Genomic DNA, 72,089 nt, shown 5'->3' with positions numbered 1-72,089 from the left:
TTCTTGCGTTTAGTAACAAAAGAAAACAGTCCATGTCAGAGTGCTACATGACTGATCTGTAGTAGTCAAAGGTGAATGAATGCGAATTCAGACAATTACATTTAAAAATTCACAAACATTTGAGTGGGATCTATGGATAAGTCCAAAGGCTAGATCTGTGTAAAAAGAATTCATATATGTACATTAACTTAGTAAACCTTTCAAGTACTTGAAATTAGAATTCCAAAGAATAGACAATGTGAGTCACTGAATAAGTGGTCTGTATGCCATGTATACAGGAAATGCAAATACCAAATCATATTAATCTATATGGTGACTTATATAAAATATTTATTTTAAAACAATGCCTCTTTATTCATTGTTATATAGTAGAATTTATTTCCAATAATCTCAATCTCTGAATTTTGTAAAAAAGTATGTTGCATGATCTCCATGGTGTTTGTCCAGGGTATCAAACTCAAGGCCCGCGAGCCAGATCTGGCCTGCGGTGCCATCCAATGTGAAGAAGAAAAATCAGGTCAGCATAAGTTCAGCCTGGTCTATCTGATGTGAAGAGGAAAGATCAGGCCAACATAGCTTTAGCCCAGTCTACCCAGTGCAAAGAGGAAAGATCAGGCCAGCATAGCTTCAGTCCAATCTACCCAATGTGAAGTGGAAACATGCCAGCAGTTTGGGGAGTGGCATCAAGTTGGCCATGCCCATCCAGTTGGCTATGCCCACCCAGTTGGCCACACTCATCTGGTTGGCCAAACCCACCCAGTCAGCCAAGTCCACCCAGTCCCCCGAGGTCAACCACAGCCCTGATGTGGCCCTCAATGAGATTGAGTTTGACACCCCTGCTCTATACTGAATGTTAGTAGTTTTCACAAACTTGCACAAGATACCATTATATTTTTTGGTTAGCTTTTATCAAATATTTGATTCAATATGTGTTCACGGTTTCCTTCACAGAAAACACCATGTTAGCTTTTCTTTTGATTAAGCACAACAAATCTATAGAGGGGGAAAATCAGATTTGTATGCATGTATAGAATTGTATACCACTTTACTTTAAAAAATCAAGATGGATTACACAATTACTAATTAATAATAGCATCATTAATGATTTTTTAAAAAGCACATAATTCATGATAGTTTTTATTTTGCATGTTCTGTTGGAAAGCTGACTTAACTAAATACTTATAACTTAAATATTATCACTTATTATTACCGCAAAGCAACAATATGCCCAAATATGAGACTATCAAATGTCTAGTGACAAATATCAATATCAAATATCAAATAAAATATCAAATATAGTGACAAATATGAGATTATCACATGTATAATGACAGGAAATGAAACAAACTATTAAAACGTAAGTCACAAAACTTAATTAGTATTGAATGATTAATGGTGCACAGTGCTGAAATTCTTTCTGAAGCTTCATAAATAGACTACTCTTGGATCTCCAGATGTTGTTTGGTTGAGAGTCTACATGATTCCTGAGGACTGGTCAGGTCAGTTGATGTAAATAAGTTTCATAGTCCAATCTGGAGGTCTGCAGGTCCCTCACACCTGTTATCTAAAGACTGTGCTTAATTAACTGACAGATGTGAAAATATCTCCTTGCATCAGAGCATTAGCACTGAAAAGTTTTGCTGAACCATTTAAGCACAAAGTCTTGACTTTGTCTGTCCCTGTACTCTGAAGCAGATGGCTGGGTGGCACAGCTAGCTATAAAAATGACTTTGAACCCTCTTCAGATTCATAGTCACTGTTCCAGCAGTAGGCAAAGAAAGACCTTGCCAGTGGAAACTATCATTTAAACAGGCTTGTAACATAATCGATTGTACGTAGTACAAAGGGAATGGACAGATGTTTAGATGTAATCATAACTGCTTGAAATCTACACATGAGGTCTGTCCTGGCTGAAGATGAAAGAAAACCTACAGCCAAAGAATGGTGACTATATTCACTCAAATTTCACAACAATTCTGAGTCAAATGGAGAATAGATTCATAGTGTACTGTCTGATGAATAATACTATCATTTCCAAAGAAATGTTTTCCTTAATAGATTTTCTGTCTTTAAAAGAAGTGAGAAAATAAGAGTGTATTACACAGAGAAAAGAACATTGATTGACAATGCATGCACTCATCCCATAATATTTTGTGAATAAGACAGAAAAGTATTTTTTCAAAGAGGATGGATATAGATTAAAATACAAGAGCTACCTGTAGCTCTTCTGGTCATTTATGAGCCAAAGAGGGGAACATGAGAGATGAGAGAAGATATAATAAATAAATCATACCTCTTGTTCTAATAACAAAGTTAAGTAAATTCATACTTTTCTGAAACATAGTTTCTCCCCCAGCAAAAAAGAGCTTTTTACCCCATTCTTAGAGCATTTTAGCATTTGTCTGGAGCACAAGACTTTGTGCTTAAATGGTTCAGCAAAATGTTTTTGAACTTACTTTTTTACTGTAAAATGAAAGAGAGTGTTGTATATTTTTCCTCTTGTTACACATCATGCCATTGCTAGCCTCCTCAGCTACCTGCACTTCTTTTTCTCCAGTAGAATCTCTTTTCTTGAGAAAAAAAAAGAATCCATTACTAGTGCTCAGTAAATTTAATAAGAACTTTTAAACAGTATGAGAAAAAAATGGCATTGCATTAAAATTACCATTAGCCTTTAAGTAAATGTCTTATTTCTTCTTGTGAAAGGGGAAAAAGTTTGCCTCAAATGTTTGTAATGGGAAGCTCTATCAGGAAACTACAGAACCTAGTTAATGAATTGCTTTGGTGTATAGCTTGGATTCATAGGGAATATTAAATAGGAAACATAACATTACATGATATATTAAATAACTTTTAAACTTACCTGTCATACTTTTGAGAAAAATAAATCTTACAATTCTGTGATGAACAAGGATATCAACAATGTGTGTATCTCTCTGTGCGTATGAGTATGTGTGTATGAAATCTATAACATGGTGGATGGAGTGCCACAACCCAAGTTTAGAGTCTTTGCAGATTTTGATACATACATTTACAGGATTAGTTAAATATCTCTAATAAATAAACACACAAATAAGTCCAGCACCTAAAAACAACATTATTCCAGGGGTACTATACATCTAAGAACAGTTAATATTACTAGAGATGGTCTTAAAATGTTCCTTAAGCATGCCAAAAAATCAGCTGTCTACATTCTATTTAAATAAATGCAGATCAACTACTTGAGTATATTTAAATCTTATTGATGTATTTGGCAGTTAGGTGAACCTTAATGTCTGCAGACTGTATCCAGGGATTCCACATTTAACCTTCTATTTTTATAGAGGAGTGAGTTATCAATTAATATAGTCTTTCAACCCAATAGGTTTTAATACAATTTAAATGCCTGCTTTGTTTTATCTATCTATAGTATTCTAAAAATGTGACATCCATTAATTTGCCACCTTTCCATAAAAGAAACTACCCTCAATGCAAGTCAGTTAAAAACAACATGCATCATAAAATGACCGCATAAAATATACTGAGAGTAAGAGAGTAAATATTTAAGTAGAACTAATAAACATTAGATGACTGTGTTAAACATAATTAAGGGTAACTCTCTGGCCAAGGGATGACTCAGCATATAAAATCTTAAAAGGGGGGAAAGTTGTAGTAATAAGTTAGCAAGAGTGAGTGTTAGATCTTGAGTGTTATTAAAAGGAAAAAAATGAATGTTGTAATAGTCTATGTTATAAATGATGGTACTATAACTCAAAACTGTAGAGCCATGAAAGTTGGCCAATGTGAATGAATAGGTTCATTTCAAAATATTGGTTTCATAGATATAGCTTTCCCTCAACCCTGACCAGTCTCCCAGTCCCTGCTGCTGAAAAACAATCCAACAGCATGATGCTGTCACCACCATGCTTCACTGTTGGGATGATATTGGGCAGGTGATGAGCAGTGCTGGTTTCCTCCAGACATTTAGAATTGAGGCAAAACAATTCAATCTCGGTTACTCCAAACCAAATAATCCTTCAAGTGCTTTTTTGCAAATTCCAAACAGGCTTCCATGTGTTTTGCACTGATGAGATTCTTCCATCTAGCCACTTTGTCATAAAACCAGATTGGTGGGGGGCTGCAATGATGGTTGTCCTTTTGAAACTCTGTCCCATCTTCACACATTGAGCTCTCTAGAGCTTAATCAGCTCATCAGGTTCTTGATCACCTCTCTTAACTAAGGCCTTTCTCCCCTAATTGATCAGGAGACCAGCTCCTGGTTGTGCCAAACTTCTTCTATTTGAGAATTGTGCTCTTTGGAACCTTCAGTGCAGCAGAAATTTTATTTTAGCATTCCCCATATCTGTCCCTTACAATAATCCTGTTTCTGAATTCTGCAGGAGGATCCTTTGACCTCTTGGCGTTTGTTCTGCTACAGTGTGCATTGTCAGATGTGAGGCCTTCTATAGAGAGGTGTGTGCCTTTCCAGATCATGTCCAATCAGTCTGATTTACCACAGGTTGACTCCAATCAAGGTATAAAAATGTGTCAGCAATGATCAAGAGCAGGCCTACAGGGTTGGTGTGTCATGTGCTGGCCATGCTCACCCCCATTTTGCAAAGGGGAAAAAAGTCACAATGTGTCATGTGACAACGTGACAATACGAGTGACACCCCTGATCAAGAGAAATGGAAGACACTCAAGCTAAATTTCAAGTGTTGTTGCAAAGGGTCAGAATACTTACGCCAATGTGAAATTTCAGTTTTTCATTTTAATAAATTTACAACCATTTTTAAACTTCTGTTTTGACTTTGTCATTATGGGATACTGAGTGTAGATTAATGAGCAAAAACTGAATTTCAACAACTGTAGAATTAGACTGCAGCATAACAATTGACAACAGTGAATACTTTCTGAATGTACTGTATAAGTTTGAGCTATCTGCCTTCTTGATAAGAAAGCTTTCTCCTATGGAATAATATAGTTTTCTTGAACAAAATATCATTAGGTCTGAATTTGCCAAAAATCTATCACCACATAAAAAAAAACACTAAGGCTTTAATGTTCTAAAAAAAAGGAAAAATGGTTGAAGGATTACTAGAAAGTGCAATTTAGCATTTTAACCTAAGAACTAGACATTTAAGTCATTTTATCCTTTATATTATATTGCAATACAAGTCCATATTTCCATACATAATTTAAGTCCTTTAATTTTAGTTCAGTTCATTTTATAAGTGAATCTTCCCCACGATTCCTTCCTTCCTCAGAAATGCTCACCAGATATCCTAATTCCAACTTCAAAAATCTATTCAGCACACAAGGCAATGGAATACAGGTAGAGCTCAGCTTACGACCACAATTGAGCCCAGAATTTATGTTGCTAAGTGATAAATTTGTTAAATGATTTTTGCCCCATTTTACAACTTTTCTTGCTACATTTATTAAATGGTTAAATTAGTAACGTGGTTGTTAAGTGAACCTAGCTTTCTCATTGAGTTTGCTTGAAGCTCGCAAAAGATGATCACGTGATCTTAGGATACCGCAATCATCATAAATATGAACCAGTTGTCAAGCATCCAAATGTAAATCACATGACCATGGGGATGCTACAAGGGTCATAAGTGTGAAAATTGCAACACCCTTGTGTATAGTCTAATATAAATAAATAACTTGCTCATGCCTAATTTTAGAATTCCCATGTTTAACTTTTCAAATAAGGTATAGTATGCTTTATCACTTTCTAATTGCTATGTCTTATCTCTGTCGTGGTGGCTCAGTGGCTAAGATGCTAAGCTTGTCAATCAGAAAGGTCAGCACCGCATAATGGAGTGAGCTCCCGTTACTTATCCCAGCTTCTGCCAACCTAGCAGTTTGAAAGAATGTAAAAATGCAAGTAGAAAAATAGGGACCAATTTGGTGGGAAGGTAACAACATTCCGTGCACCTTCGGCATTTAGTCATGCCGGCCACATGACCGCAGAGACGTCTTTATGCAGCGCTGACTCTTCGGCTTTGTAACGGAGATGAGCACTGCCCCCTAGAGCCAGAAATAACTAGTACATATGTGCGAGGGGAACCTTTACCTTTACCTTATCTCTGTTGCCAGAAGCATAATGGCTTCTTATTCCTTTCTTATCTGTCTATCTGTCCTTTTCACTTCTCTATAATGGTGAAACACTAACTTCCCTTCTAAAATGGTATTGGTTTAGTTTTCTAATAAGTACTTTCTAACACACTTAAGCCATTTTATCTTGCTGTTGATATACAAACCCATATTTCCTTAAGTAAGTCTTCTAATCTTAGTCTTGTTTATTTTATAATAAATAAATCTTTAGGGGTAAGATCTGATACATCAGAACCAAAGTGCTTAAAGGGATTTATTTCAATGGCAACAATTAAAAGGTTTAAAACTGAGAAATGTTTACAAAATAGGTTAATGACAATAGGATTCCATAGGTCTAAGTCACAGCAAGAATTTTTAAGAAGAAATACCCCAGGTTAATTTTTATTTATTTATTTATTTGTGTCAATTGCTTATAAGATAATAGGTATAAGTAAAAACATAGTTATGAATACATGGATACATATAAGAAAAATAAAAAAGAAAAGAAAAGAAACAATAGGACAGGGATGGTAGGCACGTTGGTGCGCTTATGCACGCCCCCTACAGACCTCTTAGGAAAGGCATGATGTCATTAGTAGACAATCTAAGGTTAAAGTTTTTGGGGTTTAGGGTATAATAATAGAATAGAATAGAATAGAATAGAATAGAATAGAATAGAATAGAATAGAATAGAATAGAATAGAATAGAATAGAATAGAATAGAATAGAATAGAATAATATAATACCCAGAAATATATTAGTTTTCCACCTGCCTTACTCAGCCAAGCCATTGCAACTCAATACTGTCAGTTTGAGATATACCAGAGCATTCACATACAACAATTTCTGTGTTCATTATATACAAGGCATTCAGGGTTGTTTAGCCATGTATTTTAACCATTGCTTTCAAGATTTTGAGGAGCCTATCTCACAGTGGGAATTAATATATAGCTTCTCTTAGTTGCACGAGGTAATTATACGGCTCTCATCTCTAAGATGAAATTATAGTTATAAGTGGAATATCATCAGCATCTGTTCAAAGGTTTTAGGCAATTTAGCCTTGGCCAGTAAGGATTACTCAGCTCCAACTGACTGACAATATTTAATGTCTTTGTCTTCCATGATTTAGTATCAGAGGCCTGGAAAACAGTTTTCCAATTATGGGAGAGGATTCAAAACTAACAGAACAGAATTATTGTCAATTATAAAGTCAGTTGTGTAAGGGGGATAGACACCAAAACAGAATGGTTAACATAGGCTTGGAAGACCTGCTTCAAACAGCAGTGACCTAAGCGGAGATAGTTTTGCTTTGCACATGTGTATCTGGAGGTTTGTAGATTTAAATCTTGGTTTGTATCAGATGACACGGTGGCCCAAAGGCAAATGTTTCTGTTTTACTGTCAACATTAAGCAAGTCCCAATATGTGAGGGGAGATCCATGCAGCTGTCTTGAAGAAGTATAAGGGGGGAAATGAAATTAAATATGCCCACCATTGAAGTGCGACAGTTTTGTCTTTTTTTGCTATTATTCTGCCCTGTGGGTGCTTTTTTAAGAAGGGAGTTTGCTATGGTTTGTGTTTCTGGTTTTCAAAACCCACATTTTATTTAATTTATGTGGAGGGAAAAGATGAACTGTCTTGGGCCTATCGATTTTATCTACCAGAATTTGGCTGGATTTTCACAATATGATAGTTTAGGTTAAAATAGGGCTAAATAATGTATTATGCCATTGCATGTTTATGTAAAAACAGACATTGTGTTTTGTTGTTTCAAGAAACATACCAAGCTTTATTTGGAGGCTAAGGACTGTACTTCCAGGGGAATAGGGCTTAATCCATTTTGGGAATGGCTACAAAGATTTGAAGTGGTATGCATAATAGGTATCTTAAGCATCTGAAAAGCCCAAGTCACCCATTTTGCTTCTGAAATCCTTCTACCCCAGTGCATAAAATGACTTATTTTTGCCTCACTTACTTATGGGCAAAATTGCTATACATATGCAATATGTATATGCCTTTCAATTCACATTCAACTATTGACTGACACATACATTGACTGATTTGTTTCTTCTTGCATTTCACCTAAAGCTAAACTTAAAAGGACTCCAACCGGTTGCAAAGTGATTTTGTCTATTATGTTCATCTCCATAGTTGATCAATCAGAATTTCCTCTTAAGGATGAGACCCTTAAACATATTGTTTGCATTCTCTGCAAGCTGGCTATCCTTTGCTTGATCCTTTAAATTATTGCTTTAGATTCAATCTTGATTATATTTTATTATTATATTTAATAAAATTATAATAGGGGCCAGTATGGTACAGTGGACTAGGAATGGGAGTTTAGCCTACCTATAAGCATGGAAGCCAGCTAAAATTCTTGGATCAGACACTCCTTTTCAGCTTTAGACTGGAAAGACTAGAAAATTAAACTGTCTTAAACTGTCTACTTAGGACCTCACTCCATTCCTAAGAGGTCTGTAAGGGAATGTGCATAAGCGCACCAGCATGCCCATCGTCCCTGTTTTACTGTTCCCATTTATCCATTTATTCATACTCATTGATTATGCATATACCTATACTTGTTTATATTTATATGTTTATATGTCATGTCCATACTTATACTTGTTTTCTCATACATGTTTGGCAAACAAAACAAACAAACAAACAAACAAACAAATAAACAAATATTCTATCTATCAACAGCCCTGGAAATCTTTAAAGTCTTCAGTGAAGAGGCTTTCACGCTGGACTAGAGGGATGGGGAAAAGGAGAGAGAAAGAATCATCCAAGTTACTCTTGCACAGTTGAAAGCCTGGCTCCTCCTGATGTATTTCCTAATGATCTGAAGGAGGATAAGAAACAATGTGAGTGACCTTAAGGTCTTTGTTAGTCTCAGTTAATTGGGCAATATACCACAGAATACTCAGAACTATTGTTCTCTGAGAGGAGCAATTTCATGTCTCATACATGCCCATGGGTTTTAAATTAATTGTAAATAGCCCAGTAATCAGAGTAAAACAAAGTAAAGCAACCTCCCCTTTCAGCTAGACATCATTGAACAAGAACATCTGTTCATTATTCCAGAAGCTCTAATGCCTTCTAAACACACACGCACACATTTATATTTGTGTGTATGTGTACACATATGAAACACTTTTAAGAAATGGAAAAAACTTATGAAAAAATCATGTTGAAATAGAACATTAGATAATCAATAGTACTTCAACACCTTGAGCAGAGCCACTCTTTTGTTATTCTTCAAAGAAGACAACCTACAATAGACAAGACATATGTGAGAGGAAAGGAAACTTGGAATTAGAAACATGGGAAAAATTTTCTTGTGAAGACATCTTTGGAGGAAAAAGGAGGTAATCAAACCAAGTCCTCAGCAGGGTTTAATAAAACATCAGAGAGTCTATTCTTCAATCATCACTGAATGTAACTATCATTATAATTCCAAGCCATTGAGCCAAACAGTTCTCTCAGCTTGTGTAAATAACTGTTGCTCCCATTGGTTTTAAGAAGGGCTGGTACTAGTTAGGGATTGGGTTTATTTCATAAGTTATTATGAAAGTGGGAATAATCTTTTTTCTCCATCTTTTTAAAGGTAAAATGTAGGCTTGAACATTGATCAAGTAAGACACCTTTATATATATAAAGAAAGGTGATACTGAAATTTATTTCTAAAAATTATAGTTGCAGTTTTAAATGCTGAAGTTAGGGATGTTCAAAAGAAATTCGGGGTGTATTTTTCTGAGGATGATGGGGAGTGTGGGAGAATATATTTTACTACAGTAACATTTTGGAATAACAGCAAATAAATCAAAGAGATTCTCGTATCATGCCACCCATTGTCTTTTCTGCAGTAATTCTTAAGAAATTTCTCCTTCTCCTTCTTTATACTGACATCTTTTTAGAGATTGGTTTGTATATGTGTTTTTGTTTTTAATTTTCAAACATATTTTAGACAGTTCCAATTTGATGAGATATGAAGAGCTTTTAATGGAATTTATATTTAGATAACAAAATAGAACAAATCTTACTATTAAATGAAGACACATTATTTAAAGTGAATTGTGAATAATGTAGGTATTTTCACTTTATTAGAATAAAAATGAAGTGGCCTATCAAAGCCAACTTATGATTGTCAAAGAAGGATTGGCCAAGTAACTTGTTAGTCTACAAATACTTGGCCAATTAACAAAGTCAACATTTGATCAAATTATGTCCACATCAAATGTGGTCACATTAATTACGTACTTTGCATTTTTGCACAATTATATCAAGATTAATTATATCAAGAGCCACTATTGTGGCTTCTACTGAACACCCAAAGATTTAAATCTTACCATACAAGTGAATAAAATGAAGAATAATAATCATAGCAATTAGTAGAATAATGCCAGACAGTTATAATAGTACCTGTTGAAATTCTAATGCCAAAAAGTTTCTCACTCTCCTGCATCTTCACTTCATTGCAGAAACAATAATTCCATATGGTGTATAGAACTATATTACCAAGGACCACACACTTAAGCAGTGGCACTCACTTATTAGAATAATTAGAAATTAGAAAATGAATTGTGTGTAATTTGCAGCATGATGTGAATTTTGTATCCTGCAATGAGGTAAAAGATGCTTCCTCTCTTCTCTTCTTGATAGACCATTCATCTAACCATCCAACTTGAATCAGCTTCATGCAGAACAATGCCATGCTATGTATTAAAGGTTCAATAATTTTGGGTCAGTTCTATGTGTACACGAGACAGAATTAAAATATATATGATACAAATTAATTCCAGGATGGGGAAAAATTAACTTAAAATTTAGTACTTTGTGTGGTGTGTATTAATCCAAGTAAAATGACTGTCAGGGATGGGAAGAGTTGCCACAAAAAAACAACAACACAAAAACAAATGCCTATCCCTCCACCACCACCCCCAAACAATCCTTTGAGATCCACTTCTTAAAATAGATAATTGAGTTTATGAGCTGCCCAGAATTGCTGAAGAAGATGGCCATACAAATATGATAAAGAAAGAAATAAAAACACTGTAGCATAATTGACCCTACAAATAAAGAAATCAACTTGCCATAAGAATAATTACTATTGCCAAAAAGAATCTGACCCATACTGGGTAGTGGTTTGGATAAAATGTGTCATTGACGTTAAAATTCACTACTCTATTTTGTTACTAATAAATAGAACAAAAGTTGGATGTTGATAAATATTCCCTGTAGGGAATAATATTGCAACAGATGGTCTCCAAATATGTGACTTATGTAAAATGCATCACATGACAGGCCTTTTAATAATAAAATCTTAACTAAAGAAAATAGGCACACTAGAATTATAGACCCTAATTGCTAGCACGGTTACAATAGAACATCTTTTGAACATTAAATTGAACAAAAAAAAAATGTTAATGAACCCAGTACCTAGTTAAATGGTGTGTGACAGAGAGCAATAGTATATTTTTCTAAGAATCCTTCAAAGCATAATCTGCCAACCTCACTTAAATGATTTAACTAAAATATCTTCTTTGTAATTCTTGCTTCATTTTTCTTATTCATTTTAATCAAGCCGCCAACTGCTCTGAAAATAACAGCAAATATTGCTATTTTCATGTGCTTCAATTAGTGAGACACATAGAACTTAGAAATCTAACAGTTCACGTGTTAGTTGGGAGAGCATCATTCATTTGGATTCGGAAGACTAGGTTTTGCACTGATATATTAGATTGGATCTAGTCTTAGGGCTTATCCTCACCTCCCTTTTACTGCAAAATAATTTACTAATAGCTTTTAAGAAACATACCTCCATGAAATTGCTACCTTTTGGAGGTAGCTTGAAATCATCTTTAGGTGTTCTCTTGTAAAACTGGTGTTTTGCCACTTCTCTTGATGCAAGTCGTGCTTTAGGGACAATCAATATTTTGATAGTAAGACTGGAGATGACATGGAAAGGGGCATAGAATTTGTCCACCTGCTGAAGTCATGGACCTTTCACAACCAGCACTGACTTTTTAAACTCTTTTGATTAGGGCATCAAGAGACACTGAACACTGAAATGAGCCTTGCTCATTTTTCTGACAAACCAATTCAAAGTAGACCTTTTTTAAATATAGAACAAATGCTAGTCTTCCATGAGATCAGCACACCCATGTTGAAGCAAACAAGTGTGGAAAAGGAAAGACAGTATATTACTTAGCTGCTACAAGATCACACAGACTAACTTCAAACAAAAGTAAACAAAATAAAAACAATGGTGCATTGGGGATTGGCAAGAAATACTAGTGCGATCACAGAATAGGTAAAGAAAAATAATTGCTGATAAGGAAAAAAAAAGTCAGGATAGTAGCCATTGTAGTACCTGGAACAGCAGAATAGAAAAGAAAGAAGAAAAATAACAAAATACAAAGATCTGCAAATAGAAGTATAACAAATGTGGCAAAAGAAAGAAAAGATAATACCAATAGTAACAGGTCCCTGGGGTGCAGTCCCAAAATATCTGAAACACCATTTGAATCACCATCAATCAATTGTAAAAGGCAGCTTTACTTAGAACAGCTTACATTCTGAAACATACCTTTAACACTATCGAACAAAAATATCCTTGGGAAGGACTTGATAAATGGACAAAAATGGTAAATCCAGTCTAACCATCTGGCTGACTGTGCAACCAACAGTAATAATACCTATTTTAAATGTATATGCTGTTCTGCTCCCAGTATCTGGATGGTTATTCAAGACAGCATTATTAATGGTAATATATAACACTACTCATTAGGCTGGATATATGAAGGAATCTAAAATGAGATCAAAGCTTTACAATTTCTAACTTAAAGTTCATTTTTGCCATGCTGGAATTTTAACACTAATGTGACTTAATGCCTAATTTTCTGTAAGTGCAGTTCAAAATGAAGCTAATATTGGTCCTGACTATAATGCAAAGATTGCACAATGCTGTGGTGAAATACGCTAATTTCTCATCCCAGGAGGTGTTGAAACTAATCTATTATTTTTGACTCAGATTCATCTTACATTAAAAATATCAGCCACTTCATTAAACAGGATTCTTATCAAATGAATTGTGTGCATTGAAACTGAGGAGAGGATGAGCTGAGAAACAATAGACTCATAATATTACATAGGCAACTGCCCAGTAGGATAGTCTGACAGCTTTTCTTAGACATTTACTGCAGTGCAGGTATAAAGAGAGCAACATGTTGACCAATTAAACCAAACATTAGGGTGTAAAAAATTTGGCCCTGAATGAAATAAGCAGCTGCTGAGTTATTATATTTCAACATGCTCAGAAGTGGTTGTGTTTTAAATGCCAAATAGACAGGTGGACTCTGGTCTGCAAAGCTATATCCCACACTGACACATTTCTTATTGGATCTCCAGAGGTTGTAGTAACATGCTGGCAAATGTACAAGGTTAATTGAAGGTTCTGTTTCACATGAAGAAATGAGGTGAAACTGGGGAAGTGTCTACACTTAATGTTTGAGCTGCTCATGTTGTCTTGATACCACAACATGGTGTCTTGATATAACATGAGCAGCTATCTTGATAGTTTTTTAAAAAAAAATAATAATCAAAAGATCTGTCCAGACTGAGACACTTTAACAACAAGTTGCAAGATATTCAAACTGAAACCCTAGGCATCCTTCCATTAGACAACTTACAGTATCTGCTGTTAGGCCATCTACCTACTTCTTTCAAAAAAGCAAATTGTAATTGCTTTTCCTCCTCTGTGGATTCTTCCTGGATTGACCCATGGACAAAGGTTTTAAACCAGAGGTGGTATTCAGCAGGTTCTGACCAGTTCTGGAGAACCTGTACTGGAAATTTTGAGTAGTTCGGAGAACTAGCAAATACCACCTTTGACTGGAGATTTTACAATATCCTTCCCCTGCCATGCCCACCAAGCCATGCCCATAGAACTGGTAGTAAAAAAAATTGAATCCCACCACTGATTTAAACACACACAAAGAAACACATAAACACAGAGATAAAGCTTAAACTTTGAAGTGCATATGTCTCTTAATAATAGCCTTTTCTAAGGGCCTTGTAAGTGAAAGTTTGCTCATTTAAAATCTTGCAAAAACAGTATGCATGTATATATACATGTATACACTATGCATGTATACACACACCCACACCTACAAAGACATACATATACAAACACACAGTTATTTCCAGCCTGCCTTTTTCATTGTGATTTATTTTTAATAGACTCAGTGCTTTTGCTTCACCATTTTTTTCAGATGCCCAAATGTTATTTGGAAGCTGTGAGCGAAACCTTCTTCTCTTAGGTTACTGGAGTAAAAAATGGATGATGGGCCCAACAAGCAGCACAAGACAGACCTGAGTGGCCATTTAATTTTATATCAGTATAGAAGATAGTTATTTGGAGAGGAAGCAGAATGAAATATGTAGCACAATGATTTCAACCTCAGTGTCTTTAAGGTAAGTAAATCTCAACTCTCAGCACTCCTTAGAGATAACACATGTCTCTTTGTCTCCCCTCATCAGGCAGTGGGTGGAGACTGGGGAAAACTTACGGAGAGCTGCCACTGCTGGTCCCAGTTATGGCTACCAAATAGCAGGGCAATCCCTCATAAGTGAGTTATGTAAAAAAAAAAACTGTCTGAAGTGGTAAGCAATTGTAAAATATATTACTGTAGTCAGAATGCTCTGTGTTATGCTAGTAGGATAATGGTTTCCCCCCCTTCAGAATTAAGTCTAAATAAGTCAAAACTATACAATACTAAGAAAAAAACATCAACTAAATGTTAAGTAAGGCTGTTTTGAATCTAAGTATGTTGTACTCCAAATATGTTTATTGGTATTTATTTAACTTGATATATTAGAAAATGTTCTACTCTGCATCAGAAAGATTCTCTTTGTCACAAAGACTATTTCGTCCTCTTCATATATTGCATTAAAAACAGTGGTGGGATTCAAAAATATTTTTACTACCGGTTCTGTGGGCATGGCTTGATGGGAGTGGCAGGGGAAGGATACTGTAAAATCTCCGGTCAGACGTGGTATTTGTCAGTTCTCCGAAGTACTCAAAATTTCCGCTACCGGTTCTTCAGAACTGGTCAGAACCTGAATACCATCTCTGATTAAAAAGCATATGTCAGACACAAATAGGAATCCAGTAGTCCCTTAATATATGTATTGCTTATTTCATTCTTATTGCATTTGGGATGGGGAAGAGAGAATTTCCATAAACAGCAAGTAAAAGGTAGAGATTAAGTGGAGATTAACAGAGATGAGCTGTTGCTACAAACAAAAAGATTAGACAATTTGGAGCCAGTGAAGGACAATAGAATTAAGGACCTCCTGCCAGGGAGGGAGGGATCCTTTCCTCAAGGAACTAAGGTAAAAAGTGAAACTTGGGAGTTCAGAGTGTTAAGAAAGGGAAGATACCTGGGAAAAAGAAAGCAGAATAAAAGTACTTCCTAAAAAGGTTATGAAAGAAGGGAGGGAAAGAAGGGGTCAGCTTGAAGAGATTAAAAACAAAAGCACAGTTACAACAAAAGCTAGGAGGATTCCTTGACTCTTATTTAAGAAGTAAGCAAGAGGTGAAAAAAGAGAAAACATGAAGGTATTCATCCTGCATCATTCTTTAGCTATCAGGGAAAAGAAGTAGCTTGAGACTGCAAAAGAATGAATAGTATAAGCTGGCTGAGTTTTGGCAGTGGAAAGAGAGGGCAATTGGCAGGTTTTCGTACTTAGGAAATCACCCAGTGAATCAACTGGGGGAAGATCAAAACTTGAAGAGCCCAGAGGAGAAGCAGATTGAAGCAAATAGGCCAGGATGAAGGAGGTCCGACTCAAAAGGAAAGATCAAACAGCCATGTGGTAGAGAGTGAGAAAACTGCTTCATGCTTATTTGACTTCTTGGACGTTTGGGGAAATTTAGGTAGAATCAAATTTGTTTAATCATATACTGTGCCTCTGAATGCACCATGCCTTGAAGGAATCAGTCTCTGTGAGTAAGTGAGGGATGATGGTTACCAATAGAAGAAAATACTTGTAAATCAGGTTGAACTGTGGAGCTCTCTGAGCTTAGTTGTTTTCTTGCAGACATTTCATTTCCCAACTTATCCCAACCATCATCTGTGCTAGAAGGGTTTGCTCTCTGTTTATATGCAAGTGCCCTGTCAGTGTTAATCTCTGAATTCCTTGATTGGGGGACTATTTCTTCCTTCCTAGTCTAGTTCTCCATCACTACAGTGGTCTGTCATTGGAGGCTTTCGAAAAAAGAGACTGGACAACCATTTTATTGGAAATGGTATAGGCAGGGTCTCCTATTCAAGCAGCGGTTAGACTAGGTCCTTTCCAACTCTATTATATTAGGTTCTAGTATTAAACTTGGTGTTAATATTTGCTTATCTGAGTGTCAATTGCTGGCAAGGGTGTATTGTGGCATTTTATCATCTTGATTGTCTCTTTTGAAAGATATGTAGATGTTATTTATCGCTATGTTCCTGTTGATAGCTGATTTGTCTGAGTGCCGGGCTTCCAGGAATTCTCTAGCATTTTGGACTTATCTTGATCTAGGATGCTCAAAATTTCCAGATTAAAACTATGGTGAAGTCTATGTGTTGTGTGATTGAATTTTTATCATGTCTTCTGACTGTTAGTTGATGTTAATGGATGCACTCTGCTGATCTTCTGCCTGTCTGCCCTACTTAGTGGCTGTTACAGTCCTTATACTATGTTTTCTTCTGGGACTACTGGATCTTTTGTTGGAAGATATTGTATCAATGTTTCCTTTTCCTGATGTTCAGGATTATTGCGATGTGTTTGTGCTCATCTAAATAGCATATTGTATCAATGTTTCCTTTTCCTGATGTTCAGGATTATTGCGATGTGTTTGTGCTAGGTTGTTACTTTGGTAATGGAGCATTTGGTTAGTGTGGGTGGTTTTATGATAGACTTGTGTTTTTAATTTGCCTCTGCCAATGAGGACATCCAGGAAGGGTAGAATGTTGCTGCTTCCTTCTCTTGTGAATGTTATTCTTTTGAAGATGTTGATATAATGGAATTTCTCAGCAAGTCCTCTCTATTGTACATAAGGACATTCATCTCATTGAATTTATTTATTGAACTGCCTAATTAATTGGGTTCCTGCAGCTAACATCCAATCAAAAATTTAAAACAGTCCCAAATTTTAGTGAAATAGCGTATGGAAAAATCCAAAACAAAAATGATACAAAAAACTGAAATGACAATGATTACCAAATATCTGAGAGGTTACTCACAGGTTTCTCACAGAGGGGTTTAACTGTGAAAGTAGTAGAACTTGAAGAAATGGATAAATTGACTTGTTTGGTTAGAGCACGGGTGTCAAACTTGATCATGTGATATCATGTGACATAACTTTGGCATTTGCAGAGTTGGGGTGGGCGTGGGCTGCATGTGACACATCCAGCCCATAGGCCACCAGTTTGATACCTGGGTTAGAGGGAATACCTATTTTTTTTATAGACTGTATGTCCTTTAACTTTTTGCTGAAAATTCATAAACATGAACTGGTAATTTCTAGCTTTACAGATTAAAATGGGCTGCATAAGGAAATTACATTTACATAATTTTGAAGGAGCGGGAAATGACATCAAACTGTTTTAAAGAAGAGTGGAAGTTGCCTTGGGTATCTTCCCCCCTCCTTTCATTGTCTATTGTTTTCAACTGTTTTCTGTGTCTTTTGTTTAATTTTTAAGTTAGTAAAAATTAATTTAAATGTTAAAAAACACTAAATGTCTGAAAGGTTTCTGAAAAAGAATCACAATTTTCATAAGATGATCATGAAGGAGATTAATTTTTAGAGACAAGCAATTCTAAAATAATTGGTGTCCACCAAATTTCCCAGTTTCCTCTTGTCACCTCACAAAAGCAGGGACACCTGAAATAGATCAAGTCTGGTTGAAGGGAGTCCTGAAGAGTTCAACAGCTTAGTGTTGATTATTTTTCTACCTGGGTGAACAATTGTTTATATCTATATTGTATTCCTCTAACACTATTAGTGAAACCATTCTATTTATAAACAATGAAGTTTTTCTTATTGGATGTCAAAAGAAAATGACCCTTTATGATTATTTCTGGTGGTTAATGATATAACAGCAGATCTTGTTAAAAGATCTGGAGAGAGCATGTTTGAGTATTTCAGGGGTGACAACTAAGTTAAAAAGGTTAGCTACCAATTTGGAAGTATTTTTATGTTTAAGTGTAATACATGATGTATCATCATTGAGCTTATATGTGTGGTTCTGCAGTTAACTGGCATAATTATAGTAGCAATAAGAACAGTAGATCTCAAATTTGTTCTGAAAAACAGTAAGGAGATTTCCTTATTACAAAAACAGAAGGCAAAGCAATAAAGGGGATCTGCCTCAAAACAACTGCTATTATTAGATATCTAGATCAAACATTTATCTGAAGACAGTTTTAACAAATTGTAAATGTATGAGATGGTCCACTCAGTCTTAAGACTACAAAATCTGGCAGAAAAATCCAAATAACAATTAGGTAGCAGAGAGTTACCGTACATAAAATAGTGCACCTTCTAGTGATCATAAGAATATGTGAAACTGAGGTCTCATAGACCTAAACAAGTCATGTTTACAATTAACACAATTACAATTTTACAATAGTACAGCAAAATGTCCTTTTTGGTGGTAGAGGGAGCAAAATTTCATTCTTGCATTGTCAGCTGCTGTTCTTGTGTTCAGAAAACTATGAAGTCAATGGGATTTTAGAGATGAGCCAACCTCACTTTTCTTATAATAAGAAAACTTAAGACATAGACTCCCTTGAAAGCTTGCTCTCCATTCTTCCTCCTTGTTTTGCATTTAGTATGCTTTAGGTATGTTTTTATAAACATTTGAAAACCATTGCTATTTTAAAAAAAAAATCTAGAATAAAAATTCTTCAGCTGCCATTAATGAAATGAAATCATACTACAAACAAATGCAATGAGGCAAAGTCCCTCTAGTATACCTTTTTCAATCCTTCCTTGTTCACCTGAAAAGAGTGATGAGAAATTTGGAGCACTGGAAGTATTGCAATGCTGATGCAGGTTTACCTTGCTTCAAAGGTGAAGCCAGTTGTTACATGGAAAAGCCTTGAGAATGGCTTTATGTTATAAAATTCAGTATAAAAATATAGAAATGAAAGCTACTTGGTTCCAGATCTATGTATTAATGCAAGGAGTATCAATCATGGCTTAAACACTAGTACCATAAGAAACCCTTGAACTTGGCACAATTGACAGAGAGCTTCATAGCTGAGCATTGAAAGGCAGGTGCTGGAAATGAACAAGTTTTGGAGGCCTCTCTTTGAAGAACGAGATGCCACTAAGTATTTCTTACTTCTTGGCCATGATCCAACACACAGCTTTGTGAACTGAAGTCCCATTACATTTCAGATCTCCTAAGAACCTGCTGGGTTCCAATGCTTGCATTTGATCCCATTTGCTTGAAAGCAGGGTAATTATTATATTCATTTATGGAAACTAATAAATGATAAATGGCAGGTGGCTGATGAGATATGATTAATATGAATAGAAGGCAGGGTATTATTAAAAACAATAACAAGCATACTGAAGGAAGCTCCAGAAAGCCAGCAAAAGAAGCTGCCTTCAGGATGACAATAGTCAAGAGAGTTCTTTATGTTTTGACAAAAGCTTTTCTGATCTTAAGAATTTTTGAGTTGAAAGATTGATTTGAGCTGCAGATGCTCAACTTGCCTCTTACAGTAGAAGCAATTTGCACATCCTTAATCCCCTTAGAATGATTTAGAAGAATTAATGTGATTCAAGTCCATAAAGGCATTTTTGGCACGCAAATTGAGCACATTATTTTTATGGAATATTATATTGCTAGTTAGGAAAAAGGGAGGGGAAAAGGGAGGGACAGCTGCTCCTCCTTCAGTCTCCTTTCCTTTTTCTCCCACATGTGTTTTCTTTCTTTTTCTTTAAAAAAACACAGATTCTGAAAATACTGATAGGCAGAAATAGTAATGTTTATGAACCATACATGTACATTGATAGGAGAAGAAAAAAATGGCAGCTGGTAACAAAAAAATGGGAGAAAAGAAAAGATAAGCTAACAATGACTTTTCTATAGTAACTGCAAATATAAAATTGGACTTATTTTATGACAGAAATGATGTTAGTAACTGAGGACAACTTTCTTTGTTGTGGAGCTGGAAAGAAGTATAACTCAACATTCTCTCAGCAGCTGAACAACTAATACAATTAGTTGTAAACATAGCTCAGCAGCCAGAATTGTCCACACTATTTAGGGAAATGTACCATTCAAGAGTATGTGTATTCTGGTTGTACACAAAATCTGTAAAAATATACTAAAGATCCCTACCTGATTAAATTAGTTATTTACCAAAAAAGTTGTTTACATGTTGTAGGGAGAAAGCCAATGACGTTTTCAACTGGAGCACTATTTGATGCCTTTCTACTTCACACAAAATTGAAAGTCATAAGATAGACAGTGTCATAAAAATAAGTAGCTGGTTCTTCCTAAAATGAAAGCAATGCAGCTGGACAATTAAATGATATCTGTAAAGAAGCTTTGTTAAGGAAAACCTAATAATAATCCCTAAAAGATAGCATAAAAAGAATGTAAAAAAAATATACGTCTCTTTTTAATCAGGATTGTGCTCTCCCCCAAATCCAAAAACCTTCTGCCTCCTTTTTCCACAGCTAGTTAAGATAGGTAATTGAGAAAAATGGTCTGGCCCAACAGCTTAATTCAAAGAAGCAAAGAGTTTAGTCTGAAAAGAGATCAAACTGAAATCTTCACTAACCTCTGATCTTTGCAGTCTAACCTTCCAAATAAGTAAAAGCAGAATGCTGCTAAGTATACTATACTGAGTGAGAACCTGTAAAGATAACAGTGGACTATGATAAATGTTGGTTTATGTGGATTTGGATACAGGAGAGCCTCATCTAGTCTTCCTTGGAATAGATAATAAAATGAAAATGCTGGATGAGCATCCTGTAAATTGTAAAGTCTCCTTCCACTTAGGCTGGCTCTCTGGTGACTTCATAGAGAAATTTGTGTATTTGTTTGATTTCCCATATCCTCCCAGGAGTTTTACAGGTAATATTCTCTAGGATTTTTTCAACTTTCTAGGATACAATCCTGATGACTTTCTACCCATTATTAACCAACATTGTTTAGCTTTTCCTTTCAGCCACATTAAGCATGAGCTTCCTACAAGATTGGACCTGGTTAGTCTATGTATGGGAGACCAATAGACTGTAAATTTTGGGGAAAAAATCTTGGGAAGTAATGAATGACAGGCCACTTCCAGAGGTGGTATTCAGCTGGTTCAGACTTATTCTGGTGTACCGGTAGTGAAAATTTTGAGTAGTTCAGAGAACCGGCAATACCACCTCTGGCTGGCCCTGCCCACTTGCCCTCACTGTTACCTCTCCTATATTCCCTTGTTTTTTTTAGCTCAGCTGATTCGCACAACAGAGCAGATTTCCACGCCTCAGCTGAACTAAAAAACATATCAACTCATCAGCTGAGCCTCAGCTGAACTAAAAAACATATCAACTCACCAGCGTTGACACAGACGGCGGTCTTTGAGCCCTGCGCATGCACATGAAGCGCGCTGTCATAGAATTTGGAAACTCACCACTGGCCACTTCTATATTGTTACCAAGTAAAAAGGCTGGGAGATATGTTGAGAAAGTTTTTTTGAATTCAGCTTATCTCAGAGAAGACTATTCTTTACCAACAACTTATATTTGTAACAATAATCTAATGTGGCAGGGTTTTTTTCCTCCTTAAAAAATTGACCTTCAAAGGCCATCAAGTACTATTGCTGCAAATACTGTGCATTTTCACAGCTAAATATATTAAAAAATGGGGAATTTTTTTCTTATTCAGATTTCCAGAGTCCATTTGCCAAGTGAAATTAGCACAAGGCATCACAGCCATTGTTAGTCTGCCAAAGTTGATTAGCTTGTGGCTCTCTTCTTGGAATGTGCTCCTTAACTTTGCGAGGCTAGGTTTGCCCATAATTTTAGCTCAAGTCAAATAGAAATCAAATGACCCAGTTAAAACTCAGAACCAACATCTGTCATGGCCGGGGGCATATTTGATACTCATTTATTTGGAAAAAACAATTCATTGTCACAATACTATTGTGATAGTGTATTGTTATCTTTTAGGATGGAATTAAAATACAGAAAGACTAAGGAAGCAATAACTTAATGGCTCACAGTTAAGATAAACATTTCCAGTTCTTTAATTGTTTATGTGGGTCACAATGCAGTAAAGAGTATGCCATGATATTAGCTCTTAGTTGGAATATCAACTCTTATCAGATTAATTTAAGTACAAAGACCCATGCATACAATTGGGCTGCATAGTACACCAACATTAGTACATGACAAAAGTGTGTGTGGACATGCATTAATGAGTTTTCAAAAAGTCAGTATCTCTGAGTTACATTAAAATAACCTTTGGGCTTATGCTTTTTGCACCATGATAAAAGTTAGATGTAGAAGCAAGTCATTTTAAAGTGCATTCTGACAGCTGGAATTAAAACCGGAAAATATCAACATCAAAATAAAACTCCAATCCTAAACAATATTATTAAGGGATGCATGATTGGCTTTGTCTATGTGTGCTATTTAAAATTGATCCCTTTAACTTGGTTTTTAAGTCAGTGTTTTATAAATATGCATCTTTTTTACAGTACTGTTTAGATTGGTTGTCTCAGCTTTATGAATAATGTTTATTTTAAATTTATTAACTGTAGATGCGGCTCATTGACTTTTTGACACAGACTTGGATCCAGGCCAAATATATTTATAGCAGACTAAATGTATTTGAAATCCTTTTTATTTCATTGGATACGTGTATCTAAGTACAACCATGTTCAAATTGAACATTTTAAGGAATGGAAGGATTTATACTCCTTGCAGACAGCATTCTTTTAGCAAGTTATTGATGCCACCTGGAGGTTTACCTGTGTCATCAGGGTCACCTAAGTAGTGCAAATGGATGTGCAGCCTTCTTGGAGCTGTCACAGACCCTTCAACAGTTCCAAAAAGGCTCCGCACCAGGGGTGGGATTCAACCGGTGTTACTACCGGTTTGGTGAGAGTGTGTTTTGCGTGCACACGCTTCTCGTGCACACACACCTGAAGTGCGCCGCACGTGTGTGTGAAGCATTTGCAAAAAAGCCTCAGCTGTGCCACCCAGGCAGCTGACAAGTGCTGCGTGCAGGTGCACAGCATTTGAAAATCCTCTTCTTTCCTGTTTTTTCAACCTCAGCTGTGCCGCGCAAAGCAGCTGAAGTTGACAAAGCAGGAAATAAAGGACAGCCAAGAGCCCAGGCAGGTGGGTGGGCCAAGCAGACAACCAAAAGGTCATCTCAGTGAACCAGTTTGGTGTCTGCTGTTCTTCAGAACTACCAGTTCTATAGAACCAGCAGACCGGCTGAACCGGCAGCATCCTACCCCTGCTCCACACCCATTTGCACTACCAAGGTGACCCTGATAACACAGATAAACCTCAAAGTGGCCTCAACAACTTGCTAAAAGAATGCAAATGACCAGCTGTCTGTCTGTCTGTCTGCAAGGAGAATAAATCCTTCCATTCCCCACCATCCCAGTCAGAGGTGAAGAAGCTTCTTGGATGAGAAGTGAAATTTTCTCAAAGAAAAACCAGAAAGTCCAGTTGCATCTTGAAAAAGTACCTTTGGGACAAAGCTTCACTTTGGTTAAGCTTAACACCTGGTGTTTCCCAGATATACCTGGATCTACAATATGTGCATGAATGAGTGTCGGCTTTTTTGGCAATAGTGCTGAAGTGGTTTATTATCGCTTTCTTCTAGAAACTCCAACCGACATCCCTAGGATTTCTTAATCATCCAAATACTAATCAGATCCAACTCTTTTATTTCTTTCAAGAATAACTAAGGTCAGCTAGAAATTACAACCTACTTTTGACATCATCAATCAAGATTGATTGTAATTCTCAGGTAGTTTTACATAGCAATATAGAAAGCTATAGTGGTATCACTATACTTATATTCTTGCATTGACCCTCTGGTTGATCACTGAGGCATAGGAAGCTGATGTAGACAGGCCTTTAGGCTCTTTGTAAAACTTATTACAGTCCTTCTAAAATTGTCACTAACCATCTCTTGCAAACCAGAGAGGTGACAAGAAATGACAACATATCAATCCGAAAAGACTGAGATCCAAATATACTATTTCACTGCTTGCTTAGATTCAGTGCATCTCCATCTGATTGCTAAATGCATCACTGAATTCCCTGCTTAAAGTTTCCCCTCCCTTTCATTTAAAAACCTTTTTCAGGTGAACAAGGCCTTTTTCAGGTGAACAAGCAGGGAACATGGTGTAACTGTTTCCACATTGTCATTTTTCATGTTAAAAATTGATGTGCTTCTGTTTGTCTCTGAAGCATAACAAACTAATGCTTGGTTAGTACTCAGCATAAGAAATGTATGCAACGTGCACTCCAAATGAGTACAGTAGGCAAAACTGTATTTGTATTTTTGTATTTATTTGATTTTTCAATCGTTCACAAGACACAGATACAAGAATAAATATAGTTTTGAATAATGAGATAGATACTTATAAGAGAAGTAAAAAACAATAGGACAGGGACGGTAGGCACGATTGGTGCACTTATGCACACCCCCTAGGGGTGAGGTCAATAGTAGACAGTCTAAGGTTAAAGTTTTGGGTTAAAGGTCTTGACTATTTAGCTTGTATTTTATTTCCTGATTTTTTCTGCCAATATGTAAGACACAGCATTTATTTGTTGAGATTTGAAGTTGCCATTTCTTTGACCATTCTGACACATAGTCAAGGTCTTTTTGGAGGGTAGTAGTATTGTCTGTGGTGTTGAATAGGTTTACATCATCAGCAAAGAGAATGCAGTTGCTCTTAATATGATCACAGAAGTCATTTATGTAGAGTATGAAGAGAGTTGGTCCTAAAACACTGCCTTGGGGGACTCCACTGTTGACAGGTACAGAATTTAATAGGACGCTCCCAATTTTGACCGTTTGTTGTCTGTTTGACAGGAATGCTTCTATCCAGTTATGTAGGTGTCCAGAGATACCATAAGATTTTATTTTATTTTTTTATTTTTTTTTAAAACAAGTTTTATTAAAAGTTTCAACAACAAACAAATCATTACATATTACATCTTTCCCTGTCTTTCTACAATAATTTCCCCAATATTCTCATAAAACACAAACAAACACAAACAAACATAAAAATCTTTTAGTAAAGTACCTTGGCCCCAGTTACCTCTCTTTGCATGGGCAGCGCATATCACTCTTCACAATTCTATCTTATTTAATCCATCTTAATTAAATCATTAAATTTGTATCTTTTGCCCATTCATTATCCCTCTATCTTTTCTTATAATAAAAAGAATTTCTCCTGAAATCACTAATCAGAGTATGATGCCTTTCTATCCTCCCCTAAATTAGTAAAATTAACATTCAACATAACAAATACCCAATTTGGTTCTGCTTGGTACATTCTATCCACCAAAAATGTTTAAATACATTGTATCCTCCTTTCCTTCAATATTTTATTACATTTTAAAAATCAATCATTATTAAAAACTTCAACATTTTAATTTCTTATTAAATCTTAAACCATTCTAATTTACTATTTCAAATATAAATGTTACAATACCATCTTCTGTACCTTAGCAGAATCTTTCTTACAGAAGTTTATATTTCATCCTTTGTCTCTAAAAAGATCCCTCTTCTCCCATCCAATTTTAAAGCTTTGAGGCTTTTCTCCGCCTTTCCCCTTTCTTTCTTCCCCCACCAAATCTTCCTACCCCCTTCTTCTTCTAACCTCTGCCTTGCTGGGATCCCTTCTCTGTTGTGTTCCCTTTTTCTCTTGTTTGCTATCATTATATTTACTTTGCATCATATTTTTCTCTTTCTCAAATGTTTTTTTAGATCTTAAGTCCTTCATTTTCCTTGCTCTCTTCCTTCCTTCTTCCTTAGATAAGTTTTGGGATTCAATGAAGATGGCGTCTTCGTCTCTTCCTTGTTGTTCTTCTTCCGTTTCCATCTGTTCCATTGTCTGTTGGTACTGACCAGCGCCATTTCTAGAAATAGAAAAGCTTTTTCCATGCCATCTTTGCAGGCTGCTTTTGTTTGCTCATATTCATCCCTCAGGTCTTCAAAAAGGAAAGCCGTTATAAATAAATCTTTTCTTTTCTTTATTCCTCTTTCTTCTTACACCAACCAAATATTCCGAGAAAAAGGTAAAACAATCCCAAAATCCACAATCCTCAATAAATCCAAGCAAGCCAAAATTCCCCTTCCTCTTCCAGGGTGGTATCAAACAAATAAAAAAAAAAGAGTCCAAATCTATATTTTAAAGCCTTATTAAAATTATATTTCTGTCCTCAAATCTTCAAGGCATCTCCTCCAACAAGATCCAAATTTATATATTTTCTTTATCCTCTCCCTTCCAGCTTAATTCCGTCGGGAGGGAGAGTAAACTTTCCTTTCAGCACCTCAAAATAGCCGCTTTTTTTTCTCTTGTGGAAAAAATCATCAAAAACCATCTTTTCCAGGAATTAAATTAGATAAATCTCAAAGCCCTGGGTCGACCAAGAAGAACTTTCACTTTCAATAACTTTCTCTTCTTCCTCCTGCGCATACTTGCCCGGCTGTCGACTTCTTTGTGGCGGCCATTGCGGACCGCCGCTGCACCGTCCTGGTAAAGGGGGGTTCTGCCGCCAGGAGGGGTCTGCAACACCCCAAACCCTTCCTCCGGATCCCCTTACCTTCAGCTACCCTGCAGGGCAGCCTTGCTCCGCACCCGTCCGGTCGGAGCCCCAAAACGGCAGCCGGCAGGGATCGCGCAGCAGCTTCGCAATCCCTACCGCTCATGGCCGACAAACCGGAAAACCAAGATTTTAGTTTTAATAGTAGTTTGTCGTGTATCACTGAATCAAAGGCTTTACAGAAGTCTATGTAGATTGCGTCTATTGCGTTGCCCTGGTCGAGTTGTGTAGTCCATATGTTTTTGCAGTGTAAGAGTCGCAGATTACAGGATTTTCAGATTTTTTTCTGAAACCAAATTGTTTATTAGAGAGTAGGTTGTTTGTCTCTAAGTGGAGGATGATGGATTAGTTAATAATTGATTCCATGACTTTACAAGTGACGCAGCATAATGAAATGGGTCTGTAATTTTCAACTAGGCTGAGGTCTCCCTTTTTGAAGATGGGGATGACCGTGGCTTGTGACCATAGTTTTTGCAAGGAGCTGGTCCTGAAAGATTTTTCAAAGATTATGCTTAGAGGTTCGGCTATGGCAGTGGATAGCTTTTTTAAGAAGTAGGCACATATTCCGTCCGGACCAATAGATAGGGATGGTTTTAGATTGTGCAGTGCTTTTTCAACAATGTCTTCTGTAAAATTGATATGTATTAGATCATTGTAGTTGTCTGTGGTTTGACTAGGAAGTACTGGACTTGATCCATTGCTGTTTACAAATACTGAGCCAAAGAATGTGTTAAAGAGGTTTGCTTTGATGGTGTCGTCATTGCAGTCTTTGCCATTAGGTCCTTTCAGGGGTGGGATGGACCTTGAGTCTTTTAGATTGTTGTTTACAAAATTGTAGAAAGCATTGGTGGAATTTGTCCATAGAAGGTTTTCCTCTTGTTTAATGTGATAATTAGTGCATTCAGTTTTTATCTAGTGGCATAGATTTTTTTATTGGCTTTTGAAGTTGGCAACGTGACCAGATTTGTTTTTTCTCCAAAGTGATCTCTGTTTTAGATTGAAGCTTCCTTATTGTTATGGGTAATCTGTTTTTCCTGGTTTTGGGAGTAGTTATTGGTACATATAGTTTGATGGCTCTTTTGATTTTTAGTAAGTATATGTTGTAATGGTCTTCAACAGTATTGCATCCAGTGAATAGAAATTGCCAATCAAGGAAAGAGAGATCATTGATTATAACGATGAGAAGATGAGATCGAGGCAGTTGTTAAGCCTAGTATTGTTGGTTACTAGTTGTTCCAGTCCCAGATTTGTTACAGCATTGTAGAAGGTTGCATGTATGGGTTCAGTTGTACATTCATTTAGGGTCCAGTTAATATGAGGTAGATTGAAGTCACCAAGAAAGATAAAAGCGTGTGGGCAGGATGCTGCCCATGTTAGTAGTGTATTTAGCTTGTTTACATGTTCGATGTCATAATCAGGGGCTCTGTAACATAGTAAGAACCAAAATGTGATATTTAAGGTCAGTTCACAGATAATAGTCTCAGGAAGAGCAAGCTCTTGAGTAACTTGGATGTTTTTTAGATGTAAGGACTTTTTATAGAAGATAGCAACACCACCTCCTCTACAGATTTCATGATCGGATCAGTAAACATGATTGTCTCTTACTGAGGTAATGGAGTCAGGGAGAGAGGCGTAGAGCCATGTTTCACAGACAAATATGATGTCAAATTTAGCCATATTTAGTAAGAGGAGAAATTCAGGTATTTTATTTACAAGGCTTCTTGCATTGAGTAGCTTGCATTTAAAGCCAGTTGTAGTTTGGATTGAGGTAGTTGGGGGCGTGCGTGCCTAGTCTTGGGTGAGGGTGGATTGGTTGAAGAAGGTTTGGATGCTGAGTTGTGGGTTGTGTGACTTTCTTTTGATACAGTCTACAGGTAATCCCAAGAACATTTTTTTTTGGTTGAAGTTGCTGAATCAGCCTGATGGAATTCTGTTTACCAATGTGGTATGCACATTTCATACAATATATTGACCAAAGAGGAGAAAAACTGCAAGACCAATTCCATGTCAGTTCAATTAGTACCTTTTAGATCTATGACAGACTAAAATATAAAAACACTGATGTAGAGTCAGCTATTGTCAACTAAATTAAACCCATTCCATTTTAATGCTGCCCACTAATTAAATTTTGAAGAGCTAGGAAGCATTTTATAAGCTACTCCTTTCCCACACAGTCTGCAAAAAAGAAAAAAGAAAAAAGATTATATGAATCAATTGCAAACCTGAACTTGACAGACCAAACTCACCCTACCTCACCCTTTAAAGCTAATGAATACATGATGAAATAAAGTATTGGTCTCTCTACTGCGGATTATGCAGGATCAGTTATTACATAAACTTTTCTATTTTAAGAAAAACATACTCATTCTGACTGTTTAATGTACAGTAAAATATGTTTATATAAGCTTTTCTTTAAAAGAAGAAGCAAGGAAAGAAGACTTAAAATGATTTAATTGTTTTCCCTGTCCTTGTACATCCTCTTACTGTTGTATTTATTGGCTTTTCTGAAACTTAAGAGTTTGTATTTTATACTCTCGGGTGATATAAAGCAGGTGTTGTCCCTCCATGTTTTGGCCAGCAATCTTCTATTTACAAAGAATAAATCTATTTGCAAAGAACTTTTTATTTTCAACTATTTAAAGACATGCTATCATATCAAATTCTGTCTTCAATTCTTAAGACTAGCCTTTTCCAGACCCTTCAATAGTTCTTTCTAATTCCCATTTTATCCATGCTGCCATTCTAAAAACTTGCTCCAGTTTGTTCAACACTTGGCTTATATTTGGGTAGTAGGGGGTAGGAGGACAGAACTCCTCTCACTAATATTGAAAAAAAGTGGGAAGATTTCTTTCCATCATATAGAATTTGTATTTCTGTCAATATAGCCTTAAATTGTATATTTATTTAATCAATTTACATAGTCAGACAATTTTCCAATTGAAATTCTGGGCAATCACAAAAAACAATAGACAGAAAAAATATCAGACTTGCAATTTTAGTTTCATGTTGTCCATTAATTCTGCTTGTTGGAAGCCAGTTGTGAAGCACCCAAATAACAATCACATGACTACAGGACACTGCAATGGTCATAAATGTGCACAATTGCAAAACACCAAAATAGCAATCACCTTGCCACAAGATACCACGATGGTCATAAATGTGCAAGGTAGTTGCAAAACTGTTATAACTTTGAATGGTCATTTAACAAGGCAGTCAAAAAGTGAAGATTATCTGTATTGCGCATCCATAAGGCATTGAAGATCTAGATTTTTCACCCAGGATTGAGCTAAAGTTCTTGATGACTCTTCCACTAATAGATGGGTAGAGAGTGAAAACTAAGATCATGGCATCTGCCCCTCTCAATTCCTGGCAAATAGATGGGGAAGAAATGGTGGTAATGACAGATTTTATTTTCCTGGGCTCCAAGATCACCGCAGATGGGGACTACAGCCAAAAAATCAAAAGATGCTTGCTCCTGGGGAGGAAAGCTATGGCAAACCTAGACAGCATACTAAAAAGCAGAGACATCACCCTGCCAAAACAAAATGTGTATAGTCAAGGCTATGGTTTTCCCAGTTACAATGTATGGCTGTGAAAGTTGGACCATAAGGAAGGTTGAGCGTCAAAGAATTGAGGCCTTTTAACTATGGTGCTGGAGAAGACTCCTGTAAGTCCCTTGGACTGCAAGGAGATCAAACTGGTCAGTCCTAGAGCAGATCAACCCTGACTACTCTTTAGAAGGTCAAATCCTGAAGATGAACTCAAATACTTTGGCCACCTAATGAGAAGGAAGGACTCACTGGAGAAGAGCCTAATGCTGGGAATGATTGAGGGCAAAAGAAGAAGGGGATGGCAGAGAATGAGGTGGCTGGATGGAGTCACTGAAGCAGTTGGTGTGAGCTTAAATGGACTCTGGGGGATGGTAGAGGACAGGAAGGCCTGGAGGAACGTTGTCCATGGGGTCAAAATGCGTCAGACACGACTTTGCAACTAACAACAGAGACTGATTGAGAACTTGTATTGGTTATGTTACATTTTCCTCTCCTCTCTGGTGGTTTGAGTTTATGTTTTTAATTTTAATCCTATGTCATCCATCTAGACTCATAATTGCAAGTTGAGTGATAGTACTAATAAATAGGATAAGGAAGGCAATACAGGATTGGATATAAGTGGGAATGCTTATCTCTTGAAATATAAGATATGTTATATCTTTTCCTTTTTCTCTACAATTTTGAGACAGATTTTAGCAATCTTCTTGTGGTTACTTTGTCAGGATGATAATTCAAATGTGGATTTTTTTCCTCCCTATTTAGGTAAAAAGATTACTATTTACAATCTGAACAAATGAAATATATATGCAATGAGTTACTATTTTGAAAATAGGTATTACCTCAAACCAATCAAAACTCCTCTAATCCAGAAACAGATTTCTTATAATGAAAACATTAATTCTAGATTGAGGCATTCCTGCAATTTTTCTTCATTACCACTAAACTTTCATCTTGGGTTATAAAACTTCCTTTAAATCAACCATTATGGAAAATTTATGCTTTAATCAACAGAAATAAAGTGCTAGCATTATTTTTGCCTTAGCTTCACAGTGGTTGAAAAATAGCCATGGACAATGTAAAATAAATAAATAAATATTGACTTAAGATTTTTAAATATGTGGCATTGTTTTATCTTCCTACCTGATTATTTGCAAGTCAATAGTGAGGCATTTAACTTTTATACCAGAGAGCTTGTGGAAAAGGTATTTTAAGGTTAACACATACTCTTTTTGTAATTAATGAGATTCAAATTAGTTATAATTGTAATCAGTTTAAAATAGGCTGAACAAATAGGACTGGAAAGGATTGGAAGTATGAATGGGTTGAGGAGTATAGTAAATGTTGGATAAGTGCAAGATGTTGAGACTCTAGAAAGAGTACAGAGTACAGAGAAGAGCAAGCAGGATGATTAGGGGACTGGAGATTAAAACATATGAAGAACAGGAACTGGGCTTGACTTGTCTAGTAAAAAGAAGGACCAGGGGAGATTCTTCCAATATTTGAGGAGCTGCCACAGAGAGGAAGGGGTCAAGCTATTTTCTAAAGCGCCTGTAGGCCAGACAAGAAATAACGGATGGATACTGAACAAGGAGAGATTTAACCTGGAAATAAGGAGAAACTTTCTGACAGTGAGAACAATTAACCTTGGAAGTTGTGGGAGCGCCATCACTTGAGACTTTCAAGAAGAGGTGGGGGGTTGGAATAGATGACCTACAAGGTCCCTTCCAACTCTGATTATCTCTGTTAAAGGTAAAAATGGGGGAAGGAAGAAGGGGTTTTTCTTTCTTTCTTTCCTCTTTTTCTTTCCTTCCTTTCTTCATCCTCCTACCAGTTCCTCATTGAATATTTTCACAAACGCATAATCTTCTCTTTACTGCAAGCTAATGATTGATAACTTGGTCATTGTAAAAAGGAGGCAAGAAATGTTGCAGGTCCCATCCCCTAGGGAGATACACCTGGTGGGACCCATAAGAAGAGCCTTCTCCATGGTGGCTCCCTCTCTCTAAAATATCATTCCCTCAGAGATTAGAATGGCCCCAACTTATGGAAGGTGCTGAAGACCTGATTCTGCCAGTGGGCCTGGGGAACCCAGAGAGGGATGGAATCCATTAAATAGCTTGTGTGTTCTGCTGTCACCGAGGCAGGCTGGGGGATGGGGCATGATTTTATTATATTAATTTGTTTGATTCCTTTTAATTAGTTTTATTGTTTTAAATGAGGTTTTATATTCTGTAAGCCTCCTTGAGTTGCCAAGTGCGAATAGGTGGCAATATAAATTCAATAAATAAATAAAATAAATAAATATGAGGAATTCTCCAAAGAACTACTAAGTAGCAAAGGCTGAAGTAAGAGCTACAAACTCTGCCTGAAAGGATGGGTTTCCCCCACCCCCATTTTTGCTTCTCATTTTCAGAGAGTCTTGCCACCATTCAACTTACAGGGAGGCAACCCATCTGCAACAGAAAGCAAATTCTGGCTTGTTGAGCCAATCTGTGGTTTTCAACTCTTGCCGTTTTCAGCCTATTGCCTTTGAAGATAAAGGGTGGTGTGCAGTATGGAGGTTTTCCTTCCAATAAAAGAACAAAGGATAGGAAACTGTACTTCTCTTTTAATTATGAAAAACTCTCTCTCTGTGTGTGTGTGTGTGTGTGTGTATTTCTAGTGAGTGCAGAGTGACATGGCACTTCAGGCTCCTTGCCATAAGAGTCACCAGGAGAGATTGCCTTCTGCAGTTACATTAACTGGGTGTGCAGTGTTTTTTTCCAATTGCAATAGCACCTATTATCTTTATGCATTTCCAAAAATGTGAGGATAAAAGTAGAAAATTAAGTACTAAAGTACAGAAGAATAACAGATGTGAAAAACCTCTCAGAAATGAGTGAACATAGAGCTATGCAGTTTTTCTGAAAGGGGATGAAAGATTATGAATAAGAATAGATAAAACCTATAATTGCTTTCCCACAACATATTTGGACAGTTTCTCCTTTTGACTGTGGGCATTTTTTTTTCCAAAAAGAAAAAAAAATCAACATGCATAAAGTCTGTAAAATATATGTTGCAAAGATACAGAATGAAAAAAAAATATCAACTGGTGTCAGGGTTCACAAGCCATTGGACGGAAGTTTTTAAGTATTTGGAGCTGGTCAGCATTTGCAAAATATCCTTCAAAGGCAAACATTTCCTATCTGCCATTACCCTACACTCATTGGCAGGATTCAATTTTTTTTTACTACCGGTTCTGTGGGTGTGGCTTGGTGGGCATGGCAGGGGAAGGATACTGTAAAATCTCCAGTCAGAAGTGGTATTTATTGGTTTTCCGAACAACTCAAAATTTCCATTACCAGTTCTCCAGAACTGGTCAGAACCTGCTGAACACCACCTCTGCCTACACTGAGACTCCAGAAGCAATTGTCAGAGGGTGGCAGATGTTCAATGTTTACTCTGCATTCTAACAGCACTGAACATGCAATATCCTGAGTTAAATGTATTTTTATGATTACCCTGTGAGAGTATCTTTTCTTGTCCAGCTGAAAAGTCCTAGAGCAATTCTTAAGTACCTGGTGGGACAAGAATAATACCACATGGAGCTACTGTCACATCCAAAAAACTGCCACTTCACAACAGAAAATATATGGACTCCCCCTGGTCTCATCTTCTTCCATGAGCTATGGCTTTTCTCCTTTTCCCTCCCTCCCTTCCTCCCTTCCTTCCTCCCTTCCTTCCCTCCCTCCCTCCCTCCCTCTTCCATTAAATACAATGAGAGCCAATTTGGTGTAGCAGTTAAGGCACTGGAAGATGATCTTATATTTCAGACTCATGATGCCAAAAACTGACTCACTGAATGACCTCACCCAGAGACTCCATATAGTTGTTAAACAATAGAAGCACAAGCTTTGTGACCTTTCACAAGGGAGTGGTCATTGTGCAAATGTCTTCTCCCAAATAAAATTTTGTCATTCTGTCTCAGCCCACAGACTCAGGTTGGACAATTCATATCACAACCAAAGCCAGTTGGACAAGTCATATCACAACCAAAAGGATCAATACTTCCCCCTCGAAGCAGACCCACACTTCTGGAAAACATTAGAATGAGAGTGGGGGGAATGAAGTGACATTTCTAAAAAGAAAAATATTTTTTCCACCAGTTTTTTATCTAATAAAAATTATATTAGGGGATAAATTATTATTTATTTATTTACTAGATTTGCATCCTGTCTTTATTTTGTACATTCAAGGTGTAATAGTTTTCAATTTCCTATTTTTTTCACTTCTATAAAGTGTTGGATTGAAAGACAGGGATTGTCCCAAAATTATCCAACCAGTTTTCACAAGACCTGGTCTTCTGGTTCAAGGCCAGCATCTAAAATATTGCATCAAGCTGACTTCTATGTTGTTCCTTTTGTTATTTTAGATCAGAAATGTCAAACACAAGGCCCATGGCTGAATCTGGCCCACGATGCGGTCAGATCTGGCCCCTGGAAAATGTAAGAGCTCAGCCAGTGATGGGATTCAAATAATTTAACAACTGGTTCTCTGCCCTAATGATTTCTTCCCACAAGCAGTTTACCAAACTTCTCAGAAAGTTAACAACCAGTTCCCCCAAAGTGGTGCGAACTGGCTGAATCCCACCACTGGGCCCAGCCCGTATCACTTTAGCCTGGTCTACCAAATGTGAAGAGGAAACATGCCAGCAGTTTGGGGAGTGGCGTCAAGCTGGCCACACCGACCCAGTCTTCCAACCCACCCAATTTGCCATGGCCAGTGAGTGGCAAGCTGGTCACACCCAACCAGTTGGCCACACCCACCCAGTCGGCTATGCCCGCCATCCCTGAGGTCAACCACAGGCCTGATGCGTCTCTCAATGAAATTGAGTTTGACACCCCTTTTTAGATTCAAAAATGATCTACAGTAATTGGGCAGTGTATTTCCAATAGATGTAAATCTAACTTCTGTCCTCTAGTTTAAAGCTTGCAATCTATTGAGTTTTAACTGAAAATCGTAAAGGAAAAAAATATTCTGAGATTGGAAAAAGAGACAAATTGTTTTGGGGGTTTGCGTTTTGGTTTTGTCCACTGAAAAAGAAATCAAGGCTCCTATTTGGGATGTTTCTCTAAATATCAGAAGTTATATAATCTTAATATATTGAAAGTCAAAGTCTTTTTCTGTTTACATAAAATACTGACAATGTTCTGTATGTATGTGTCTCCTCAATCTCATTCATTATAATCACTTTCAGGTAAATAATAAATATAAATATAAATATAAATATAAATATAAATATATATATATATATATAAAGTTTGTTAGTTCTCTGTCTTGGATTTTGGTTGGGGTTTCTTTTTGGATTAGGTGGGTAATCTTTCTTTGGATTACCCACCTAATCCAAAAAGAAACCCCAACCAAAATCAAGACAGAGAACAAGAGAACGGAAAGCCCTCCTCCCATATATAAAAGGCACTACAGACAAAATCAGCAAGATCCTCCAAAAACACAACATTAAAACAGCATTCTGCACAAACAGAAAAATATCCACCATCCTAAGAAACCCTAAAGACAAAATTGAGTTAGAAAACCAAGGAGTATACGAAATCCCTTGCACCGCCTGCCCCACCACATACATTGGACAAACTAACAGAAGAATAAGTGCACGCGTTGAAGAACATAAGAACTCAATCAAAAAGAAGAACCGACCTCTTCCTGGTCCAACACCTCAAAGCCACAGGACATGAGATTGACTTTAAAAATACCAGAACTATCGCCAAAACCGAACACTTCAACAACAGAATAATCAGAGAAGCCATAGAGATAGAAAAACGCCCACACAGCATGAATAAAAGAGATGACACCTCCCGCTTACCAGCCATTTGGAAACCCGCCCTCATGAACAGACGAGTACCTAACATGATGAATGACACCAGACCCACACCCACGAGGGCCACACAAGATGCCACCACCACACTTCCACGTAAAAAGCAGACTCACACCCACACAGAAGATGAGACACGACCACAGACCAGAAGCCGCACTGCAGCTGCATCACTACCCACTTCAAACCCCTCTGAGCCATACATGAAGCGAACTGACCCCCACCATGAAGATGCGGCCCGACCACAAACTCAAGCCAAACAGCAAGATCACAGCTCACCAGCTCAAATCCCCCAGTAACTAAGACCAACCTGAGCACAACCAAGCCCCCACCTGAACAGAACACACCTCCAGCCAATCAGAACATGGCCAACCCCCAACCAATCAGAACACAGCCAAACCCCCAACCAATGAGAACACACCCCCACCCAATCAGAACACAGCCAAGCCCCCACCCAATCAAGTCACACCCCACTAGCAGTTAAAAGGAAGAAGCAGCTGCAAGCTCACATCACTCTGAGAAGCACAGAGCTGAAGACAGAAGCCTGAAGATGATGAATGAGACTTCATCGAAACGTTGCCTAGATACTTCCAATCTTATGCGGGAGAAAACCCGAATAACCAAAGATATATATATATATATATATATATATATATATATATATATATATAAATATAATATTCAGTCTAAATCTTTTCTCATATTCTCTTGTATACTGTACTAAGGAATGTGGAAAAACACTTAAAACTCAAATACAACACTAGAATAAGCCCACTTGTCCATATGGTTCTCTAAAGATAAACATCTTCCTTCCTCCCTCCCTCCTTCCTTCCCTCCCTCCCTCCCTCCCTTCCTTCCTTCCTTCCTTCCTTCCTTCTGGAAAGGATGCTTCTCTTTTTACAATACTTTATGATCATTTTACTTTAGGAAGTAAATGAAATTACTTTAATAAAGAAAATCTGCTATTGTGACAATGACAAATAATTTAATACATAAATGGAGCTGAATAACAACAATATTAATTGTTACCATCTGAAAAGCATTTCCATCACTGTGAAAAATTAATAACATTGCAGGCTATTCTTTGGTTAAATGTCCTCTGAACTTATCCTACTCAACAGATTTTAAGATTCAGCACAACTGACAAAGACCGGTCTGTCAAAACCGTGTGGATTTAAGGTTGCTCACAATTACTTTTCAGCTTCTGAGCGTAAATGCAATTATATTTGTAGTAGAAAAAGTAGAATGCTGCATTTGATATAGTCGTTGGCAGAGGGAAAATGTCTAAGGAGAAATAAATCTGAACAACAAGTGGACCTTTTTTATAATTTGCTAATGTATCAGCCCTGAAATCTTCCCAACTGAAGAGATGTTCTAAAGAGGGGCCACTGAATATTACAAACACTGACTGGGTGTAAGGAAAAAACTATGTGCAAACAAATGTCATCTTTATATGTTTATTTTACTTATTTTAAAAATTGTTTTTAGATTGTGATGGAGCTATTAACTGTTCTGTTTCATATTGCACAGTGTTACATGTTTATGAGATGGCTGGCTGTATAAATATGCTAAATAAAATAAGGTCAGTCAGTTAAAGGATAATCATTGCCAAGGTAATGTGGGAACTCTTCAGTCTCGGGTTCCTAATGAAGCAATTCATCTTTTATTTATGAATCATCCATAATTGGGTCTCCAAAGTGGCCTACAGTAATTTAGTCCAAGCTTAAACACATATTATATTCAATGAAATATTGAATAAATTATGACACATTAGTACAAGATAAATTACATGTAGGAATTAAAGTAAACAAAATATTCTCAGAATAGAGTGTACAAAATAATCTTCTTCATATACTTAAATACATGAAAAAATGGTGAAGGCTTAGATAAACTAAAAACTTTTGCTTTATACAATGGAACTTTTATTGAATACAGCATACAGATAAGGAGGAGGAATAGTGATAGTTGGGGTTTGTAGCCCAAACAAAATACTTTCTCCTGGGAACCAAGGACATTCCCAGAGGTGGTCAGAGAGGGGAGGAGTGAGATTACCAGGCAACTGGATAACACCTTGATTGGACCATGTAACTGATTGTTCTGGGGCAGGAGAGAACTTTTACTTTTAATTAGGTGAAAACTGTCACCAGCCTGTGCCAATATGATACATCCAAATAAAACTATTCTTTGAGGAATCTGCCTTTCTTGCAGATTGTTTGCTATGGGTTTACTTGGAACCCTGACATCTTTATTCACATATATACATCTTACGACTGACAGTGACAACATCTATACTCTCTTGGAGGCATTCCCAAGAGAAATGGAAAATCTTGATTTGAAACGCCCTTCGGTGAAAATGGATTTTAAATCACTGGTCAGAGAAGTAAAACTCTTTTTTACCTGCATGTTGAATAGTACAGATAGTCTTTGATTTATGATGGATCTTCTTGGGGGTACCTACAGCCCAAATTTGAAGTTCTGGTGGCCACTCCTCCCCCAAAGTCATTTTACAACACTTCAGGTGCTCAGCAACTGGGCTGCATTTATAGTTATTTGTGGCGTTGTGTGATCATGTGATGATGTTTTATGACAGTTTTGTCAAGAACCTGGCATTTACTTATGGTTTAGAAAAAACAGAGCATAGCATTGGTACACTTAAAAACGGCAGTGTTTGTTTAACAATTGCAGCAACAAAGGTCCTAAGATCAGGTCAGTCATGTGGGTAACCCAATTTATAACTGTCATAAGTTACAACCGTGATGGCCAGGCTCCATTATGGTTCTAACTCAAGGACTACCTGTAATAAAGTCTTTGGCCTAGAAAATGAAACCTGCATTCTGTATTCAGTATGCTGAGGGCATTGCCATCCATCCCTAACTCTGGATTTGGCAAGGTGTCAGTATATTTACACCAATGCTGCACTAATGGATTTTCCTTTTTAACGCTTTGGAATAGATGGTGAGAGAGTTTCCCCAATCAACATCAAAAGGCCAAACAAGGTTTCACAAATTGTGTATGCTCAGCATACCAGCGGGACAGAAGCAACCTTTTGCTTGGTCAAAGCTTTTTAAAAACATATTTGGCATTATTTGCAAAACAGTAAAAAGCCATTATGCTATACTTTAGTCTTGCGGCTTTTTTATATATATAATTGAATAATACATATGAAATATTTTTGGTAGTGTCATTATTAATAAATAATTGGAAATTATGTCATGAGTCATATCTCTCCCCTTTCCTCTGCTGTGGTTCAGATCTACAGCGCCAGGCTAAATAAAGTATCACATCTATAAAATAAAACTACATTTCCAGAAAATGGATTTTAGTGACGGAAATGCTGGTGGCATTTTGCAATCTATAAATATGATCTGTCCCTTTTAAAATAATGAAAGGAACATCTTAAAAGCCTTTCAAAAAAGTAGTTAATTCACTGTTCCATGGCCTGGGACTTTGGTCCTTGAAGGAGTATCTGACAATGCTCTGCGTGCATTGACCTAGTTCTGAAGATGTTTATCTAAGAATCTCCATTGAGTCTTCTAAGGGAGGCACAGGTGACCTTGATTTTCTTGTATTTACTTCTGAGGGATCATTAGGATAGTTGTGTGCTCTGCTGTCTTTTTAGATGCAAGCAAATACCTATGGTTTGGGCAAATACTTTTCTATTTCAGTTGTTCTGAAAAAAATCGTGGTTCTTTTCTTTTATTTGAACATGGAAATTCTCAGAATCTATACAACTTGTGTTCTGTTATTTTAACCGAGACCAAGAACTCACGCCCTTATAACAATATCCTTGTAAAAGTTGCCATTTTTTTTTAAAAAAAGAGCCTTTTATTTGAAGGCTACTTTAAATTTACAGGTAAATTTACAGGTTTATGGGTAGTTCTACATTGACAACTATAATTACATTTGGCAATTACAGTCATAAACTGTGACAATCACAAAGAAGGTTACCACATGACATTTATGCAACAGCAATTGCAGTGAATGCTGTGGCCATAAAGTCAATGCCACAGTCCAATACAGGGTTGGGATTCAAATTTTTAACAACCGGCTCTGTGGGTGTGGCTTAGGTGGTGGGTGTGGCTTGGTGGTCATGTGACTGGGTGGACATGGCTTGGTGGTCATGTTATTGGCTGGGCGTGGCCAACTCAATATCACTCACATTGAGGCACGCATCTCCTCGCCTGGCCTCTCATGACTGTGGGGATGTTGCAATAGTCATAGGTGTGAAAAATGGTCATGTCACTTTTTTCAGTGCCATTGTAACTTTGAATGATCACTCCACACAAGCAAAGTACCAGCAAAGGAGGGGAAAAAACTCCAGAGAAGTTCCTGAGACAGGAAGTCTAGTATGTAATAAGGTTTAACGGAGAGGCAGTTTCTGTAAGCAACACCAGAATGTTTCCTTCCTGCCTTCCTTTCAGGATTAGGCCAGTAATTTCTTCTAACAACCAGTTCTCCGAACTGCTTAGAATGTTAACAACTGGTTTTAGCGAATAGGTGCAAACTGGTAGAATCCCACCCCTGGTCCTATAGCAAATTCATTGTCCACTGTGAGGCAGTTTTTGTCAGAATGTGAAAGTAAACTGCCGGTTCCCACAAAAACATTATAAAATATGGTCACATGACTGTGGTGTGCTACCAACAGACATAAATGTGGGCTAATTACCACGCACCCAAAATTTAATCATGTGACCATGGGGGAGTGCAACTTGTAACTTTGAACTTGGTGAGAAGTTCCTTTGGGGGAAGGTCCATCATAATTTCAAACATTGCTAAGCAACTGGTTGTAAGTTGTGGACTATCTGTAGCTTAATATTACCATGCAAACATTATAGTTTTGAGATTTTAAGGTGGACTTTCATCCAAACACTAACCAGCTCCAACCCTGCTTACTTTTTAAAATTCAGGCAAGATTGGCAAAGGTCCAAATTAAATGGCAATGTACCCATTTGGAATCATTTGTGCCCAGAGTTTCTTTTAAACCAAACTCGGAATACAGTGTTGTTAGAACATTAGCCCTTTAAAAATGAGAAGTTTAAAACAAGTGTGCTCAGACTTGGCAACTTTAAGATATGTGGACTTGTAATGGTATGTGACAATAATATTGAGGGACAAGGAGAAAAGATATTGCCTAGGAAACTATCAGAAAAAAAGGGGAAATCCCTAGTGGTTTAATAGTCAAAAGGAAGAAATTAAAAAGGACCCAAACTAGTTGATCTGGTGGGTAAAAGTGATGGCAGGAGGAATGTAACTTCAGATTTCCAAGATTCTGTTAATAAAATAGAGGCTCTTAAAGTACAATTAAGTAGAACTAGCTCATCTATTCATGTTTTCTGACAGGTTTACCTGATATGGCTGGTTAGGACTGCTGGGTAGGAGTTTTTGGAGTCAAAATCCACACAACTTAAAGTTGCAAAAAGAAACAGGGAGAAACAGAGCTTGGGCCCCTTGAAGGCACATGGATAAGGAGGTTCGTTTCTTGTAGTTTGTTATGAAGTATCCAGTTAACTGCAGACTTGAATATGCTTCCAAGGAGTTAAGTTTCTGGTGAGTTGCAATTTGAAAAGGCAGCAGGTTAAGAAATTAAGGACTCGTTTTTCAAATACAGCATTTTGACACAGTTGTCACTTCTTCCAGAACCCACCCACCTACTGAACAATTTTAATTTTTCTTTTCCCCAAAGGGAAAGTTAGCATGCATTAAAGCTGTTCTTTAAAGCTTCTCTTTTTTTAATTGCAATTCCTTCATTACCCTAATGACATAGAACGTTACTACAAAGGAATATATCTATACTAAATTTAAGATATGAAATCGTAGCTCACGTCCTGCTGTTGTACAATTATTTTTAGTCTGTATCATGTTTCATCACTTAAAAGAACATCAATTCAACCCAATTCAACTCATTCTACTTAACTGTCATTCATTTAAATTCTAAGTATTATCACTTTTTCGTTATTAATTTACATGCTATTACATTTTATGTGATTTTAGTGTGTGCATTATAGTTTAATATAGGCTGAATTGTGGACCGCACTCATAGATGTTAGGTTAATTTATACTTGTATCGTTCTACAACTGTAATAAACTAAAACTGAATTGAATAACATCAACATAATATTTTTATAATATTATTTATTACTATTTCTTCAAACATTTAGACAAAAGCACATAAGACCCACTATTACTTTCCTACTAAATGATATTGATATTGGATAATATTTATTTCCCATATTATACAAATATTTACAATATTTGTAAATATTGTAGTTCTACAATATTTTGCAGATACAGTGAATAATTGCTTGGTGAAACTAGAAATCCTACAATATTTCACTATGATAAAAATATAGGAATATGTTTTATTTAAAAGAATTAATTTGGTGTGGGGTTAAGGCATCATCTTTCAACTTCAATTTTCAGGTCTTCATATTTTGTGATCTTCCCCAATTTTTTGTCTTTTTTTCCACTATCACTCAGGTTGCCTCATCTACACTTCCTTCTTTTCAATGACAGTTAAATCTGGTGGGTTATGTGCCAACACTTTATCAGCTTGAATTCAGAAATCCTACAATATTTTAACCTGTTCATTTTTTTTACCACTAATTTCCAGTTCAATAAAGAGATAAAGTCAGTAAAAAAAAATTCAATGAAATCAAGGAGGTTGAAATCCCTTGGCTAATTATTTTCCCTGAGTACATTTTAATTGAAATCCAACTCTACAGCTCCAGAGAGACAAGCATGTATAACCACATGTAACATTAATTTGTACAAATATGGTTCTTATGCTACCACTTCCACCCACATAAAAACTATTTCTGCTGGGAATCTGGACAAGAAACAAGTGCTTTCATGTGCCCCAAATGTACATCATTCTCATAAACTAAATCCTAAATAAGCTTGACTTCAGGTAAAAAAAACACAGCAAATGGGTGTGTTTCCCACACTACTAAGCAACAAAAGTATCCATATAACTCAACAGGTTTGAGCAAGTACAGATATGTGATGAAGCAGATAATCAGGCATTGTGCTGGAAGACAACTGGAGAATTGAGTTATTTAATGTCTTGTCAAATACATTAATTCCTTAGTAAACTAACTTGCACGTTGAACGGCTTTCAGAGAATCAAATTTAACATTACTTGTTGGATTCGTTTTGTCTTCTTCACCACAAATGAGACCTAGCCCACATTCAGATATGCTAAATATATGAGTAAAAATATTACACATACACTACTGTCATTTCATACACTTTCCAGGTTTTAGTTTATCAGAAAAACTCAACTTTGCACAATTTGGTATTCTCTGTTTGAACTACAGCTCCCAACATTCTCAGCCAGCATGAATAAGAATTTTCGAAAAGATAGTTTTAGCACATATGGGGAGGGCACAAGGTTGGAAAGCACTGACTCAGAAATTACATGTGCAGTTTGCATTTGCAATGCTGTTATTTCAAGTTTTGAAATGATGTCAAAACCTTCTAATATCCAGGTGGGCATATTTATGCTTTAATCTTTGTTCTCCCCTCCCTTTATCTCCCTTTATGTTTAACTTGTTACAATAAAACAAAAATTGTCCACTCATGCTTTTATGATAAACAGATGCTTTTGGGTTTATTTATTTTTTTGTTTTCAAAGTAAGATTTTTCTAAAAGTATTGGATGTTGGATGATCACCCCAATTGGTTTTCTCTGTTGCAATTAAACTACCTATTTATTGTTCCGGAATTTGCCCTGAGACATTTTAAAACCAAAGATAAGTTGGTGCTTTAATTTTAGGTTAAGCTATGAATCTGAAATTCCCATTCTACACATGAACAGCTGTGAGGTTGTGAAATTATGATATATCATGCACACACACACACACACACATTTATTACAAATTCAAGTTTGTTAGATTCAGGTTTGCTTTTTGTATAGACCATGCTTGCTTATTAATAAAAGTATCAACATCTCTACTGCAATTCCTTCATCATTAACCATCATCAACATCTACTTCCTATTTCTAACATAGTAATTTCCTTGTTAGCAATGTAAAATATCTTCTAGAGCAGGGGTGACAAACTCAAGGCCTGAGGGCAGGATCCAGCCTGCGAGGTGCTTAGATCTGGCCTGTGGGGCTGCCCTAAAACAGTGAAGGACTGGCCCGCAGTGTCTCTGCCGGCAAAAACAGAGCTCAGAAGGGTTGCATGTGGCCCTCGCGAGCTCCATTTTCACTGGCAGAGGGTTACAGGACAGTGTCCCAGCTGAAAACAGAACTCCCCCCTGAACTCTGTTTTTGCTGGCATAGGGTTGTAGGACACCATCCCAGGAGAAAACAATTCTCAGGAGCCCATTTTCTCTGGCAGAGCACTTGGGCCACCACAGGCGCCCCCAACATGAATGATGTCATACTGGTCACAACCTCTCCAGCCCTCTGAGGTCAAACACAACCTTGATGCAGCTGTCAATGAAATCGAGTTTGACACCCCTGTTCTAGAATCATCACAGAGTCTTTCTGCCAAAGTAGCTATAATGAGAACAGGTTTGATGGCTCAATGATGTTATGGAGTTTCCATAAGTCATTGGTGGAGAAAATCTCTCCCTCCACCAAAGCAGGTTTCTATAAAGAGTCCATCAACCTCAGCCACTTTTGATCTATCTCTTTCTTTCTAAACTATCCACAATCTTTATACCACCAGCTTCTTCTAGCTCTGAATTGTCTTCATTCCAATGCACTGGCTACACAAGAAAAATGAGAATCAACAGTCCCCTCTCACTTGTAATTTATTTTCTGTGATTCCAGAAGTAGTTGATTTTTGGAGCTCTTTTTCTGCTACTTTCTATTTAGCTTTTGTTTAGCCATATTTGACATTTGACATTTTATTTGGCAAGTGGCATCAGCAGTAACTATCCAATCTAATTGCTAGATATTTTTCCCAGCCAGTTGGCCAACATGGCAACTTCTGAGTGCTTGTGCAAAACACCGATTTGTATCACTACACTGATTAGCTCACCCATCTTTGGTGCTGACATTTTCTTTGGTTTTATAAGAAGTAACAATCCCATTTAGTAGAAGATTAGACCTACAAATTAATTATTATGTTATTTGCTTTAAGACACAATCTGCAAGTGAATATTTTTAGCATACATTGCTTTGGTGCCCTTTCCAAGGTGTCACTGTTTCTATAGGTCATAGCTCCACAGCTTTTAATCAAAGGGTGTATCTTAGATGCTAGGAAGGAGCCCTTTTTTGTGACTCCACATTTCTGCTACACACTATTTTTATTGTATGATTGTGCATAATAGCTAGCTGACAGGCTATTCCCTTTCCAGGAATAGATCTCCTTTCCCACAGTTTTTTCAGATCTACTGATTTCTGAAGCTTACTTTGGCTTTTAAATAAGTGCTGCTTTTCACTGACCAGCTCCAATTCAAGAAATTGTTGATCTTTATATAATCCTTATTTAATCAGCTGCAGTTTTCCAAGTCATTCTTTCTCACAGGTTCCTAAGATGGTATGCCCTATTCCATCAAACTCATTACAACATTTTGTGATTCTGTTTGCAATTTCAAATCAGTTGTATTATGTATGATCCACTCTGCCACTTTGAATTAGTTTTATTTAGTTCTGTCAAACATGTTCTCAAAAATCCCCTCCTTCCATAATTAAAAGATATCACTAATAAATGTAAAGCATTATTGGATAATGCTTGTTCTTGATAAAGTGATAAAGCTAGATTAAACTAAATGCCTTTGAGTAGAAATGTTGGAATAAAACTGGAATGACACTTCTCTCAGCTGGAAATTTCCAGTTTTTTGAAACTGGAAACTTTGGTTCCGATGGCTGAGAATTTTGGTATCCAAATGCAGCTAGAATTCCCGATTGTCAAAGTCTGTTCTAGCCGGGGGGGTTTTCGTGTTCGAAAAAAGAGGGGGCGCCCGCTGCCGGGCCGCCGCCCGCCGCGGGGGGAGAAGGGGCGCCCACAAAGAACAAGGCGGCGGCGGGCGTGGTGGGCCGGGGGGAGGAGGGGGGGACGGCGCCGGGGCGGGCCCCCCCCCCCCCTGGCCACGGCCCTGGCGTCCCTTCTAGCTTCGTAGACTTGAGGATGCAAAGGTTTGTCACTCTATCTCACTGATAAGAATTGCAAGAAGGAGAATTTTTGGAAATGTCTAATATTGATTATAATAAAAGTTTAAATTGGCAGCATGCCTTATAGGAATGATAGGAAAACGGTGGCTAGTCGAATGTTCCTATACTTTAGCTTCCAGAAGTTCCCATTGTTTTCCAGATTGGAGAAGGTTGATGGAAAGTGTATTTTTATTAGGAAGATAATATCCTATAGTTTCAAAATCTGTCTGCCTTTAGAATTATTTCAGTACAGATTGTAAAACACACTATGTAAAACAGAGTGACATTAAAACTATGAATAATTATATTCAAGAAAAAACATGCAACTATAAATTATAGAATTAGTGCCCTAGCAGTGTTATTATACTTATCTCTTTCAACCATCTAGCCTGGAGGAAGTATATAGGAAAAAAGGTTTTGGCTACCAATCTGAGACACAGACAAGGACAAACCAATTGGCTTAACATCTGTGTGCTTTATTATGCCCTTTGAACTCTGGAGACCTAAAAGAGCCCCTTCCTGACTATTCTGAAATGGTTTATGTACTTCAGACCTTCATCTGAATTCCAGCATCATCTGGTGAAGGATGTGGCTTTTTGGTGAAATATGGAATTTATTCCTCTCTGACATAAATCATGAGATGTCATAAATCTTAAGTCTCTACAAGTGAGCTTTGACAGGGATCCATAAATAAAATGGCCTATATTTCATGTTCATTGCTTAAGTCATTGTGTATTTTATTTTCCCTTTAGGAAAATAACGGAGCTGTAACATTAAAAAGAGTTGATCCTTGTGTTTCCAACATATTAATTGTGTATGATTCGTCCACTACCATTAATGAGTTCACTATGTTCCCTTTACTAAGAGAGCTATAATATTTTAATATCTTACCACAGAGTCCTAGTTACCTTGGACATTTCCATTTGCTTTCCCTTGTTCGCTTAGCAGCCAGGGTTTCCTCCCACCAATTTTATGGTTGTGTAGCTAATCTCTCCCTGCAGGGCCTATTTATTCTTTAGGCTTATTGTTCAGCTGGGCACAGTTACAGCAAGCAGGCTCATATTTAGGGCAACAAACTTGCAGCACTGGGTTTAAAATAATTTGTGCATGGATCTGACATTTAAAGCAACTGAAGCTTAGCTTGGAATTCGGATTTAGAGGTCTGCTTCCTTCAGATGAACTTTTAATATTGTCCATCTATCACCAAAATGACCAAGGCCCCTTAAAAAGAAGGACAGTGATTAAAAAAAATAAATGCTCTTCCCTTTGGCTTTTTTTCTGGATTTGGATTGTTGGATTTTAAACTCCATTTTCATTCTGTCCATATAATTGCATTTAAATACCCAGTGTGTTGGTCAAACTATGTTGGTTTATTGATAAACATAGTGCTGGTAAAAATAATTAAAATAATTATATGTGCAATCATGTCTGCTCTATGCAGATTTTTACCACAACAAAACAAGAGTGGGGACACAAATCCCCAAAAATGCTTTTAGGAATTTCATTATTGTGGACTCAGGAGGGATAGTTAACAGAACAACACTTCTATATAGGAAAAGTCATATGTTTAATGTTCCTTCTTGGCTCCCCATTAAGCCACCAATTTAATTTGAGAAGTCAGCCTATTAGAAAATATGGCAATGGATTATACATTTATAAAAGGGACTTGTATTAATACGTTGTATACACCTCGCTGCCTAATAAAATGGATAAGGTTTCAACTAACCATCCATGTCTTCCTCCAGAACATTGTAATCTGTAAGAGGCTCAAGTAGACCTAGCAGCAGAATACCTCCTCCACTCAAGTTTTTTGTAAAGGCTGCTTAGTTTAAACTGCATAGCTTTGGACTCATTCAAGCATGTTGATGTCTTTCTCTTGTTTGCTGGACATGCCTTTTGCCTCCAGTATTATCAATTCTTCACCTCCCAGAATTCATTTTTACAGAGAACAGTCATTAACTTCACATTGCTAGGAGTTAGGAATCAAAAAGCTGAGGAGTGATGACTTTAGTACAAAAATAATATTTTAAAAGGGAGTATTTCTTTATCCAACAAAAAGATAACCAGTAGAATAGATTCCATTTAATCAACCTGCCAGTACCAATGGCAAATATTTCACATACCTTTGAATCTTTGTCCAGAATGTCAGAATACCTTCAAATTCTAAGCAAAGAAAATATACCTTGCTTGCAAGTGTTTAGCTGGCTAATGTTAGAAATAAGAAACTGCCTTAGACTGTTTAGCAAAAGTAGACAGTTAGTTTAATTGTAAAGATATTTCAACGTCCATCTGGTTTCAATATAATTACTTACAGCATGATTAAATATGGATAAAACCTCCATATATAATTGTCGGACCAAAATCCTGAGATGAATCTATTTTCCTGTGGTTGAACTATACAGGCCACCAATTGACTGCCGGTTCTATCTGCTACCCATTATTTATTAATGCTCATCATGAGTATATGTAGTAAAGATGACAAGGAAACTCATGAAGGGAAAAGGATATGTTGGAGCATCAATGAAATTTTATTGATATATGGAGATAAGTTCTTCTTCTCTATATATCCTACTTAACATGTTTCTATCACTCTCAGCCTTAAATCCAGTATCTTTTGTGTCTGTTCACAGTTGCCTGATGGAACATATATCTTTTTGTTGTAAAACATAGCTAAAATAATAGTTGAACTGTTCTTCCTGTTCTTTGTTTCATTGTACCTTTCTTATATCTTTATTGAGCAATTTATATTATGTAATATTTCTCTTCATGTTATTCTGGCCATATCTAAATAATATTTTGTATTGTTCTTAATGTAATTTTGTTATTAGAATCATTCTGACCTTTAGTTATCCTGGATCATGTCTATTGCATCAGACTAGCTGTATGAATTCTTCCTTATTATAATGACCCATTTTACATCTTCTAATTTTTGATTATCTTCAGAACTTCACTAAACTTTTTAATCAAGCCATTTTTCTGGATTTTACCCCAAAATATTAGACAATTTTTGACCTTCCATTCTGCTTTCCCAGGAATTCATATCATAGAACTGGGAATATCGTTAAGGAGAACTAATGACATCACAGAATTTCTGAGCAGAAGTTTCCCAAATACAGTAAAACTGGCTCATGACATTTCTGAATGATAATCTCTCTACTCTTCTCTTCAGATTAGATTGATGCTAAAGTATAAACTTACCTGATGGTGTCACCTCTAACAAAATGTTTCCACTTTAAAAATGCTTTAACTTTATTTGGGGAAAGGGGGATTCTAATAAGAGTCTATTAATGAAATCGTGATGTACTTTCCCATTTAGATCACGTTTACATCATTTGAGCTGAAAAAGCTTCTTGGTCCAGTTATCTCTTGAAAAAACACCTCTGGAAAAACCATGACTTGGATGACTGAGAATCTCCATAGACATTTGAATCAGTTCTTTGTTGGCTGCTTGTTTCCTTCTAAACTTAAGGTGCTTCTCTTTTCTTTAAATCCCTTAAAGGCTTTGGATCCAAGAACATGGTAAATTTCCTTCTGTTGCTCAGAAGGAAATTATTATTGGGGGTCTTATATCTCACAATCTTGGCACCCAATATGGGGCTGCACATTAACCTCAAAGAAATGTTTTTAAAAATTCTTCCTCAGAGCACTTCAGCTCAATGGTTACTTACTTCAGGAAATCCCACTGTCTGTCTCAGAATAGACTTTTCTTAATCATAAGAACAAAATCCTTCCTCTTTTTGTAGCTGTTTAGCTTTCATTTCTTTGTCACAATTTTCCAGAAATATATGGTTTGGATATGGGATTAGTTATATTTAGAGCTGGTGTTGAATCATTGAAACTAGGTTCTACCAATTTCAACAAATGTATATTAAATATGACTAGATTGGCTACCATTCATGGTTCTGAAACTTCACTTAAAAAAATGCATACAGCCATATTTCTAAATCAATAAACACATGGCTGTTATTAAGAAATAATTTTATCTCTTTCTGGGTGTTATTTTGTATTCCACCTGACAGAATTTTAGTATCTCACAGTTATAACAATTTATATTTGACTATTATTTCTCATCTATAAAATGCTTCTTTAGCCACAAAGGTGTTTTCGGGCACAACCTGGGTTTGTATCTGTTCCATGTTCTTAATGTGGCACATCTAACAAAGTGGTTTTTAAACTATGCATTAACCTTGATTTTGTTCTTCCACAAAAATCCACACCACTAAGACTCAGGTCATGTCCTTTCCTTTGCATCTTGTAACACTTTATATTTAGGTATAATAGATTATAGAAAGGGAATTATGTTGTAGCCATACAATAAGAGGTACATTTATAATTCTAATTGTAATTGCTGTTTTTTGTATTTTTCTTATACGTTTAGCTTTTATTTATTTATTTTTCTTACTTTATATTAATTTGTATAGGTGTTTATTTTCCTTTTTAATTGTTTTTAAATAAACTTATTTTTAAAAAGGAAGTAATAAATTTATTTGGGAATGCATCCCCAGATTTCATAAACTTTTTGTGAAGAAACATAAAAAATAATAAACGTAACCAGCAACACTATAAATTCCAGATTTACAACCAGGATGGAAAAAAATTTTTTCTTGTATTGAGAGGAAAAACATTGAAGTTGTTGAACTTGATGTACTTTCTTTTTCATCTCATTAGTTTCACTTACTCAAAATATATACAAATTTATGAAGCAACGCTATTACATTCATCAAAAGAATTATTTAAAAGACAGCTTTAATGGAGACTAACAATCCCTTTGGCCTTCTTTGGGCAAAGTTAATAGCATAACCTAACTTTATGATTAACAGGATCATTAATTTTCAACTGTAGAGAAAAGACATCAGGTGATACCAGGATGAGAAGACTGAAGATGACGTGACTGTCTGAAAAAGATCATTTCATAAATTCCTACAATATGAAGTATTTGTGGGCGGTGATATATATAACCTAGACACAAATGAAAGAAAATGCACTCTTCAGTTTAGCCTATTGAAACAAGAAGCATACAATCTGATTCCCCAACTAGCTTGAAAGTCAGGTATTCCTAGATTCTCATTTCTGCTGTGGCCTGCCAGTGGCCAACGAAGCTGGTGGCAGACTCAGACAGTGAGGAGGTTGGGGAGGAACATGAGCCAGTCCTGGAGTCTGGGGAAGGTTCTGATGAGTGCTCTGCATCAGAAGCAGAGGTGGGGCCAGGGCCGTCCAACAGTTATTGGCTGTCTTCAGTGGGGCAGAAGAACAGCTGGAGCCTGTTCCTGATGTGTGCATGTGCAGAACTGCCTGGAGAAGGGAATAGTTAAGGAACAAGGATCAACTCGAGAGTAAAGGTGAATGGTCCCTCCCATAGGAAATAAGGAGGAGCGAAAGGAGAGTGGTGTTTGCAGGAGATGATTAGTTCATTTAATTAGGGTGAAGATTTGTTCTTGACTCCTTGCCTAGTATTTTCTGCTACTGTGTTGCGCTTGGAAGCTACCAGCCTGGCAACCCTCCAAGCCTGATAAGGTATGTGATTGTAAATCACTCTTGAAAGACTATTTGCCAAGACTTTGCTGGATGTCAACGAGAGGAATTCACATTAGCCTAATGTGTTTTGTTGGGATGAGGAGTCTGCTTCGTGATTTGGTGAAGCCTAGGTCAGAACAATTTCCTTCTTCCGAGAAGGAGCTCTGTTGTATTCCCTGCAACTAGAGAAGCTAAAGCAAAGTCCATTTTGTTTCAGACACCAGATGTAGAAGTGAAACATTGCAACAGCTCCTTCTAGCATGGATATATAAATTTCTTTTAGAATAATTTTGCAGACATAATAGGGATAATCCTTGATTTATGATCACAATTGGAAGAGAATTTCCATTGTTAAGCCAGGTGATTGTTAAGTGAGTAGCTCCTGATTTTATAATCTCTTTTGTTGTTAAGTGTATTACTGCAGTTCTTAACTGATTCATGTAGTCATTATGAGGATCCAGCTTTGCCCAGTGACTTGCCTTGTTGGAAGCCAGCTAGGAAGGTTGCAAATTGTGATCACATGACCCCCAGGGCACTGCAACCATTGTAAATAGATGCCAGTTGCCAAACAACTGAATTTTGATCATATGACCATGGGAATTCTGCAACTGTCACAAGTGCAAGTACTGGTCATAAGGCACCTTTTTCAGAGCTATTGCAACTATGAAATGTATCTTGTAGCCCTGGTTAAGTAGAACACACAGTTAAAAAAACATACAGAAAACTATTATTTCTCTGACTTGCTTAAAATAAAATATATACCATACCACTTTCTATTCAACTAGACTCTAGGTATACTGTTTCCCAAATGTCTTTCTCCCTGATCTAACCATGTTATATCATTTAAATCAAATATTTAATACATAATGTATGGAAGATAAAATAATAAACCCACAACTAACAGATAAGGTTTAAATAAAGTTTTAGATGTATTGCTTGAAGATAACATCTGTGACTTATGTGATAAGCAATGTCAGATATTTGCACAGATTTGTATTTAAAACATATATTTGATATAGACCAGCATCTGCATAAAAATAAAAAAAATGTCTTGCTGAAATGTCACCATGGCAAAACATAACATTGAACACAACAACTAAAAAGTATACTGTAGCATGTTCAGTATCAATTTTTTTCCTCTGAGCTGTAATAGAGACTATATTTCTAAAAATATGATTTTATTCATATTTATGAAGCATAGAGTTACATAGCAACATTCAAACAGTTACATTTTTTTTAACAATTTACTATTTTTGGGAAGAAAAGATAGGAGAAAAGAGATTCTAACTTAGGGTGGTACAGATTGTAGGTTTTTTTTTCTTCTAGAAACTTTTTTTTGGCTTCTCATATCCAAACTGACAATCTCATTATCACTTATCTAAGTCACCATTGGCAATAATGAACTATAACTTTATTATTCTTCCAACTGTATGCTACATCCATTGGAAGACAGGTAAGCTATTCATGTCATACATCCAATACATTTTGTTTTTTTTTTTTTTTTTTTTTTTTTTTTTTTTTTTTTTTTTTTTTTTTTTTTTTTTTTTTTTTTTTTTTTTTTTTTTTTTTTTTTTTTTATATATATAATTTTATATATATATTATATAAATTATATATATATAATTTATTTCTTGGACATTGCTGTTGCTGTTGGTTTTCTTAGCTTTGATCCTTCAAGGTTGGGGAATTTCCTTGTGCAATACTGTGCTTACCTATTTCTTACAACAAAGTTTAATGATATATGAGACAACCATAGCGGTTTTTTTTTTCAGTCATGTTATCACAGAACCTGGCACATATTAGGCTTGAGAGGAAATGACAAGTTAAGAAGTGTTTCATTCCTAAAGGAGATCCAATCCTGGATCTCCCCACTCTAATTCAACACCATAACCACCACACCATGCTGGATCTAGCAGGTTTGCCCTCCCCGCTTGGACACTGTAGGTTATATACATGCACCAAATCAACAGAATGTAAGACGACTGTAGATACTACTGTATGTGTACTTAGTGTCTTGGTTATTATATGGATGGATAGAGTGGTCTTGGTTATTACATGGATTATATCCACATATGTGTTTCTGATGATATGAACATTTTCTCTGCCCCAAGTGGTACAACTTATTCCTAATCCTAATAGTATTTGAACTCTTTCCTCTCCAAGGTTAACTTGATATAAGTATTGCTCTATATCTCCCAGAGTCATATTCATATCAGTGGGTGCTTTCTAAAGCAAGAATCAAGAAAAGGGAGCAGAGTTGCATATGGCCTGAGAATGCAGTCTTTTTTCTACAAACTGTCCTAACAATTAGAAGTGGAATAAGTAATCACCAAGCCCTTGATTGTACACACAAATTGAGCACCTTTCAGATGTTTCAGAAACTGAGCATAATATATGTAATTAGAGAAGCCCTCCTTGATTTGAAAATGCAGGGGAATGTTGGATGTATTCTATCTGGTCAATGTACAGGTAATTCTCAACTTATGATCACAACTGAGCCCAAAATCCATGTTGTTAAGTGAGAAATTTGTTAAGTGAGTTTTGCCCCATTTTACGACTTTTCCTGCCATATCTGTGAAGTGAATCACTGCAATTTTTAAGCTTCCATACAGTATAGCTTGAAACCTCATAGTATATACAGGTAGCCCTCAACTTACAATCACAACTGAGTCAAGAATGTATGTTGCTAAGTGAAAAGTTTGTCCAGTGACTTCTGCCTCATTTTATGACTTTAGTAGTTAAATTAGTAGCACCATTGTTAAGTGAATCTGGCTTTCCCATTGAGTTTGCATGTCAGAAGGTCACAAAAGGGTATCACTACTATTACTGTTAATCTTCTCATCACTCTTTATCACCCACCCCCTCCCACTTGTGACTGTATGACTGTAACTTTGTCGCTTGTATCCTTATGATCTATATTGACTGTTTCCTAGTATGATTTGATTGCTTTTTGTACCCTATGACTATCATTAAGTGTTGTACCTTGTGATTCTTGACTCTTGACGAATGGATCTTTTCTTTTATGTATACTGAGAGCATTTGCACCAAGACAAAATCCTTGTGTGTCCAATCGCACTTGGCTAATAAAGAATTCTATTCCATTCTATTCACATGATTCCAGGACACTGTAACCGTCATAAATATGAGTCAGTTGTCAGGCATCCAAATGTAAATCACATGACTCTGGCGATTCAGCAGTGGTCTTAAGTGTGAAAAATTGACATAAATCACTTTTTTCTGTGCCACTGTAACGGTCACTAAATGAACTGTTGTAAGTCAAGGGCTACATGTATTCCTGTTGGCAAGACCATAGCCAGAACTATAACTGGATTCCCAAGACATGTCTCAGTGTGTTTAGCAAGGCCATGTAACTATATAAAAAAATGGATTGATGATTCCTCAGCAGAAGTATCTGGCCAGAAAATGTCCCCTGATGTCCCTCCAACTTTGTTAATATTCCTGGGACTAGAAGGAAATTGGATAGCAAAAAGCAGAGAAAATAAATTAGATGTTCCTGCTATAATCATATGATAATACTCCCAGTTGTAACTTTTGCAAAATTGGAGTTCATTTCTGAGACTCTCTGTCTGAACAGGGTAATCAAGTGAAATTCTCCCTGTTGGCCAGCTCTACAGGCCTGGACCCTTTCTGGTCTTCTGCAACTTCTCCCAGTAGTGCGTCTTCATTAAGCTACCATGAGGGTAAGAGTAGGGATTTCCTCCTGAGGCTTCCCCCAAAGTAATCATATTTGCAATATCTTCAGAATTGTTCGGCACACAAGGGGCTATTTTATTTCCTGATCCTGCTGATTTTCCCCACTCTAATAAAAATGATCTTTGGATGGGAAACAATATTACTTCAGCCTTATGTTACAACATTTTTTAATCCACTGATTCCCAGACCAATCCTGTCAAAATGGTTGTTTGGTTTCTCTAGCTTCTATGAGACACTTTCCTGTATAATTCACCAGAAACTTGCAATGTGGTATGTGTGTATGTGTGTGTGTGTGTGTATTCTTTTTCAACTATCATTTTAAAAAGATGGTATAGCACTTTCCAGCAAATAATAAGGGTTACAGAGTGCAGAGTGTATTACAAGATAAAATTCTTTACGAGAACAGCTTTATTTTGAAGTACATCTTGGCAAGTCAAGCTCTGTAAGATATAACAGGATATAAAGGTGGAAGGAAGGATTTAAAAGTTAGGTAGACAAGGAGACCCAGCAGATTTCTATAATTAAGAGCATAATATGTTCTTGCCTGCTCAATACCAAAAGAGACATCCCAAATACGGAAAATTTTCCCAGAGGAGCTTGTCTGCTCATATGACAGCCATCTTAGACCAAAGGAAGACCTTTTGTTTTCTCAGGCCTTTGATCTATAATTGCTTTTAATGCTTTTAATATTTATTATAATTACTTGCTGCTCCTCATTCCAGATTCATTTTTCACTGTTGGAAATTTTATGCTCTTTCTAGGCCCTTTATTTTATATTTTATTACTTTTTTTTTTTTATTGGGTTTGTTTTTTTTTTTTTTTTTTTTGTTTTTTTTTTTTTTTTTTTTTTTTTTTTTTTTTTTTTTGTTTTTGGGGTTGTTTTGTTTTTGGTTTTGTTTTTTTTTTTTTTTTGGGGGGGGGGGGGGGGTTTTTCCTTTTTTTTTTTTTTTTTTTTTTTTTTTTTTTTTTGGGTAGCCAATGCTGAAGATGATGTCCAGATAACTTAGAGTTATCAATTTTGAAAAACACTAATACAGTAGATAAAGTGTTGTTCTTAGACTGAGGAAGTTGGTTTTCTCTCAACAATAAAGATTGCTAGGTAGCCCTGAGTTTCTTCAATAGATAATTCAATGTATGTAGAAGGGAATCATAGTTAACCTTGAAGATCTTCAACCACAAGCTGAATAATTCTAATCTAATAAGTATTGTCCAGTTGAAAATTAGAGAAACATGTAAATATTATGGTGGTACAAAATATATAAATATTAATAGGATGTGATTCTCTCCTTTTAAAAATGATTCGATGTGCTCTCTATTAATTTCCTTTTAAATCTGCGGGTTTAACACAAGATTGTTTTATGATGCCCTCTTGTATGTTTGTGTGTTTTATGTCATACTGTGTATTCTAATCATTTTAAAGACAATTTATCTCCATCCTTGCCTTAAAGCATTTCTGTGGACTGGAAGACTTTTAAAAAGCTGTTTCCAGCTGTGCTATAGTTTAGTAAATTGTATTGAAGGTTAGGATATTTTTTTTCTCTTTTTTGCTTTGTTTTCTACTGCAAATCTATGGAGATGAATCTTTAATATTTATTTTAGAAAAGCTGCTTCATACACTTCATTTCCTGCTGTTTCCCTGAACAGCTCTCTAAAACTTTTTAATGAAGCTGGTTGTAAGTTCCTCCTATTCCTACCACTTTAGAACTGAGAGTATCCAGCAAATCAACATTCCGTAATCTAAAAAAGGGGAGATTGAGAAATTTAGAGGCAATGTTTCTCAAAATAACATCTAAATATTATCTTTAAAATGTTGGCCAAGGTCCAGCAATCTAGTTAAGCACACTTAAACCTCTTTGTGGATATTAGAGTTCCTTCCAATGTTTATTTGTTTAAAAGAGTTAAACCATGTCTTTATGGGATATTGAATGAGGCTCATGTTTTAAATTTAAATCTATATTCATAGTTAAAGATAACCAAATTATTTTTATATATATATATATATATATATATATATATATATATATATATATATATATATATATATATATATATATATAAAATAATTATATCTGAAAAGATGATAATAACCAAATGAAGAACAGAAAGAGATATGAAGGCACAAAGTATTATATGGCTAGTACATTAAAAATAATGGCAAGCAAAGTAATAATAATGAGACCTGGCAATGGCTAAGAGCTGGCAAGTTGAAGAAAGAAACAAAGGGGCTAATTCTGGCTGCACAAGACCAAGCCTTTAAGGACAAATGCATACAAAGCCAGAATTGGGAAGACAGCACAGACTACAAGTGCTTCTCTGCAAAGAAGCTGAAGAAATCTGGTTAACTGCTGCCAAAAGATCACACAGACTGACTACAAACAAAAGCATGACAAGTAGCGACAATGGTGTATGGTGGTTTGACATTGAAATGAGACACAGGGAACTGTCTCTGAGAAAAATGCCAACCCTGAGAGAACTCAGGTAGCAGTATTTATTGAGAAAAAACACAAGCAAAATACAGTCTGCATATTCAGAAAACAATGACCTCAACAGGAGATTACTTCACCAGCATGAGAACACACAATCTTGGAAAGTCCCAGATGTTACCTTGCTAGGATGAGATCATACAGCCACGGAAAGTCTCATGGGAAAGTTTGGAAAGTCCCATGAGAAAGCACAACTGTGTACCTTGTACCTTGAACTTTCACCCATTTTCCTGTTCCTTCTAAACTGGCAGAATCAAAACAGAATGAGGCACTCTGAGCAAAGATACTCCTACCCCCACCAAGAATGCCCACATCTCCTAGACTTACTGCTAGTATTCAAAGGCCTTACAGAAAATGATAAAATGATTAATAAAATATATTACCACATTCCCTCCTTTTTTTATTTATTCAAAGATAGGGGGTGTTTTAGTGGCATAGTACACAGTTCCCTCATGACCTGATCCCTCACGCCGGAAGACTGAGGTACACATTTGTAATAGATTAGGAATACATTGAATAAAACAACATAATAAGATACATATAGCAATAATAATAACAACCCCTTGCAATAAGGAGCGAAACCATGATCCATCAGGAAGCCAGGACCACAGACTGTCCCAGAATGATGCATTAAACCCATCAGCTCCAGATTGATGCTGAGCAATACGATCTTCCATGTCCTGAACAGTCTTTGTAATGTTTGGCTCATAATTATGTATAAAAACACAACAATGTGAATGAATTAAAGCACAAACTCCTCCTTGAGCAGCTAACATAATATCTAAAGCATATCGATTTTGCAAAGTAACTGTACGAATTTCAGACATTTCTACATTAATCATCTTAATATTCTTTATAGTATCATTAAACATAGCAACAGTAAAATTATTTAAAATATGAATATCCCTATAGTTCATAGCAATTCCCAAAGGCGGGATAAGACCTCGAGAAATTTGTGTCCATAGATTACCTCCCATGGTTAGGATCTGGAATTGCTCTGTTGTAGCACAAGACAACTGTTTTCTCCAGGTTGCATTCTTTATTAAATCTTTTTCCTCAAAAAGCACTCCATGCAATGTTAGTCCTTCTCCCACTCTCCCAGGAAGGTGCATACACAACCAACAATTGGTGATGTTCAAGTTTTTGGCAGTTGTGCGCAAATCTTTAATGTAATTATTATCTGTCCACAAATCATCGCCCAAATCTCCGGCACGCTGAACATGCTGTTGCTGCTCTCTCCGCACCGAGCAGCCCAGGACAGATTAGGCAGAATCAACAGGATCAGGAACCACAGATGCGCCATCCTGCTGTTCCGAAACTTCCTTCACAGGTGCCTGCGAATGATCAGGCCGAACGCACCGACCAGGAACCCAACGAATTTGACCAAGATGTTCAACTGCTGCATAACCACGTCCCCACGTTATCAGCTCAGCAGGAACCCATGCTGGATCTGGAAGGAACCGCACCAACACCCGAGGTCTCACCGCATCTGTAGAAGGAGAAGAAAAATGCCTGCTGGCCGCGCTGCAGGGGGTTACCAGACAAATTTAAAAAATTTAAAGTATATAAAGCTAGATTTAATTGATCTTGAATCGCCGGAAGCCCCAGGAGCTTCCCTCCTTTTTATTTAATTTAGTCAACATGGTCTCGGCGTGGAATTATGACGTTCTACAATAGCTTGCCCAGTAGAATTGTATTCCACAGACCATTGTTTAGGTGTACCAGCAACTGAAAAGTCTTAATGCAATGATTGATGACATGTTTAACCATCTCACCTCTTTGAGGGGTAGCCATTAAAAATCCTGAGTAAGTATCCACAGTTACATGTATATATTTCCAGGGCGCAAATGGCGGATATTGAGTAACATCCATTTGCCAAATCATTGAAGGTTTCAACCCTCTGGGGTTAACTCCCATAGGGATATTCGTGCCCTGCTTTGAACAAGTTGGACATTGTTGAATTATGGCAGCAGCTTCTGCAGTAGTAAGTTTGAATTGCTGTGCCAATGCTTTAGCGTTTTGATGAAAATAACTATGGCTGTCCCATGGCTGGACAGTCAGAACTGAAGATTACAGCACTGTCAGCTTTGGCATTACCTTGTGATAAAATTCCAGGCAAATTACTATGACTACGAATATGAGCAACAAAACACACATTCACACGCTGCTCCAAACATCCTTGTAACAACAAAAGCAATCTTAAAATATCAGGTGATATTCCAGGAGACAAATAAGAACCTGCTACAAAGGGTAACAAATTATACACATACAATGAATCCACTATTAAATTAAAATCCTGATTGTGAAAATTTTGAAAAGCCAAAACTACAGCAGCAAGTTCTGCCTGCTGGGCAGACTTCTGCTCTGAAGTCACTTTTGTATGCCAAATTCCAGATTTATCTTTCCAAACACAAGCACCAAAAACTTTCCCTCCATCAGTAAAAACTGTAGGAGCATCTGATATGCCCAATGATATCCTTTCTTACATTTTGGGCACACTGATTTAGGACGAACACCCTGTCCCATTGATCTCTTATTCTGCTGACTTTGACCTCCTCCAGGAGCCCGACATTGCGCTTTAAAATGTCCAGGCTTCCCACAATTGAAACAATTCCCCTTTTGAGCATGTCCTGTTTGTAAAGCCAGAGCTAAAGTTTCCATGTTAAAAGACTGACTCCCAACCTTCCTACATGCATTAATCAAATCTGCGATTTCTCGCTCCCCACTTGCTACCAGTGGATTTAAAATCTTTTGCAATCTGTGTTAGCTTGTTCTACTGCTAACTTAAAAAGCAACTCTTTCTGGGCGAATTGATTATCAATTTGTCTTTCAATAGCCAATTTCAATCTGCTAATGAAATTTTCATAGGGTTCATTGTTCCCTTGTTTGATGTTAGTAAGGTCTTCTCACCACCTTCGCCGTCAGGGAGAGACCTATGGCTTGAAAAATTATTTGTGGGAGAAGAATGAACCCTTCCTCAGGCATACCATCTCTCTGTTGTTCCACTGTTGTAAAATTACCAGCTCCGTAAAGCTGATCTGGGGTAACATTTGCTGTTCCCCTCTGGACTGCCAGCTGTCTCCATTTCTGATCTAACACCAAATATTGAGCTGGAGTTAAAATCATATTCAACAGAGCTTTCCAGTCAGCCGGAATCATTTTATTTCCATAACCAACTGCTTCTAACAATGCCTGAGTATATGGCGTTCTAACACCATATTCTTTTGCTGCTTGCTTAACTTCCCTCAAAATTCTGAGCTGTAAAGGCTTCCACTCCCGCTGCGGATTTAATGCAGCATCCATGACAATTTCTACTGGATTAAGTTGAACTTCTACTCCAAACTCCACCAAATCATCTCCTGATAATTCCCCTCTATTCTTTGCTTCTTGAATAGCTGCAGTAACTGCATCCACCTGAACCCTTAAAGGTAAACTCTTATCCTCTGACAAAGTATTTCTAGCGCGGACAGTCCCCCAGATTTATCTGGAGGTGCCGTCGGCGGCAACAAACGATACCGCATGGTAAAGCGGCAAACCTTCTTCGGGGGTGATAGGAGCGGTTGTTCATAAGTAGCTAATGCATCCATAATCACTCTCCAGGTTAACAAAATTGAAGAAGGGGCACGAGGTTCCTCGTGCAAAAATTTCCCTATCTTTTTCCAGGACTCTACTTTAATACTACCTCCCTCCGGATATGACTTAATATTTTTCCAAACATACTGTAGTAAATCCTCAATTTCTTTCTTTCCTACAGCACAACCCCTACTGCCAATTCCAAACCCAAAACTATTCCCAATGATCCCTCTCAATTCCCTGATGTGCTCTTTCTGAGCCTTGAGAGATCTCCCCATACTCACGAAAAGAATCTATCTTCGTCCAGCGAAGAAGATGAGGGCCCAGTCGACGTCCGCGACGATGAGTATAGGATGCGGGAAACGATAGCCTTCCAAGCTATCACGTCGGGTCACCATTTATGGTGGTTTGACATTGAAATGAGACACAGGGAACTGTCTCTGAGAAAATGCCAACCCTGAGAGAACTCAGGTAGCAGTATTATTGAGAAAAAACACAAGCAAAATACAGTCTGCATATTCAGAAAACAATGACCTCAACAGGAGATTACTTCACCAGCATGAGAACACACAATCTTGGAAAGTCCCAGATGTTACCTTGCTAGGATGAGATCATACAGCCACGGAAAGTCTCATGGGAAAGTTTGGAAAGTCCCATGAGAAAGCACAACTGTGTACCTTGTACCTTGAACTTTCACCCATTTTCCTGTTCCTTCTAAACTGGCAGAATCAAAACAGAATGAGGCACTCTGAGCAAAGATACTCCTACCCCCACCAAGAATGCCCACATCTCCTAGACTTACTGCTAGTATTCAAAGGCCTTACAGAAAATGATAAAATGATTAATAAAATATATTACCACAATGGTGCATTGAAATATCTGCAATAAATACCACTTATCTGCAAGCAATAATTGTTGGGACCAAAAAATAGAGAAAGTCATAGAACATGAAGGAGATAAAAGTACTCTGGAACTTTAGAATTCAAATCAACAATGTTGAAAGTGCACAAGACAATTGAAGAACAGAAAAAGGGCACTGAAGGAAAGTGAAGAAGATACACTGAACATCATGAAAGCCTACTGAATACCGGAAAGATCAAACTGGTGTACAAAAAAAAAATCAAATAAAGAATAGAAAAGAAAAATAACAAGGCAATCTCAGATTATATTGCTACTATTTGAAGACAAAACTAAGATCTAATCCAATCATCAGTTGAGTCCCTAATACATGGGACAAGGTTAATGATTTTCATAATAAGCTGTGAACCACCAGGGCCAAAAAAGGCAAATTGAAGTCCCTCCAAACCCATCAGTCAAGCAATTCACCACCATTTAAGCTGCAGAGCCCAGGACTTAAAAATGGGCTACTGCCACACTGCAAGAAAGAAGTTAAGCAATAACAAACTAAACTCATTTTACAGCTCAATTCCCCAAAGAAAAATCCATATCCAGTTAGATGGGTAGCCACCCTAAGACTACCAGAGGCACCTGGATGACAACAGCCACACTAGTCTCACTCTTACCCAGAATTATGGCTGCTGCGACACACAAAACTCAGGAGTGCACATTTTCAACCGATGATCCCACATTTTGCACCTATCCAGATTTTAATATTGCACACAAGCTGGGTCCTTTAATTCATGATAAATGATGAATTATGGCATTAAAAGTAGCAGTAGCTGGAACCCAAGACCTCCAAGATGTGGTGACCATGTTCTAGAGCTGTGCCCAAGGATCTGGAATGTGACGTTGATACCAAACACCAAGGCTGCCTGACTCATTACCACAAAATCTCTCCATTCCAATCACCTCTCCAATACGGCTGTCCATCCTCTTCCATGACATCACTTTCATCTCATTGAGGCCCCACACTACAAGGAGCCATGGCCATCATGACATGCCAGCCCAATTCAATTGGCTTCCATCATGTTGTCTCCAATAACATTTTCAGAGTGGATAGTGAAAATGGGACCTCCACTTTCCTGCTGCTCCTTCATAAAGCCAGCATGCCTCCCAGTTCCAGACAAACTTCACCAGTGAGCTGAATCAAAATCAGTTTTTCTCTAAAGTTCTGAAGCTCCAACTGACATGGCAGTTCTCTGGTGAAATAAAGTGCAGCTTTGATGAAATTGTGGTTAGAGTCCACTGCCAGCTGCCTCTCCTGTGCTTACATGGGTACCAAAAGAACTTGTCTTACTGCAACTTTACTCACATACCTGAATTCTAAAGTTCTCCTGGAAGCCAGTTGCTCTGTTTGACACCCCAACAGACAACGTCTCCAACATTCTGAAACCCCTTTGCAATAGCTGAGCCAGACATCATCCATCCAACCCAATGAAGGATGGAGACATGCCATAACGCTGTAGAAGGACATTAAAATATTTAAACCCCGTTCATGATGAATCATAGCACAAAATTTCTATTGAAGATTGAGGAGATCCAGAGTAAATGATCTGATCAAACCTCAGCTTTGATGCTTTAGTTAGCTGCGCTAAATTACCTCTAAATTAATTCTGAAGATAAATGTGTAGGGGTAGTGGAGGAGGCCAGTATATAAGAGATCCAGGAACATTGATTTGAATTCCATCAAGAAAGGATGGGAGAGAAGAAAACAAACTGATCGCTCTTTTTTAGAAGCTAGGTCAATAAATAGGGCCATTTCCAGAATAGCTGTGCTTCTCATCAGATATAATTTTACAAACCAAATACATTGCACATACTATATCAAAGTCTTCCCTCTATTTCTATCCATTTATCACTCATTCCAAGCAGAGGAAAGTATCATCTTATTAAGCTGCAATAACATTCAACATTAAAGAATATTTTATACTTTTTTGAGCTCAGATTGTTACAGTTTTCACCTAGTTCAAGTACTATGATGGGTGGCAGGTTGACTTGAGAATGTGAGAATAACTTCTGGGTGAAATGCCAAATGGAATAACTTTCAGACTGTAAATATACTATTTGAATATTTCAGCTGCAGTCATGTATACATTTACCGATAGTACACAAATATATAGACAAAAGAGATTTTAAAGAAAATACTGGACAGCCATTTGTCTGAAATGTTATTGGGTCTCCTGCTTGAGCAGGGGGTGTTGGTGTTGGTCTAGAAGACTTTAAGGTCCCTTCCAACTCTGTTATTCTGTTATACAATGTACATCTAAATGCACAGAAGTGATTCAGAAATGAAGAGAAATAAGCTGTGCGACATTACATCTCCTTTTTATGATAACAGTATTTCTGTTTCTAGAAAACCTGCAGTAGGAAGGACCTGCAACACAAACTTTTCATTGGGGTTTATGGTTTCTCAAAAACATGACAAGGAGAAGTAATAATAATAATGGCCAAAACAATATCCATACTGTACTATAAAATGCAAGAAGGCATTCTAAGTGGCCTTCCTTGGTCAAAGAGCAAGGCACTTAAGGAATAATATATTTCACTCCCTAGTAGGTTGAGCAATACAATCGCCTAAGTCCACTTTAAATATTTGATTACTGCCTTCTCCATTCATATAATATTTATGCTCACTTTAAGTACTGGAACGTTTGATGCCCGTAAATATACAATTTCCTAGTGTAATGATTTGCCAGGAATATTTGAACTTCTATATAAACACAGTTTAAACAACAGTTTGGCAAATGATCTCCTTGGACCCAAAACATGACAGATACAAGGTTAGTGTTTCATACAGTCAACTCATCATGACAAAAAAAATAATAAGATAAGAACAGTATTAACAACTTTGTTAACTTGTTGTTAATTTAAATCCAAGGTATCTGGTGATCCAACAAGCTAATGGCAGCTCAATAAACATGCCCCCTGGCCAACCATGGATTCAATAAACATCTAGAGTTTGCTGATCATGTAGAGTTACATAAACATATAGCATACTGACAACCATTGGCAAGTTATGATACACTGACAAATCCCTGCCTGATGGATGGTATGTTCTTGGTAAGTCACAGGTCTTCTAAATCTACAATATTGTTTGATTCCAAAGGCAATACTTCTTAGTATCCAAAGGCAATACTTCAAATACTTTTTGATTCCCCTTTTCTCTCTTTTTATTTTTCTTAGTATACTAAGTAGGGCTTACATTTTTAAAGAGCTATTTCTACCAGTGTCTCCTTTTCGAAATGCAAAACAATTCCAGCGTGGAACTAAGATGTAAAGGGGGAGTGCTATTCCTGTATTTTGTCTATTTCAAGTTAGTGCTTCCTAAGTATATAATGTACTCTGATTCTGCATATTTGCTATTTTTAAATATATATATAAAAAGAGAACAAAAGACACAAAAAGGATAGTCATAGCAGTAGTAGTTACATGGGCTCTGGCTCACTTACAAACATGATGGTTGTATTTATATAAATCACATACTTGCACTCTCCTTGCTTCACTGACAAGTTCAACTTAATGCACACTAAGATCATGCATAGTTTGTCTTGATGTAAACAAAGTTTTTAGAAAGCCTCTCTTACATATGTTTCGCTGTTTTCATTGGGAAGAGGTTGTTCGTGACTTAATCTGCTAATGGTTTTTACATCATTTTTTTAAATGAAGTCTTTTCTATGCTAGAAGACCATTTGTAAATCCTTCTATAAATAGTATTAAAAATATATGTACCATGGCTTCATCTAAATAGAAAGCAAGAAGAGAAAAGAGGCAAAAAGGCTTACTTTCTATTTAGAGTATCAGTGAAATACAGAATCTCTCTGGATGGCAATTTGGCCTGGGAAATTCATATCCAGATAATCAAGTTAAAGCTATGGGTAGCTCTTATTAAATCAGGAACTAGAATATCTTTGTCCTAGGAATCCTCAAGCTGAAATATTCAGGTGAACTAGACAATTCACAACTTTACTGACTCCAATTTAAAAACATGACAACTCTTTGTGGTATAGTCAGAACATCAGTTTTGCATCTATTCTTTTCCATGTCTTATCAATGTCATGATGTTCTGGCTTGCAATCTCTGTTGTTTACCAATTATGGATATGCCAAAGCAGAATAGCAGTTTGCAAAATTAGTGAACAGTTATAGTTATTAGTTTGCACATTGTCAGTGACAATCTACATAGCTATTGAAACATATTGATGCTTGTAAGACAGTTATATCTCATAGGTCTTTGTACTTTATTCCCATTTATTCACCTTTATTTGAACTGTGGTAAAATTATGCTTTAGAATATCATTATGATTTTATGAATATGTTATATTTCTAAACTATTTAAAATTTGGAAACTTTCAATTCTGATTGTAATTTACATTGACTAACCTTTTGTTCACTTATATCTTTGAAAGTGTTTAGTATATAAATTATGTCATAAGCTAATACAATATTCATGGAAAATAAATTTGTTCATTCAACTAGAATTTTCTGCTTGGGTTGAGCTCTTTATTTTTCAGTGAGTTAACTTTCTATTAAAATAAAGCAACTAAAAACCTGCTAGTTAGTTTATGAGACCAATACAAAATATTATTTGAACTTAGTGCTGAAAAAGAAAAGGCAGGTAATACCCTCAAACAAAAATAATGACATAAAATTCTTTTCCGTTGAGGAGTATAATTGTTTTATTGTATATATTTGACAATTAGTGCTCAATATCTGGCTTTCTGAAAATGCTATCTTATCATATTCTATGTTTTTATATTTGTCAGATGTACCGTTGTGAGAATATAAAATATTTGATATATAAAGCAAAATAATATGATGAAATATAATGGAGTTTTAGAACTAAGTTGCTAGGATTTGCCTCTAGTCTTCTGAATGTTGTTGGATGATGTCCTCAAGAGATTGTTTATGATGATGGACAAACTTCCTGAAACTATGTTGAGTTAGCCGTTAGGACTTCCTTGAATGAGTACAGGCCATGAATAGAAGGAGCATCATTTGGTTGGTATCCAATGTTTTCAACAAGTGACTCTTCCTGGCTCCACAAATACAATTCAGGGACTTTGATTTGTGAAATATTTTGCCTTCTCTGCCATTTAGGCTTCGAGAATCAAAAGACTGCACTTGCTTTCCAATGATATAGCCCCATGCATAACCCAGAATAAATGGGATACCAGAAATACAGCATCATTGCTAAAAGCATATATAAAAGAAACACTGGGCCTCAACCTCCCACAACTGTGACTTGTTTTAGGGAGATCATAAAGTTTCTCGCTCAAACACATTCATAAAATGGCCTTTCATAAATTGTTCGTGGTGTGCTTGTGCAAACCAACAGAGCCCTTATTCACAAATGGGCAAAGATGCCTGAATTATACATCCCCCAAGGTGAATCAAAGCAAACAGAATTCAGAAAGACAAAAGCAGCCCAGATGGTCTATCAACAGTTAATTAAGTGGCAGTGCCCAAGCCAGGCTTATGCTGCCAACCTCATTGCCTGCAGACCCTACACGGGAGTCCGATTTAGACTGCTGGATGAAATCCTGGTACAGATTGGCATCAGCATCCTGCGACGTGCCTTTGAAACACAGCCAAGCAACAAAATAAAAAAGAAAGCAAAATGAGAGTGAGTCTGTTAGGGTAGATTTTTTGTTCTCCTTTTAACAATGGTGGGATATAGCTTCTTCTTTTTTTTTCTGTTTCTCAGTGCTGGGTCTGTGTGAGCCAAATGAAGATTATTGATTTATTGTTCGAAGTACTGAATTGTCCCAAAGACTAGTGGCAAAATTAAATCATGGTCACACAGAATAATAGGAGTTGGCTTCTATTGACTGTGTTTATCTATTACCCCATCGAAAATTATCTCCAGCTTTGTGAATATAAAGACTGCCTTGTTGATTTTTTGCCCTGCTACTACCAAGAAAATGTTTTTTGTATTTATAAGACAAAAACAGAATTGACTTAATAGCTAGATTTTATATCTAAAGGCAAGAAATCCAACAATTGTTTACTTTCCACTTTCTCATAAGCCTTTGGAAAATCTTTCTTTCTTTCTTTCTTTCTTTCTTTCTTTCTTTCTTTCTTTCTTTCTTTCTTTCTTTCTTTCTTTCTTTCTTTCTTTCTTTCTTTCTTTCTTTCTTTCTTTCTTTCTTTTTTGCAGTTCATCAGACCTATTCTGTGTGGCTGCAGACTTTTCAGAACTTTGCTACAATGGGAAGCTATGCAGACGTTACTTGGGTTTAAAACCACAGTGCCCCTTTCTTTTCTCACCCTATTTTAAAAGCATCTTTCTTTATGGAGATTGATTGGAAACTAAATGCTTTCACAATATTTTTTGTCAGGCTTGAGTTGTCTTGATAAAAGCATTGGTGTCAGTATAGATTCTGAAGGGCCGCTGTGTACAGAAGGGAAAAAAATGAAAGGCAGTTGCAGTTTGCAACAAAAGGAGATGATCAAGGCAGAGATGCAGGAGTGGGATTCAAATTTCTTAACTGGTTCTGTGGGCATGGCCTAATTTGTGGGTGTGGTTTGGTGGTCATGTGACTGGGCGGGCATGGCTTGCTGACTGGGTGTGGCTAGGTGATCATGTGACTGGGGTGGGCATGGCTGATGGCCATGTGACTGGCAAACCAAATATAAGTGGTCCTCACTTAATGGCCAGTTGCCTAGCAAGTGTTCTAATTTATGACTGACCTCTCAATAGCTACTTGACCTGTTTTTGGTGTTTTGACAGCCATACTTACACACACACACACACACTTATGACCAGTTACAACATCCCACACAGTCTTGTGACTGAGGTTTTCTATGTTTTTTTGCCAGTTTCCAACAATTCCTTCTGGTTTCCGGTTAAAAATGCCCATTGGGGAAAATGAACTTGTTTAACAACAAGTGTTTGCTTAATGACCACAAGGTTCACTTAACAACCATGGTGTTTGCCTAATCCAGGGGTCTGCAATCTTAAACACTAAAGAACCATTTTTCTATTTTCTTTTAAACAGGTATCTCTTTCTTTCTTTCTTTCTTTCTTTCTTTCTTTCTTTCTTTCTTTCTTTCTTTCTTTCTTTCTTTCTTTCTTTCTTTCTTTCTTTCTTTCTTTCTTTCTTTCTTTCTCCCTCTCTCTTTCTCATCTCTTTCTCTCTCAGCTCTTTCTCTTTCTTCCTCATCTCACTTTCTCTTTCTCCCTCTCTCTGTTTCTCATTTCTCTTTCTCTCTCTCATCTATAACTGCTAAGATTGGAAGCTGCTTTTTTATAATCCTATTTCTTTGCAGTTTTTTTCACACACATTTGTGTATATGTATCCAATACTCTTTCTTCCTTTCCACTATGTATTCAAAATGGGCAACAATTTTATCTGTGTGTGTGTGTGCAGTATGTGTATATGTGTGTTATGTATGTGTGTGGATATATGTATATATATTTCAGTTTTAATGTGTGCCAGTGTACTTACAGTAAAAAAATGACAATAAAAGTTATCCTATCCTATCTTCCTTCTTTTCTTCCCAAGCCCATTCCTCCCCACACCCTATTTTGTGTTGGCTTTCCAGCCAAGTATTTATCATGTCTGATCCAGTTTAGCTTTCTAAAATAGGCCTACTGAAATAAATACAAAACTAAACTGCCCAATAATTTACCTACCATCACTATCTTGCACCTGATTTCAATGTAAACAGCCAATCTGCAGCATTAATAAATTTTGCTAGGCTGCATGTTACTCTCTTCCTTGATAATCTAGTCCAGAGGTCCCCAAACTTGGCAACTTTAAGACTTGTGGACTTCAACTCCCAGAATTCTCCAGCCAGCAAAGCTCCCTCTCCTATCTATCTCTCACCCGTCTCTTGTGTACCTTACTCTGAGACTGCTTGTCACACTTGGTTCAGGGGCTTCTTTGCTTGCCCCACTTTGGGGCAGCAAAAAGCCCTGAGACACAGCGTAGCACAAAACCACAGTGTTCCAGGAAGCACCAACTATTCCAGCAATGCAGCGCAAAACTGCAGCACCCCTGGAAGCTCCAACAACCCCAGCAGGACAGTGCAAAGTCACAGCATGCTAGGAAGCCCCATCTGTTCCAGAAACATAGCACAAAACTCGAGAACTCCAGGAAGTCCCAGCCTCTCCAACAGCACCCTGGGAAATCTCAGCCATCCCAATCCAATCCCATCCACAGTCACCCTCATGACCAACACTTAGTGGCCCTTACCATTCTGCACTCTAACTCCCCTGCTGATCTTTGTAATTTTCTTCTTCCCAGTGCTGACAAAGTACACCCGTGCAAGACAGCTGCTGATGGGTTCCAGGCATTTTGATGCTACATGTTCCATTCTCCAAATGATCTCAGTCAGATAATCACTTCATCTGAAGCATCAGGCATGTGATGTGGAGAAAGGCATGTGTGGCCACCTCACAAGGTTTTCGAAGGGATTTGTTTCAGTCCCAGTGCTGCCAGTACCACCACTGCTGCTAAGCAGTGCTGCTGTGCAGGGTGTAGAAATATAGAGATTGGAAAGAGTTGAGTAGGTGAAGGGAGCTGTAGCACCCCTGTAGTCATAAGTCTGGGTATGTTGCCAAGTGTCCAAATGTTGATCATGAGACCATGGGAGTACTGAAGCAGTCATAACAGCTGTAACTTTGGATGGTTACTGAACAAATAGTTGTAAATCAAGGACTGCCTGTATAGTATTAGTTCTTCACTAAAATATACAAGTCACTATATGAAACAGATGGCTATATAAATGTGATAAATAAAAATAAAATATATTGACAGATATTGAAAAATAACTACATATACAGACCGTTTTCTAAATATGTAAGAAAATTTCATGCTGATTAGTACTTGAATAGGAGTCTGTCAGAAATTCCAGGGATATAGATTAAATAGGGAAATTGAAAACAAAATCTCAGAAGGAGACTGTTGTCAAGCAAATTGCTTGGATGGATTCATGCAGTCATTATCAGTTGAACTTGACTTGACGGAGTCTTTACACACTTTTATTTTAAAATTAAATTTGAAATTAAATTAAATAATAGAATTAAAAATGGCAAATAGTTCACAATCCACAATCCACTCGTTCACTGCAATTAATTCCACAGAAATTGTCAAATACATCTTAAAGTTCTTTGTTTGAAATATTTATGCGGCTACCATTCTTGATCAACAAAACCCTAGACAGTTAACTATCACAACACAGGGCAATAAAACAAACTTAAAAACCATGTCACGTCACCAAGCTGCTGTAGCATTCCCATTCAACAGATGTTGGGCTCAACTCCATCATGGCCCAATGCCTGGAGAAAGAACCAGGTCATCATGGCCTTCTAGAAGGAGACTTCATCAATCTCTATATAAAACTATAGCCAGAGGATAGTGATTTTTTTGACTGAAACACTAAGCAATTTTTCATGTGACCATTTGGACCAACCATTGTGTACATGATTGCTTTTAGCTGCATGAG

This window comes from Notechis scutatus, chromosome 5 (genome assembly GCF_049901735.1).
Source record: "Notechis scutatus isolate UNSWTSFEM ecotype Mainland chromosome 5, rNotScu1.2, whole genome shotgun sequence".
NCBI lineage: Eukaryota > Metazoa > Chordata > Lepidosauria > Squamata > Elapidae > Notechis > Notechis scutatus.
The sequence above is the reverse complement of the archived record's forward strand: the minus strand, read 5'-3'. Positions refer to the sequence as shown.